The 56,720-nt window shown below is 31.8% G+C and overlaps 2 protein-coding genes across 2 annotated transcripts; one reads left to right on the top strand and one right to left on the bottom strand.

Annotated features, from left to right (window-relative positions):
- Positions 1 to 467: 467 nt before the first annotated feature.
- On the bottom strand, positions 468 to 22,519 carry LOC127698652 (U2 small nuclear ribonucleoprotein auxiliary factor 35 kDa subunit-related protein 2-like). Its single transcript, XM_052202227.1, has 10 exons — positions 22,282 to 22,519; positions 15,252 to 15,343; positions 14,573 to 14,778; positions 10,073 to 10,156; positions 9,073 to 9,111; positions 7,894 to 8,000; positions 7,371 to 7,477; positions 3,632 to 3,794; positions 2,953 to 3,062; positions 468 to 1,541 (listed from the first exon to the last, which is right to left on the bottom strand). Exons 1-10 carry the CDS (start codon positions 22,356 to 22,358, stop codon positions 805 to 807), a joined length of 1,722 nt encoding a protein of 573 aa, XP_052058187.1. The 5' UTR covers positions 22,359 to 22,519; the 3' UTR covers positions 468 to 804.
- Positions 22,520 to 22,567: 48 nt separating this feature from the next.
- LOC127698699 (motile sperm domain-containing protein 1-like) lies at positions 22,568 to 46,105 on the top strand. Its single transcript, XM_052202325.1, has 7 exons — positions 22,568 to 22,697; positions 32,134 to 32,318; positions 32,988 to 33,063; positions 34,136 to 34,230; positions 34,766 to 34,894; positions 37,893 to 38,054; positions 45,145 to 46,105. Exons 2-7 carry the CDS (start codon positions 32,177 to 32,179, stop codon positions 45,174 to 45,176), a joined length of 636 nt encoding a protein of 211 aa, XP_052058285.1. The 5' UTR covers positions 22,568 to 22,697; positions 32,134 to 32,176; the 3' UTR covers positions 45,177 to 46,105.
- The last annotated feature ends 10,615 nt before the right edge of the window (positions 46,106 to 56,720 follow it).

Here is a 56,720-nt window from a genome sequence, read left to right as displayed (position 1 = left end):
TTTGATAATTTTAATAAAAATAGAAAGTACAAATTTTACCCTGTTGCTTGATCTCGCCTACAAGTCAGCCCCTTTCCTGAATCCATTATTTTACTCCTAAATTACAGTCTTATAAGCAAGTATCAATGAAAATCTTGACATTTGGAGCCTTTTTGTGAATTTTCTCTTTCTATTATAATAATTATTGCTTTTAAGATATAATTCAATAATGTCATTTCACCTAATGTTCTAATTTTAGACATTACAGTAAAGTTGGTTGGTAGGGAAAAAAACACCCACACTTTCACTAGATACCAAAAGGCTCATTCTAGTCAAGTTTGGTTGAAATTTGTTTTTTGTTTTCATAGATGATGATTTTTTTTTTAAATTAAGGATGACAGATGACAAATGCAAAGGTTGCAATAGTTCACATGGTCCATTAGTCCACGTAAGCCAACAAGATGGGTGTCATTTGAAAATTATTAAGGTGTCTTCCTCTGGATTATATTGAATATAAAAAAAAATAATCATTCAATTCAAACTATCGTATGAACTCATTTTTCTTAAAGAATGTCAGCACTAAATACAACAATATCATAACGGTAAAGACTTTTCCTGCCCATAGTTTTGTAGAATATATGAACCACCTGACTTGGTCAGGCTCATAGAAGCAACAAAACCTTGGTACCTTATAAACAGTAATAATTCCACAGAAGCTACGAGGTTCCAAACCAACTGACAGATTTGCAGTTTTTATACTGTATCATTGTAATTGATCTTTTCATTTTGAAGATTTATCATTTCATCTTATTTATTTTTATTTACTTATTCAATCAAGACTGATTGTTCACTATCTTCTTTACTTTGACTAGTCTCTTGGTCAGTGCTTATTTTACCATTTGAAGCAGTCTTTGTAGAAGTTTTGTCAGACCCAGAATGTTTCTTGCTTTTTTTATGTTTGTGCTTCTTTTTCTTATTTGAATGTCTACTAGGTGATCTAGAGGTTGATCTACTTCTTGAATAACTCCTTGACTTAGACCGTTTTTGTTTAGACACTTCACGCACACTCCTGTCTTTAGAAATTGCTTTTGACTGGGACCTTGACCTTGATCTTGAATATCTGTTTCTTTCTCTCTCTCTCTCTCTTGATTTTGAATATCTTTTCCTTTTGGAATAACGATTTGGGCTTCTTTCAATAGATTTTCTTTTAGATCTTGATCTAGACCTTGATCTTGAAAATCTTCTACCCCTTGAATGTGACCTTGAGTATCTATCTCTTGACCTTGATCTTGAATATCTATGAGATCTAGATCTATATTTGCTTCTTGATCTATGATCATCTTGAAATCGATCTCTAGAGTATGAATGTCTGTCATGTGATCTTTTATATGGTGACCTTGATCTTGATCTAGTATATCTGCTTGATCTTTGACTTCTTATCTGCCTATTATAAGAATTATTTTGAGGTTTATCATACTCCCAAAATTCATTCCTTGGATTCTTAAACACATGTAAAAAGTTACAGTTCCTTCCTTTTGGACATCTTCCTCTTCCAAATAGCCCTAAACACATAAAAATTTTAAAATTAGGATTATTTAGAAACACCTAAAGTATCAAAAATACAGTTTTATACTTCATGTTACTGAACCTATCATTTTACCTCAACTAATTTTAAAATGACCCATGTACAAAAAACTATGATTTGCCCAAATCTGATATGTTTTATAAATTTTGACTTTCAGTATAAAATGTCCACACTATCAGTAAGAAAAAAGTGTGTTTTTCTTTCTATACATTAAACTTGATTTACATGATGGTTACCAACATCAAAGATACATTGTGAAAGACAATTTGAAAATGTATTATATTCCATGTTCATACTTCGTTTTAAAAAAGGGAAAATTAAAAAAAATCAGGTTCAAATAACTGATCACAACTTCAAAACATATTGTTTTTAAAGTTCATATTCATGTCTCAGTCAAAATATTGTGAAGCAAATTTGTCAAGTTTTGTTAAAGTTAATGTAAACAACAAGATTTGTTGTCCAACTTCTTCATATTTAAAAATGTCAAAGTATACAATCTGCAGAGGGGAACCCAAAAAATCAATCTGATCAAATGAGAGGTAAGAAAGGACAGGTGGTATATAGTTTCGTTCTATTTAAATAATTGTCACCATCCTTGTTCTTCATCATTTTCTATCATCCCATCTAGCGGAGATATAAATTTCATTTGTAAAGAAAATATATATGATAAAAATTGATACACTCTAATGTGACTAGCTTAAATAAATCATAATTACTCCATATATATGCATTAAGACTTTAATATTGAATAAATTTGTTACAATTTGTTTTTTTTAGCTTTGTTGCCATAGGGTTAACTTTGTTGCTATGGTTACTCATTATTTGGAAAAAACCCACCGACCTTTTATGAAATAATATAAAGTATGACCCCTTCTTGTTCCCTATTTAGTAACACCATGTATGTGCTGTTCTGGTAATAGAAAATATTTGAACTTGATTTCTGGCCATTTTTGGCTTTTTGGGACATTATGGTCCCTGGAGATCATCCGTACCCCAAATTTCTAGAATGAAATAGAATTTCATCAAAACAGCTGTTCTTCAAGAATATTTGATAGGTTGAAAAAGTTGCAGAACAATGGAGAAATACAAGATTTTATATAAACATCAGATTTCATGAGACTGAAATATTGAAAAACTGTGGGTTTTATGTTAATCTCCATTACTTGTTGCTTTGGAAAAACCAAATGTCCATGTTTCCATAGCAACCATATATAATTGGTCTGAAAAGTATTTTTTTCTTTATAACATGTTATTCAGATGATTTATGCAAGTTTTCATCAAAATCTGAGACTATCATGTTTTTGTCACTGCCTGATCATTAGACAGACTGGCACTTAAAAAGAATACCTCACTGGAAGTAGAACAAACAATTAATATGAAGACTTTACCACATATGGCTGATTTCCATGATTTGATAACTACTGGTTCACAGCTGATTTGTTTACCAGCATAGAAACGACCATTCATCTTCACCATTGCAGCAAGAGCCTCCTCATCACTGAAAAAAGAAAAAAAAGTATAAACTGACGGGTACAAAAAATTATATGTTCATTGATTTGAATAAAAATTCAAATGAAAAAAAAATGAATGAGTTTAGCTTAAATTGCTTATATCACCTTCAAACTTTTAATGGTTAATTTTTTAAGTACCTTGCAAATTGCATGAATGCATTTACGCTAGACATTAAGCAGACATCCATCATTATGCATACATATCCTCGGAGATGTGGTTCATAATTACAGCACACTGGTAACAATGCTTTACACTTGTCAGACCAAAATTATCTCCCTTTATGCAAATTTTATATGGTATATCAAGGTTTATGCCAATTAGTTTTAATTTTCTCCATAAAAATTAATAAAATTCACGAAACAGTACCTTGCATATTGTATGTATACATTTCCTTGGAGATATGATTCATAGTTACAGCATTCTATGGTAATCATGCTTTAAACAAGTCAGACAAAAATTATCTCCCTTTATGCACATTTTATATGGTATAGTAAGGTTTATGTCCATTTATTCTATTTTGCTTCATCAAAAATAATAACATCCATGTAACAGTACCTTGCAAATTGTATGTATACATTTCCTCTTAGATGTGGTTCATAATTACAGCACACTTTAACCTGTACAACCTTCCCAGCTGATTTGAATTCAGGCACAATGTCATCATAAAAATCTCGAAAATTGTTGTACAATTCTCCTTCTTCATACTCTAGTATTAGGTCTGCAAAAGATATAACATTCTTCTGTGAATTTTTCTTAAATAAATAGAGAAGTAAAGACTTGCCATTACAGTATGTAAATTGCATATTGCAATAAATGATGCAACAAAAAGAAATAAGATAATTTGGCCAATCAAAATTCTTCAACGTTTTAAAAATTATATGAATAGGTTGATACTGTCTGGTCATTTATTTCACCAATTCACTAAGAAAACATTGCTAAATCACAACTGACATATTTGACAGTGTTCTCCCCAGGCCCTTAAAGGAACACAGACCAGCAGTGGTATAATTTTTGAGTGTGGTTCTACCGGTCTTAGCGCAGCGGTATAATTTTGGTCCACGGTGCTAAAATTTTAAGTTAAACAAGAGGCTGTCAGAGTGACAGAAAACCGTATTTCCTGCAGAGGTCGAACCCTGAACAGTTGAGCAAGTATGGACACTACATTTAAGCTTAAAACAGCACAGAATTAGGATTTTGATTGAATATTTGACACAGCATAGGTTTGTGACACAAAATGAATGTGGTCAAACAACTGAAAAAATTGAAATTGGACATTTACCTATTATGGTCCAATATCCAAAATCTAAGTACATTGTTAGAATCAGCATATCAAAGAACCCCAAGAATTCAACTTTTGATGAAATCAAACAAAAGTTTAATTTAGGACCCTTTGGACCTCAATGTGGACCAATTTGATAAAGGAGCCCAATATCTAAAATCTCTAAAATTCATGGTTAGATTCAGCATTTCAAAGAACCCCATAAATTCAATTTTATTTAGTTGAAATCAAACAAAGTTTAATTTTGGACCCTGATTTGGACCAACTTGAAAACTGGGCCCAAAAATCCAATATTTAAATACAGGTTTAGATTCAGCATTTGAAAGAACCCTATATATATTTAATTTATGTTGAAACGAAACACAGTTTAATTTTATCCATATACTTATTGATTTTCTGTTCAAAGGGAAATAACTCAAACTGAATAAATGATATACAAATAGTTCTCTAAAATTAGATATACTGTTATATCTATTTTCAAATTATATACAATAAAATTAGATATGATTTAACCACTAAAACATTGTTAGAATTAGCATATCAAAGAACCCAAAGAATTCAATTTTTGATGAAATTAAACAAAATTTTAATTTAGGACCCTTTGGACATCAATGTGGTATTATCTAATTAATAATGCTAAAAGAACAGAGTTCCAATGTCCCCCGCGTTGCACATATTTATATTTCCAAGGGGCATAACTCTTTAAAAAAAAAGTCGATCGTCCACATTATAGAACTTGTCCGAGATATTGTTGATATTAACCTATAGTATAAGTTTTATAAAAATCTGGCAAGAGTTGTACCCGTGAGAGTGCTAACGAAGCCATTTTCCATAAATTTTATATTTCCGAGGGGCATAACTCTTTTAAAAGAAGTCGATTGGCCACCATTATAGAACATGTCAGAGATATTGCTGATATTAACCTATAGTATAAGTTTTATAAAAATCTGGCAAGAATTGTATCTGTGAGAGTGCTAACAAGACCAGACAGATGGACACACGGACACCCGGTATTTCCATGTCCCCGCAACGTGTTTTGCGGGGGACAGAAATAAATACAGGTTTAGATTCACCATTTCAAAGAACCCTATATATATTCAATTTATGTTGAAATCAAACACAGTTTAATTTTGGACCTCGATTTGGACCAACTTGAAAACTGGGCCCAAAATCAGAAATCTAAATATAATAGACAATATAAGCTTAGTTTTTAAAGGAGTTCACTTCATCAAAAAAAATATATATATATATATAGCATTCAGAAAATTAGCTTACACAGAATAACAAACACACCTACCACAAAATTCTTCAAACAGTTTACCAATGAAAAGAAAAAAACAAGTGAAACTGCGAGCTACTACTCACTGATGATACCCCGCCCAAATATGGATAATTTTAATCGTGTAAAAATATGTAAGTGTTAGGTAAACAGGAAGTTGTTGAGTGATGAATCTGAAAACACATCACACGGTATAGCTCACTCATATAAACCTTGAAACCAAATTTCAGAAATCCTTGTAATGTAGTACCTGAGAAAAATGCGACAAAAAATATTCATGGGACGGACGGACAGACAGAGGTAAAACAGTATACCCCCACTTTTTTAAAGCAGGGGTATAAAAATCAAAAATGTCATTTATCATTAATACAATGTCTTTTAAAAATCTATAAAACTTATCTGTAAGTGTAATCAAACTTTATATATATATATATAATTAACCATTTCTGTTCAAAGGGAAATAACTCAATCACATATTAAGTACCACTTTTGGCTACTGGAAATGGCCAATAACTCAACAAGGAAAGCTAAAATCATGAAAATTGAACTTGACCTTCATTTAGTCACAGGAAAAAACATATCTTAATTTGAAAAAATTTCGTCAAAGCGTTTTCGTGTTAATGAACGGACACTGTTTGGCAGCCAATTATCAAAATTCACGATGTCCGAGCCAAATGCAAAACGTCTTAAGACAGTTGACAACAGCCTCATTCGTTGGTTGGGGAAACCCGACAGTAGTGCTACCACTGACTCATGCCCTTCTCCAAACTCAAAAGTAAGACAGTCTGGTACAAATCCATGTTAGATTATCACGTAAGACAAGAAAGGTTAATATTTACATGAAATTTATATTTATAACAAAATGTTTTAAAAATTTCTTTTTATTAAAATTTAAGATAGAAACTGGTTCAAATAATAAAACAATATTTGTTCTTGTTAATTTTATATCTCCTTATGACAGGAATCCTTTTATATAAAACAATTTTCTATCCAGAAACTAGAAAGTTTTTAAATTGAAATTTTTTTTTCTCTTTTGAATGATATTTTATTTTTATTGATCATGGATTTTATAAAAGATTTAATAACTATAATATTTTAGATGACAATTTTGTAATGAATCATGTTTTATTTATTTTTAAAAGATATTAAAGTATACAAACTGTTTATTGATTTACTTCTTTTTACCAAAAATTTTCTGACTCAATGTCTACATAACACAGTACCACAGTATTAAAACAAAACAAAAGACAAAAAGGAAATGACATAAAAACTAACCAGAAATATAGCTAAGCGACGAAAACACAACTCGACTGATTGTACAAATCATTTCACCAAGCTGTCCACAGGTGCTATCCAAATATCCTGGGGAGAACACTGGGCCATTTTACATTATCAAAGCTTTTGGTAAAATTAGTTCACTGCCTTGATGGTTTAAAAAAAAAATTGTTTTAAATCAAAATTTTTGTATAAATCTTGTGAAAAACATTTTTTTGCATAGGACTTTTCCTCAAATCTAAATATTAATGTGAAGATCTCAAAATTATTGAAGCAACTTAATTATATTTTTGCAGTTTTTGTTAAATGTAAGAAGCCTGAAAGCTTGGAATATCTAGGTTATTTTTCTAATTATTCTAGCATCTACTTTGATACAGAAAAGTTAAGTGGAACCAACTTTAAAAGTTACTTTTATGCATTTGTTAAAATTTCTAAACCAAGTGGTATTAACATAACATTACCAGTGTCATTCTCATCAAGTAATCCTTGTTCCAATTCAAAATGGCTGTACATTCCTCTCATCAATATTGTTGTGCTTGTATCAGGCTCTGGATGCCCTCTTGAACATCTGGAAATTATAAAATCTTTCTCTTCTTTACAATGTTTTATTGACCATTGGCTACCTGTTAGTGTTTTGCTTAGGCCAAGTACAATAATATGAGGTGTTCTGTTTGTTTGTTTGTTTGTAAATAAATATTTACTTGGTTCTTGTATTTGCTTGATATTTTCTTCACACAAACATGTACAGAATGTGCTTAAATATTAACGTTTTTTTCTCTTTTTTTAGGTCAAAAATTTAATTGATACCATCTTTCACCCATGATGAACACTGACAAATATAGTGTTCAATGCAAAAGTATGGAAAAACACAACTACATTTAATTATATACATTGTCATTGATTTATGGATAGATTGATTTCAGGTATAAGCTGCTATTTACTACTCCTGAAGCTCTATAAATTTCAAAGAAATAACTGCTTTACCTTTCATTGAATCTACAAGCTCCAGTTTTGGCAAAGAATGGACAAGTTTCTCTCTCTTTTCCTGGTATTAGTGATGCTATAGGGTTATGCCATGGTTCTTCTCCATCCTTCGGAAATAATTGGCACACAATATTAAAAAAAAAATATTCTCAATTTAAACTAACCCATACCTGTCAACCTCTAAAACTGAAAATGCAGGTCATGACCTGCATTGAAGAAGAAAATGTCAGGTCATTACGCGTACAAACTTTTTCAGTCCAATTTTAGAATTGAGTTTTTTTTTTGTTTATACACTATAACATACTTTACTTACACTAGTTTACTTCTTTTTATTAATGAATATCATAAACCCAAGCTATACATGTAATTAGAAATCAATTATGGATAATGTGCTACTATACACAGAAGATAAATAGAAAGAAGTAAAAGTTAGTGTGTTTCCTTTTCCTGTTCAGTGTAATATCTAGAGCATATGGATTTAAAGCTTTTACATTTAAGTGATAACAAAAATTATTCTCTCCAAAAGTAATGTATTAAAAGGTTCAAATTGTTTTAAAATGATTTTTACTGGATATTTGATATTTGCAAACGGCAAATCTTTTAATCAGGACATAGAATTGTATGTCAAACTTGAATGGCTTCAACTTTCTGGGGTACAATTAACAAACAATCCATGAATTGTTACTTTTCAATCAAATGTAGTGTTTTGATAGCTGTCATTGGCACAGTAAATAAGCAAATTCTAAGTTTTGACTTTTCAATTGTTTACCTTTTCAAAGGAAAAACACCGAGAAAACCGAAAGTATATTTGACTTCTAAATACCGGAAACAATACCGGTCAGAAATACGGGTGAAAACAGGTAATTTTATGAAATCCCGGGTTATTTGAATACCTGGCGGGTATTCAAAAAATCCTGTGTGAAGGGGGAAATTCTCGGGTGTGACCCGCAGAATACGGGTCAGTTGACAGCTATTATAACCTTACGGCGTAACAGTTGTGAATTTGAAAAATGTGACTAAAAAACTTTACATGTGTGCAGATTAGATTCACATAATCCCTTTTACAGTTTATAGCTTTAAACAAAAATAAAAAGACATCTACGCTTTACCTTTTAAATACATGTAACTAATTAAAATTTGAAACATTCTGACATTTATGAATTGATAAATATATCTCACCTTGTTTTCATTAGCTGTAGCCTGCTTAAGAAGTGAATCCTAGAAAACAGCACCATCATACAATATTTATATCTGATACTGAAAGTTAAGCTTGTAAACTTTCATTAAAAAAATCACATAAAAGTAATTAAGCTGAATACAATCAAAACATCTTTGCACACACTTTTGCTGTATCTTAAATTAAATTTGCATCCATTCAGGAACATATACTGTCTCAAAAGTAGCAGAAATTCACTTTAATTTAAAAGGTAGTTCTGAAAATCCCCCTCTGAAGATGATAAGATTACATGCAAATTAATTTTTACATTTAATTATTCTTAGGCTGATAAATGCCTGTCTAATATACAGATACTTAAATGTGTGAGGCTGAACACACTACTCTCATATATATATATATAAAATAAATAGTTTTCTTAAAAGATACATTCCATCTAAATCATCTTTTCTCCTCTCTACATATGTATGACAGTTAAGGAAACATTGGTGTTTTTCATTAGAAAAAAATATATGGCCATAAGTACATAATTATGATATAAACACATGATACATGTACATTTACATCTATAAATACAGAAATTAATGTTGTATTACTAATAGCATGAATAGGAAAACAAAAGGAATTCTTGAGATTTCCTCATTCAAAACATTTAATTCTACTCATGCATATTTCAACAAGATCTTTCCTAAATATGATATTTTTGGCATTTGAAAAAATTTTCATTTATAAATCCACACATGAATCATGGTAAAACTGGGTTATCAAAGGTGACAACATTCTGATATTAAGACTATGTCATATACTACCTATAGGATAATCCTACATTTCAGAGTTCATACATAATCAACAGCAGTGACAGTGAAGAATGACCATCTAGAGTAGTTTTTGACCATATCACCTTGTGTGAACTTATTATTTTAGTTATAAACTGGGGCTATCTGAATAATTTTGAAGTAACACAATCAGAAATAAAAAGTTAGGATATCCTTTTGTGATTTTAACCTGCTGATTCTTCCTTTTTTCTTCCTTTTCTTTCTCTTCTTTTTCTTTTTTCTGCCTTTCTTCCCATTCCTCTTTGATCTTTTTCTACAAGAAAATTCTAAACTGTAAATACACTGAAGCAATATTTCATGAGGTATGCTTCTCGGTTAAAACAGCATTGTAATTATGTTTTTCAGCACTTATTCATTTTCCTTTTATGCATAAGTTTTTGTAGCTGCTGAAATAAAAAAACACCAAAGGATCCCAAGAGCTTACCTGTCAAAAAATTGAGATAAAAGACAAAATGTAAAAAATTAGTAAAACATCATCTAAATGGCAATTACTTCTTAAACGAGTACTCTAAAGGTTTGGTCATTTTAGCATTTTTGTAGATATTGTATTGCAGATCATTTGGGCTTTTTATAGTTTCTACCTATATACTTTTCAAGATAATAAGCATTAACTTATAAATGAGTCAATTCCACTTTTAACTATTATATTACTATAAGGAGTATTCCAATATGGTTTGGCATTTTGTAGATCTTGTATTGCTTATCATTCTTGTTTTTACTAGTTTCTACCTACATGTATCTATTATAAATTTCAAGATTATAGGTAAAAACTTGAAAAATAGTAAAAAAATCATCATTTAAGGCCAATTACTCATAAAAGGAGTCATCTGATAATTTTGGTTGAAATTGTTCCTGTGGTTTCAAATGACAAGAATTTTGTGAAGTTTATGACGAGTGACATCATAGGACAATTGATTGAAGTAAAAATATGACAGTTTTGTATTAATTCAGGTAAATTGTCACTGAAAACTGCTGTTATCTAATTACCTCTGTTAATTTGACAATATGTATAACAAAATGATTTATATGTCATTGTAGAGTTAAACATCTTAATGAAAAATTTGGATAAATGTTTTTGTGTAATGTAGTCCATGGTGTTTACATTTAGAATTCATATGATATGGTTATTATCGGTGCCAATATGAAAATTCAGCAAAATGTTGACTATTTGACAGAAACATGCTTAAAAGAAATAACATAGACCACAAGGGATGACACAAAATATTCATGCGGTAATTAGGTCTTTCCACTTTTCTGTGGAAAGACCTATTGTATTTGTTCTGATTATTATTTAGGTCTTTCCACTTTTCTGTGGAAAGACCTATTGTATTTGTTCTGATTATTATTATTATTTTCTTCCGCCAAACTTTGTTCTCGCGTAAAATTTTTGTTTCGCAAGATGTCGCTTAGATATTTCTTATATAGTATCATACAGTTTATGCGCTTTTTATTTTCACCCATTCTAAGCCGAACAATTTTCTTTGTAGGAGTTATCTCCCCGAACACTGTTTTCCTTGTGACTGCATCTCCTCCATAACCGTAAAAGAAAGCGACAAATTTATTTTATAAAATTGCTCGTTATATCCTTTGCATGATTTGTCCTATTTTGACTGAGGCGATATGAATATTCCATATGAGAGTTATTTCCCCTTATGCATTTGATATAAGTGATATGCATTTCTATCTTATAAACCATAAGTGATAGAGACCTAGGATCTTTTGATTTGAGGTCCTTGATCCAAAAATAAGAAAATTAGGTCAAGGTCAGAGGTCAAGGTCATATTTTAAATTTTGATTTTGGCTTATTTTCAATTCTTTTCAAAAACCGTATAAGATATCGACAACATATTTTTACTAAATTGTAAGTTGCGACATGTCGTAACACATAGATTTTGGTTAAAAGGGTACGCTAACATTAAATTGGAGTTTTCTCCCCTCTTTTATTAAAAGTTAAGCATATAGTGATATAACTCATTAACCATATATAATTAAGACCTATAGTCTTTTATTTGAAGCCCTTGGTTTATGACCTTGAAATTGAGCTCAAGGTTATAGGTAAAATTGACATTCTAGATTTTGACCTTTGCTTTTACTTCATCTGTATACAAGATAAAGCCATAGGACTTTTTGGATTACGTTGCAAGCCACTTGACCATGGAAAAGCCAACCGGAAGTGACCTGGTGTAAACCGGAAGTAGCTATTTTTTGTACTTATTTAATGTTAAAGTATATTGAACCATATATTTTTGGAATCAGTATCAAGTAAACTATCAAATACAACCGGAAGTGACATATTTCAAACCGGAAGTAACAATTTATCTCCCTTATTTAGAAAAAAATGTATAGAAACCATATATTTTTGGAATCAGTGTACAATAAGCTATCATTTGACGCTGGATATGATATATCAAACTGAATTTTAATACTTCTATATCAAAATTGATCTTTATGGGTGGAAAGACCTTCAATTGTTCTCTGAACAATTGGTTTTTAATTTTTTTTTTTTTTCTTCTTCCGCCACTTTTATTTCTTGCGTATAAATTTTGTTTCGCAAGATGTCGCTTAGATGTTTGGTATATGATATCGAACAGTTTATGCGCCTTTGAAATTCACCCTGCGTAACCAAATACTTTTCTTTGTAGGAGTTATCTCCCCGAACACTGTTTTCCTTGTGACTGCATCTCCTCCGTAACCGTATAAGAAAGCGACAAATTTATTTAATAAAATTGCTGGTTATATCCTTCGCATGATTTGTTCAATTTTGACCGAAGCCATACGAACACTCCATATGAGAGTTATTTCCCCTAATGCATTTGAAATAAGTGATATGCATTTGTAACTGGTAAACCACAAGTGATAGAGACCTAGAGTCTGTTGATTTGAGGTCCTTGGTCCTAAAGAATAGAAAACTAGGTCAAGGTCAAAGGCCAAGGTCATGTTGTGATTTTTTACATTAAGTTCATATCGCTTCTTCCTAGAAAGAGTTATAGATATCGACAAAACAATTTAACCAAAAAGTTTGTCGCGACAGGTGTTAACTAGAAAATTTTTGTCGAAATGGTACGCGTCATTTTATTGCAGGGTCAATGTCCCTGTTATGGTCGAATCAACAAATTACTTATCAAAACTTCAAACTTTGCAGCTATCATGTTGTAAATGTTTCTTATCTCAATTATCAACCACAGTCTACCACTACACTCCCCCCCCCAACCCCTTTTTTTCAACTGATTTTTTTTTAAGTTATCCCATTTCTATGAAAAGAAAATCGCTTTTAGTCCCGTACATTATACTGTAAAATGCCAATCCTTCTTATGTACAAATTTCTTTCTGAAATAGAAATCCATCCCTGCAAAAATCTGCTCCAATTCATGTATTTTCTGAAATTAATCGATGAGACACGTGCGGTCCGCTTGATTGCGAAATTATAATCAATGTCGTAGAAATCGCTCCTTTAAGTTCGTAAATATTACTGAAATCCTACAATCAAATTTCTAAACATGCATTCAAATACAAATCTGTGCTCCCGTAAACATGTGTACATAATATGTATGCGTGATCCGACATCAATGACCTGTACAAAATAAAAACAATAGTTATCGTGTTTCTCTGATCAATACACATGTGCTCTGTTCAACGGTCTCCCCTGAAAAGAAATTAATATTCTAACTCCAGACATATATATTCGAGGGTCACGTGACTTCACAACACCATCTCGTGCGCTGACCTAAATTTAGAATAAAACATTCCATATCCAAATAAGGAAAATAAAACTTCCAAGATAAAATTTACTCTGTTTTCCTACAAATTCAATCAAAATGCATACACAACAAATAGATGAAAAATGGAAGTCCGAGGTAACATAGAAACTAGAGAAAATTTATAAACGAATGATGCTATGATCAATTTTTATGAGGACATCTCAGGCGTCACGTTCGGTCAGAATATAGGCGTTATTTAAGTTAGCTGCGTTGTACCGAGAAAGTGCCATGCAATCAATCAATCAATCAACCAATCAATCGACCAACCAACCAACCAGAAAACCAATTAATCATGTTTCGGAGGGGAAAGAATGTTTAACAATTGTTTTTAAAACAATTGATTTATATTTCTATTTGGTGTTTTTTCTAATCTCTGGCTACTTTTGAATTAAGTAAACTAAGCCAAAATGATTCTGATGAAAAATCCGAAAAACCTGTTAATGATTTTTTTTTCAAATAGCAGAATGCATTTCCTCTACTTAATGTCTAATTTCATATAGTGAAATGTCCCTTTCCTTTTTTTAGTATTACATTAATTAACAAGCAGTTGTAAAAAAAATTAGAAGGTAATTATTGAGTTCTACTGCTTTGAACAAACATCTAAGTTTTCATTAAAATCTAAAAAAATTCTTGAATGACATGAATGAAATCAATACTGCTCAAGTAAAACTGACCGATTCAGTTGTCCTTACCTTAGATTTACATGAGTTTTACATGCATGACATGGGAAATTTAAACTTCAACACATTACATTTTTTAAATCATCTCTGGACAAATAGAGAACTGTCTGTTAAATCAACTCTGCATAAATAAAGAACGGTCTGTTTGACAGAAAGTTAGTAAACACATGAATTGTTTATACTGTAGTACTGAATAAAAAGAAATCTGTTATCTCATTTAAAGATACATACCTCCATCTCCTCTCTTCTTATTTTTTCATTCTCTTCCCATTTTTTCTTTCTTTCAAATTCTTCAAGAGCTAGTCTTTCCTTTTCCATCCATAGTTTATTGAAGTAAATTTTCTCTGCTTTTTCCCTCTTTTCTTCCAATTGTTCTATTTCTTTCCTCTGTCTTTCTTTTGCCTGGAAAGATGGACTTTCTTCTTTTTTCTTTTGTTCTATAAAAACATAAGTTAAGATTTTCAATTGGTTTTATACTAACTAACCATGGTGAGTCACAGAAAATATATTACAAATGTATAATGTTCCCTTCTAAGTTAAAACATTAAAAAATAACCTGCCTTGTGAGAAAATGATTTTTGTCAAAAGATAGAAATTTAAACTCTGAAGAAATAAATTTTCAAAGTTTCAATTATTGGTACTTTTGACTGGCAAGACTGGGACAGTAATATCCTAAGGAATTTATAGCACTTGGCTATATCTCTTCTCCAAATTTTTACTTTATAGAAAAAAAAACCCAACAGTCTTGAATGAAAAAATAAAATTATTGGATCCTAATATACATGTGCTTTTTAAAAACCTAATATCATGAATATGATGATGGTAAATCTATAAATGTGCTTTAAAATGCACCAAATTTATAAGTGTTACTTTCAATTTGTTTGTTCTCGATTTTCAAGATTTGATTAACCTTCTTCATCCTTTTTATCTCTCATTAATGCTTCATTCTGTCTTTTTCTTTTTCTTTTCTGCTTCTTCAATAATGCCTTCCACTGCTTGTGACTGAAAAATGAAAACATTCTGAACAATGTGTAATACGTTCATTTCCATCCACCAATAGAAATATTCAAACAAGAGGCTCTCAAGAGCCTGAATCATTCACCTATCAAAAATATGTCATAGTGATGTAAAATATTAAAGGTAAAAAGTTAGAGCAAAATAAGCTTCCTTGCACTCAGCCAAACTTAATATAATGCTTCGCTGAGCACAGCCAGATACGACCGCAGAGGTCGATCCCTGAACAGTTGGGGAAAGTTTGGAAACAATATTCAAGCTTGATACTGTCTGAATTTGGATTGTGATCAAATTTTTGACATAATATAGGTTTCTGACACAAAATAAATGTGGTCAAAGATCTAAAAAATCTATTGCACAATACTCTGTGTTTGTGCAATACTTTCAATTGAAGATTTCTTCTTCAAACTTTTCAAAAAATTTGACAGAAAAAAATCCCCCCCCCTTGGAGTAATTACCCCCAAACTCAATCCCAGCCTTTCCTTTGGAGTATGGAACCTTGTAGTACAATTTTAGAGAGATCCATACACTTAAACACAAGTTATAGACTGGAAACTAGAAAAATGCTTGTTTTTGGCCACTTTTTTGCACCTAATTCCTGCATGTTTGGGGCATTTACCCCCAAACTCAATCCCAGCCTTCCCTTTGTGATATGGAACCTTGTGGTACAATTTCAGTGAGATCCATACACTTACACACAAGTTATTGTCTGGAAACTACAATAAACTGCTTTGCTGAGCGCAGCTGGATAAGCCTGCAGAGGTCCAACCCTGAACAGTTGGGGCAAAAATGAACACAATATTCAAGCTTGATACAGGTCTGAATTTGGATTGTAATTAAATATTTGATATATTATAGGTTTCTGAATAAATGTAGTCAAAGAACTTGAAATTGATTATATGAAAGATTTCTTGCTGTTGTGCAATACACTGTGCTGTTGCGCAATACTTAGTAAATCTGTTGTCAGACTATAAACAAATAAAATCTTATAACTCTGAAATGTAAAATCAAAAATTTATAAAAATCAAAAGGGAGCTTACAAAAATAGATATAAACAATTTACCAAAATCTCATAAAAATGCTGAAAGCATTTTTGAGTTATTGTCCGAAAACTGGAAAATCCCCCTTTTTGTAATGAATAAAACCCCATAAATATATATTCTGAAATTTATAAAAATCAAAAGGGAGCTCATGTCGATAGAAATAAACAATTCACCAAAGTTTCTTGCAAATTGGTGAAATTGTTTTTGAGTTATTGTCTGAAAACTGGAAAATCCCCCCTTTTTTAATGAATAAAACCCCAAAACTTGGAAACGGTACATCCGAAATTTATATAAAACGAAAGGGAGCTCACGTCAATAGATATGAACAATTCACAAAAGTTTCATGCAAATTGGTGAAATTGTTGTTGAGTTATTGTCCGAAAACTGGAAAATCCCCCCTTTTTTAATGAATAAAACCCCAAAACTAGGAAATGGTAAATCTGAAATTTATAAAAAACGAAAGGGAGCTCACGTCAATAGATATTAACAATTCACCAAAGTTTCATGCATATTGGTTAAAGTATTTTTGAATTAACGTCCGACATGTTGACGACGGACGGACAGACGGACGGTCAGCGGTAAACCATTATACGTCCCATAAACGGGCGTATAAAAATGCTTCTTTTTGGCCCCTGATTCCTGAACTGTTGCTATATCCAAAATTAATCCCAACCTTCCTTTTGTGGTATTGAACCTTCTTGTAAAATTTCATAGAGATCCATTCACTTAAACTTAAGTTATTGTCTGGAAACCAAATGTGTCTTCGGACAATGACGACGCAGACGACACCGCCAACGACAACATCATAGCATTATACGAACCCAAAATTTTTTTTTGCAGCCGTATAAAAACCAATAAATACCTTGCACATCTCAATTTGTTTGTTTATCATTTTGCTGTTTACAGTTTCACATCCAAAAACACTTAGCATTCTAAAAAATATCATCAAAGGGCAGTTGTCAGTTACAGTCAGGTACATGTAACTAAATAAGTCATCATCAAAATAAATCTTCATTTAAGTTAAATGTACACCACTGTCAAATAACTGCTTATTGCATTTCTTGCTGTTAAACTTCTTTACCTCTTGAACAACTGAACCAATTTAAACCAACTTTGGCATGATTGAACCTAATAGTAATTAGATTTTAGTTTGCAAATTAATATATATGTTACAAATGTACACTCTAAAAACCAACATAGCTACCAACCATTAAGGTAGCACAATACAAAGACCAAAACTTACCTGTATTATTGAGCTATTTTACACATACAATTAGTATTGTTAAAACTATTGACACTGACACAGAAAGTCTATTTGTTTAGCCTAAATATTTGTCAACACGATTTTATAACATCATCTTCGTATATTACCATCTTCTATTAGTACCGTTGTGCAAATCTTTAGACTTATATAATTTTTTACTTATCTGCGCAGTATCGTCTATTCTAGACGATCCGGTACATATCAAATTTGCTGGTTAGTCCTTTATATAGACTTCTATATATATAATATATATATATACATGAGTTCGAATCCCGGCCAGGGAAGAACAAAAAATTTGCTTCCGCATATTTACAGATCTAACATTGTTGGGCTGTTATTTAGACGAATTATATATACAGAATGTATTTTCAGCCTTGTATCACCATCACTGCTGGTGATCCGATGGATAAAATCTGTTGTAGAGTCTTCACTGGTTCAGACGTTCTTATAATATAATTATTTCTGTGACTGCATCTTACATTAATTTGTAGGATCCTTTACAATGTGTGAAAATGGGTAATTTTTCCGAAATCCCAGGTTATTTAACGACCCGGCAGGTAATTTTAAAAATTCCAGGTATGGGGTGAAATTCTCGGGTGTAACCCACAGGATACGGGTCAGTTGACAGGTATGGTCTATCTAGCAAGCACTTTTTCATATATGGCCCAAGAACACAGTTATTTCATAGTGCACTTCTTTTAGACAATAAATTCAACCTAAAAAAATCACACCTGCTCTATCTCAAAAAGATTTCTACAGTGTAGTGTACTACTTTTGGGACAAATTTATAGAAAAGTCTACCAGCTCTAACTCAAAATATGGAAAATTTTATATTAAGGGGGTCTATAAACAGTTTGACAGATTCATCCCCATACTTAATATTTCATGCATAAAAAATAAAGAAATGAATTTGGAAAGTTTATGAAAAAAATATGCAAGTTATACACTGTCCTCACTAAGGACTATATTTGTAAACAACGAAAATCAAAGGATGATTACTGTGTCCTCGGACCATATAGTAGTATGGGGAAAGGCTGCAGATATTTTATAAAATTTCCATTTGTTTAGCATTGAAACAACAAAATGGTACATTATCTTTGAGGTTCATGTTCAGTCTTTGGCTAAAATGGCTGCATTTTCACATCAAAATCTCTGAGTACAGACAAACCTGTGTATCTGGAAAAGTTTTAAGGCATCACATGCCCTAGATAAATAAAATTCAAATATATTTTATGTTTTAGAAAATTAAGAACTTATAATAACAGGATTTTGCAGTGCACTGTTTTTCATTCATCCATAAGGTGCCAAAATAAACTAAGTTGGGAAGAGGTTTGAGAACTTCCCCACAGGTAATAATTGAAGTGAACTGTATTGATTGACATGGACAATAGATGGACAATAGATACCTGACAATAATTGGGGATTTAAACTGTCTACCTGAGTGGACCATATCAAGTGAAAGTTGAAAACTCAACTGTTTGTTAATTTTATCATCTTCTGCAGGGACGAAAAAAAGTGCACTGCAAAATCCAGTAAAGTTTTAAATTTTCTAAAACATACAATGCATTTGAATTTTTTTTATCTAGGGCATGCTATTCCTTAAAACTTTTCCAGATGCACAGGTTTGTCTGTACTCAAAATTAAATTTTGAGGTGAAAACGCAGCCATTTTAGCAAAAGGGTCGACCACATGAACCTTAACAAAATCCAGAAATATTTCTTGTTTTCTTCGAGTTCAGTCCCGTTTTACACTTATGCATCTGATAATTAACGCATGTGTGATGATATGTTTATGATTTTCAATGGTTTGACAAGTTCTACACTCGATATGCATCAATCGTATTACAAATTTGTGTGAATAATCCTGATGAAATCAGACATGTCAGATTCATAGTCAAATTAAAAAGTTTTTAACACTTATTCTTGAATAAGTTTTCTTGAATATTCAAGTTTTTGGAAAATCAATAAAATATTTTAGGGTCAGTGATCAAACTTAGGGTCAGTCAGGAGGCAGGAAACAAGCATTTTTTGTTGCTGACCTACAGTACAAATTTCGCGAAAGGCTTCCCAAACTCCGAACACCAAGTTTTTTCTTGGTGTGACACCAGGAAACTCCGACATCCCTCCCTAAATTCTCGGAGAAATTTGGGAGTATTCCCTCCGACTTCCGCGTAAATTCACTACCTTTTGTTTATTGTATTAGCGACATCTCTCCCAGTCCGGTGTGACGCGGTGTCACACCAGGTAATAAATTGCCCTAATCCTTCTGATCTATACCGGCACGCGACAGTCAAGGTATGTGAGATTACTTATGTAATTAAACAATTGTATTTCCTGTCTATTGATAATCAAGTTATAATTCTGATTGCTTGAAACAAATAAAAGATTTAAAAGCAAAACGTTGTTGTTAATTCTTTCAATTACAATGTACATTTAAAAATAGTTTTATTAAAAAAAAACTATATTTGATTTTTACCTCGTTTTTTTTTCTGGTCAGTAAATTAATATTTTATTTACAAAAGAGATATACTTGTGTAAAAATAAACGGAGGCTTACGCTGAATAAATGTGGGCAGTTTAAAGGAAAATTACATGTCTCAAAGTTTTGTATAAAAGTAAAAAAGAAAATATTATTCACTATTCGTTATGCTAATAAGTCCACGCCATTTTCATTTTACGATTACATAATTGCTTGAAACAAATTAAAGATTTAAAAGCAGAATGTTGTTGTTAATTCTTTCAATTGCATTAAAGTTTTATAACAAAAACTATACTTGATTTTGACCTTGTTTAAGTTCATCGGTAAATTATTTTATTAAATGAGACATACTTGCGTAAAAATAAACGGAAACTAACGCTGAATATAAAAGTGAGCAGTTTAAAGAAAATTACGTGTCTCAAAATTTGTATATGCAAGTAAAAAAGAAAATACTATTCACCATTCGTTATACTTAATAAGTCTACGGAATTTTCTCTTTACGATTTGTTGGCATTACTTATACTTAGGATTAATAATTACATTTCGGCTACAACACTTCTATAGCTGCATCAACTCATCGTTGCATAATATTCATTTACGCACAATGAATGTAAACTTGTGTATTGTATAAAGGACAGTGATTTTTAAATTTTTTAAAAGAAATTAATTGCCGTGGGAAGACGATACACATCTCAGTGATCAACAGTCCGTGGTTGAACTTTGAACTTGACTTCGCTCACAATATTGAATGCTAAAAATAGTGACATCAATTTTGTCCACGAGATTTTTATTTGGCGGGAAATATTATCACGTAACAGTAAACTCAGGTGACCTTTCTGGATGACCGTGGGAAAATTCATTCGGGTTTTAAATTTGCTTTGGAATGATTGACATTTGTATGCCTTAAGATTGAGGCTCTAGAAGGTCCTTTTACAATTGATTAACCGGAATCTAAAATATAATCCTTTTCTGAATAAACGAACACCAGCCTTTTAATTTTACGTTTCTAAGTCAACACAGGACATAAACCTGCATGACATTATTTATACGTCCATGGTCAACAATATACATAAATGGTAGAGGAAAACAGGATGCATGTCGTTCAGTTCCTGTTGGGCGTTGGTAGAGATCCTCTGTGAAAATGTGTAGATCGTAAAATCCGATCCACATTTTTTGTTGTCACTTTACAGTTTCTTTTCTGAGTTCAAATATTTCAAGTCGGTAATCTACCGAGGTAGTGAAACATAATATTTTACATATATATTGAAAGTAACAGAGTTCACTTGTTGATCCGTTAAATTAACTCTTGGGTTTAGATAGGACAAATTACCGTAAAAACATCATTTTGTTTTAAGCCAGTTGATATTTATATATTGAACAATTAATGAACCGGATATTGCTCACTGAGTAGGTCATAAAAGATTCTAATTGTAGTAAAATCGTCTTTGTTGAAAAAACAAAAATTATGACCTGACCGGGACTATAATAAAAATACAAAATAAGTGTTTTATTCGTATTTTTATACGTGTGTACGTTTTATTTCAAATGACAATGACATGGGGCAAATACATCCAAGAATAATTATCTTATTTTGAATGAAAATGTCACATTTTTATCTGTCAAAGAAAGGAAATTTTAATACCGTGTTTTAAAGCACACAGGTGCAATCAAGATCGATTAAATGTACAAAGATAATAAATCTGGCTAATCCGATTATGTTGTCACGAGTCATTAATTTTCAGTACATCCGATGGGCAATAAACCAATTAACAGCCACGCGGTGTTGGGAGAGAATCTTTGGAGGAAATTGGGAGTATAATCCGTGATTCGCGGTGTGACACCGCTACACTCCGAAATCCGTGATTAGAGTTCGCGATTACAAACTCTCTGTGCGTACTGTAAACTGGCTAAAGCTGCATTATTCATGTGCACATTTTTTGGGGGGCTTCTTTGCATTAAACATACATAACTGAAACCAATGTATCTGTATGTGACCATGATTCAATGAGTATTTAATGTTACTCACATAAAGTGTAGTTTTTTGGACACATTTCTCATCTTTCTGGACTCATACAAATAATTTATGTGTTGCCACTGTTGCCAGTGGCAGTGTTGGGCAAAACCAAATCAAGAAATAAATACCTAAATTTAACCTGCTGTGGAGATGAATTGTTATCTGGAATTGGAACTGAATCAGAAATAACGTCATTATTCTCCATTTCTGACAAACTTTTACAAGGAAAATATAACTATATCAATTTAAAGAAGCATGAAAGCACATCCCCAAAAAATAATTCAATGCCAATATACAACTTGTAAGCTAAATCGTGTTTAAGTCCTTTTTTAATCGTTGCAATGATCCTGCTCGACTTCATGGAATTTCGGGGTTTTTCTTTGAAGGTTATAGTTGAAACCCAATGAGTTCAAATGAAAATTAAACATGAAATAGTGACGTTTTACACAAGGACAACAACAATAACAAAACCAGCTGATTTCACGACGCCAAATTTAGAATTTTTTATGCAATCACCAAAGAAAGACACATACTTTATCATTTTGTAAGAATCGATATACAAATACCTGACATCTTATACATTACAACGAGATTTCATACACATGTATACATGGAGATGAGTCAGTAAATTGTTATGATGTTTCAGAGATATTTTTGATACACATTTTGATTCTCCCAAAGCAATGTACTATAAGGCCTATGAATAATTATAGACCTTATGGCTATATAGGAGTCTGCAATACTTGGCCTGAGACCCTTAACCCTTTGGCAGTGCTTCCTTGTGTGCAAACCGCACCAGAAACATATGGTCAGATCATATGTTTTCGTAGGACACATGAATTCGTACTATATAGATCGTACTATGCATGCTTTTTCAATTTGTGACTTCACAATTCATTCTTAATAGCACGAAAACCCATGAGACAAGGATATATGTGCCTCGTTAGAATTTGAGAACGAATCATTTCCAAACTAGAAAATAATAAAAATATTTAACTAGTCTACTAGCTATTGAATATAATAGTTTTAACTTTTATGTTATACACCAATCTTGAGCTGTTATTTATGAATGAATTACACCCAAGGTCAATCGGTGTTAACAATTTCATCGAACAATCAGTTCTTACTGTGACGTGATAACATAAGCATATTGCGGTTTCACTAATTTAGCGACAAGAAGAATTTTAGAGACAAGAAGCGACAAAAAGAAATTTAGAGAAAGAAGCGAAAAGAAGAAAAAAATTAGCAAAAAGAAGACAAATTTAGCGACAAGAAAGTTTATATACTAACCAGGAACATATAAATCTTGTGAAGTCTTGTAAAGTTCGGGATTTTATCAATTTTATACTGAAAAGCCTATCAGACATGTCAGATTCATTTTCCGTTAGATATACTGTTCCCAGTACTAACTAGACAATTAATTTATAAAAAATTAAATCAGTTAATTACAGATTATTTTAATTGTTTTAAAAACTTTCAAATTGTGTTGCATTCAGTAGCTATGCCGTCATGTAGTGAATTTTTAGTAAAAAAAATATTTTAAAGTATTTATGAATCTGAATATTTTGTTACAATCTAAGAATCATCATGGTGATACAACAGTGAAGTAATCTTAATAAAAAACATGGCAGTTTAACTCTAAATATTAGAGCATACAGGATGAGCTTATCCTTCGATCATCTGATTATACTATTAAAAGTGTCTATAAAGAATGACTTAAAAATTAGAGAAACTAAGAAATTACCCCCACCACTTTTTCATTCATTCATTCATTTATACAATATATAATATATGCTGTAAACTGTAAATACATTATCTTAAACATATCCTCAATAATGAAAAAAAAACTCTATTGTTCATTTTCTACTATCAATATAAAAGAAAAATCAAAATACATGTATATTAAGAAAAAACTTATATCAATGCATGTTTCTATATTTATTAATTTGAAATAAGTAATATTAAGATTTCTTGACGCTAAATTAGTTTTATTGTAATGATTGTCACTTAATTATTCTTCTTGTCACTTCTTGACGCTCCTTGTTGCTAATTAGTGAGACCCAGCATATTGTGACATAGATATGATTTTTTTTGTTCAATCATTAATAAAAGTGAAAAAGTGAAATAATAATTTGCTTTTAGCAGCCACTTTAGTTCAATTTTGTCAAAATAAGCCAAGAAACAGCGCTGATGAATTATTCACTTACAAGTGAATAATTCCACCTAATTGAATCCTCATTCATGTGACCTTCAATTTAACCCCCTAGCTAGAAATTGGTTATGCATGTATTAGGCATGTTCAGCCATTAAAAGGAAAAGAATGTCAATGTTAAAAGTGAAACAAAGGTGAACCATTTCGTTGACTGATTCGATCCACAAAAAATCATTCTTATACAGGTAAAAACGATGATGAACTTATTTTTTAACCTTGAACATGAAATCAAGCAGACCTAGAAAAGTACAGTTGCATGTGGTCGATATCTATTTATATTCATGTTTATATCGGGTTATGTGACTGTCGGTAGTCTTCGGAGGTCTTCTTGATGGTTAATTAGATGGTGTCTAGACTAAAATACACACGAAATGCTGATCATATATAATTGAGTCCATGCATTGTTGATTGTTTATTTCAGACTTATTGTAATTTGGATATATGTTTTATTATATTATAAAGCAATTACGAGATTTTGAGTTGAATTGGTGAACATGAATTCGACAGCTAATGCCCCTTTAATTTAAACAAATAATGGTATAATGTCATAATAACAGATATGATGACAGAAACTATACTGAAGAGGTTTTCTGAAATTCTTCGCACAACATAAAAAATTAATACCGCATATGACACAATGGTTATTCTAGAAACCTTGTGGTCAAAGTGTTGAACTATAGACATCATAGAACAATGATTCTTCTTTTATAGCATCAGACATTTTCTCTTGCGACAACAAAATTATACAGGAACATCTGTTATGACAAAGAAATAGCATTGAGGTGTATCCCTTTTTTAGATTCTGTGTCCGGAGCAATTTTTATACGACTGCAAACAAATTTTTGTGGTCGTATATTGGTATGACGTTGGCGTCGTCGTCGTCGTGCGAAGACACATTAGTTTTTGCACTCTAACTTTAGTTTAAGTGAATGGATCTCAATGAAATTTTACCATAAGGTTCAATACCACAAAAGGAAGGTGGGGATTGATTTTGGGGGTTATGGTACCAACAGTTAAGGAATTAGGGGCCAAAAATAAGCAATTTTGTAACTTCCAGACATAACTTGTGTGTAAGTGTATGGATCTCTCTGACATTGTATCACAAGGTTCCATATCACAAAGGGAATGCAGGGATTGATTTTGGGGGTAATTGCCTCCAAATTTTAGGAATTAGGGGCCAAAAAGAGGCAAAAAAAAAGCATTTTTCTAGTTTCATGACAATAACTTGTGTGTAAGTCTATGGATCTCTCTGACATTGTATCACAAGGTTCCATATCACAAAGGGAATGCTTGGATTGATTTTGGGGGTAATTGCCTCCAAATTTTAGGAATTAGGGGCAAAAAAGGGGCAAAAAACAAGCATTTTTCTAGTTTCATAACAATAACTTGTGTGTAAGTGTATGGATCTTTATGAAATTGTACTACAAGGTTCCATATCACAAAGGGAAATCTGGAATTGAGTTTAGGGGTAATTGCCCAAAAAGTTTAGGAGTAAGGGGCCAAAAAGGGGCCAAAAATAAGCATTTTTCTAGTTTCCAGACAATAACTTGTGTTCAAGTGTATGGATCTCTCTGAAATTGTACTGCAAGGTACCATACCACAAAGGGAAGGCTGGGATTGATTTTGGGGGTAATTCCCTCAAAATTTTAGTAATTAGGGGCCATAAAAGAGCAAAAAAACAATCATGTTTCTAGTTTCAGGACAATAACTTGTGTGTAAGTGTATGGATCTTTATGAAATTGTACTGCAAGGTTCCATATCACATAGGGAAAGCTGGGTTTGAGTTTGGGGGTGATGAATCATAAGGGGGTTCAAAAAATTGGGGGGGGGGTTCCTTTTTTTTCTTTAAAATTTTCTATTTTAAATTGGTTATTTCTGATTTATATATAAAAGCAAGTAATAATGATATGGTTTGAATAGGTAAATTAAAAAATTTTAAGTTCTTAGACCACTTTCATTCTGTGTCATAAACCTATGCTGTGTCAAATATTTAATTACAATCCAAATTCAGTGCTGTATCAAGCTTGAATGTTGTGTCCATACTTGTCCCAACTGTTCAGGGTTCGACCTCTGCGGTCGTATCAAGCTGCGCCCCAGCGGAGCATTTTATTCTGAATTAAGGGCATGCGATACAGTTTTCATCCCAAGGTGAAATTTGACGAAAATTTGCATACAAGCTATTTTTTTCCTAGTCGATTCAAATTTATACCTTTATGTGCTACTTTTAGAAATAAATGGGGTCGAAGTTTTTGACATTTACTAAAAATTTTGTTTTTTTGACATTTTTATCCTTTGGACAGACATATCCAACTTTTTAGCTCACCTGGCCAAGTGAGCTTTCTCATCACTTGGCATCTGCCGTTGTTTGGCCACAATCATCATTGGAGTATCTAGTTTAAAAACTTGGTCTGATGACCTGGCCTGCCAACCAAGATGTCCGACATGGCTAAAGATAGAACAAAAGGGTGAAATGCAAGTTTTGTCAATTATTTTGAAAACTGTTATAAATAGAGAAAATCTATTTGATGCAAAAATAATCAGAATGTTGAGCTCTATCAATTGTTCATCTACATCAAAACTCAGATGACTTCTTACAGGAGGTATTGCCCTTAAAGGTGTAATACCACCAAATCATAGTACGTCACATCAGGCTGCATACGAAAAAGGGCAGAAAAAAAATATTCCCTTGAATTTGACAGTTGTAGGGAATTAATCCTACATTTCATTGCAGTAAAAAATTTCTGAGTCATAAACATAAATCTTGGGTGTTTCAAACATTCAGGGATATAACTCTATAGGGTTATCAGAGAAAATATCTTGCATGTGTTATTACAGATACTTTCATGAGTTGTCTACTCTTTAATCCTTAAATTTTCTAAATCTGTAGTAACATATGTTTGTTATTTGTTTGATAAATCATAAATATTTTGATTTTTAGTGGGCACTTTGGAATTCCTGAAACTTTGCGCAGAAACTAAATACATAGCCTTGATAATTAATTATCGAATTAAATTAATACATTTTTCATCAACCATTGTAAATCAATGAGACAAGGCTTTTAAGGGATAAACTTAACTGTAATAACAAGACTTAGTTATTAAAGGCATGTAACTTATTATATGAGACACTTGGGAATTACTGGGAAGCTTACGCAGAACCTCATTACATGCTCTGATCATTAATTCTTACAATAAATTCAAAAACATTGTGATTAAGCATGATATATGTCTGAGCAAAGGGCTTTGTTGTTATGAAGAGAAGCTGTAATAACACCCTTTAGTTATTACAGGCATATTTTTTCTGTAATAACATAGGTGTACCATGTATGATTGGCAAACTATGAACTGTTATATCTTTCTATAGTTTTGTATACATTAAGACAATAATAATATCAATAGAACTTATATACATTTTAACAAAACAAATGATGTATATTGGCCCTTTGGAACATGTAACATACATATGTTATCACAGTTCTTTGATTTTTGTTGAGCCTGCGACATTTGTCGCAAAAATGAGACATAGCGATACTACATTCCGTCATCGGTGGCAGCGGCGTCCACAAATATTCACTCTGTGGTTAAAATTTTTGAAATTTTAATAACTTTCTTAAACTATCCTGGATTTCTACCAAACTTGGACAGAAGCTTGTTTATGATCATAAGATAGTATCCAGAAGTAAATTTTGTTAAAAAAAAATCCTGTTTATCCGTATTTTACTTATAAATGGACTTAGTTTTTCTGCCAGTTAACATTACATTCACTCTGTGGTTAAAGTTTTTTTAAAGTTTAATAACTTTCTAAAAATATTCTGGATTTCTACCAAACTTGGACAGAAGCTTGTTTATGATCAAAAGCTAGTATCTAGATGGAAATTTTGTAAAAATTTATTTCCTGTTTTTCTGTATATTACTTATAAATGGACTTAGTTTTTCTTCCAGTTAACATTACATACAGTCTGCAGTTAAAGTTTTAAAACATTTATTAGATTCATTAACCATCCTGGATTTTTACCAAACTTGGACAGAAGCTTCTTACAATCAAAAGATAGTATCTAGAGGAAAATTTTTAATAATTTTTTCACCATTTTTGTTGAGCCTGCGCCTAACAGCAAAAGTAGGTGAGACACTGGGTTCCGCAGAACTCTTGCGAATTTTTTAGTCCACAATAACAAATGTATGTCATTTTTCTCTAATAACCCTATAGAGTTATATTCTTGACTGTCAAAGCACTCTTATTATTTTATTTGGTGTTTCTATAGAATATTTTGGAAAATTAAGGTTACATGGTGACTAAAGCTTGTACACAGGAAAAAAAGGGGTGAAAATTTGATTGGTTAACTTCCAGTGATGATTATTTTCTTAACTGCAATGAAATGTTATGTGAAATTTTTTCTATAGTACTGGACAGGATAAAACTTTACTCATGGCAAGTATTTCTTTATTTGAAACAAAGATAAATTCTGCACAATTTTTTGAAAAGTGCAAATTTAACAATGACTAATAGGGGAAAATCAATGGTGGTACAATGTATTACACCTAAATGTCAAGTTGTACCATTTTTTTCATTTTTGCCTATTATCTTGAAAACCATAATAGATAGAAACTTGAAAGCGCAAAAATGACCAGCAAAACAAGTTCTACAAAGAAGTCTGCATGGTCTAAATCGTCAGTCGACTCCTTATTAGAGTTATTGCCCTTTGATGACGGTTTTTACCAATTTTTTGCGTATTTGCCATATATCTTAAAAAATATAATAGATAGAAACTTAAATAAGCAAAAATGATCAGGAAGACAAGATCTATAATTAAAACAAATGGAGGAATTGTCCAACAACTCCTTATTGGAGTTATTACTCTTTAATGACGATTTTTACCATTATTTTTGCGTTTTGCCTTTTATGATAAAAATTATAATTGATAAATAGACACTTTAAATCACAAAATGATCAGCAAGGCAAGATCTTCTAACAAATCAAATTTTGTCAATATATTTAGTTGCTATATAGACTGTCACTCTTTATAAAAGTGATTGCCCTTAAATGAGGATTTTTTTTCCCTCTTTTGTTTTTTAGCAAATTCTAAACATGCTAAAGAAGATAGAGAGAAAAGTCTGTTACTAAACAGACTAAATGATCAGCAATACAAGCTCGACAAAACAGAGATTTTTGTCATGAATTCTATTCTCTACAATGTTGGAGAGTGTCCTTTGTTGCATATGCAACGTTGAGCTACACATGCTCTTTAGATCCTCTAGTTTTTTCAAAAGATAAACACAAATGGATTTTTGTAAAAACATTTGGAATATCTTCTTTACATAAGTATGCTCAAAATTTGTGTAACAATCCTATGGAAATAATTCATTTTTATTACCGGTAAATATTCACAATTTTAGGAAAAACCAACATTTTTTGCTGTATATTTCTGAATTTATCTAATTTTTAAAAAATCATTGGTGATTTGTCCATAAAAATTGGTACAAATAATCTTCATACACAACCAAGCTAAATGTTAAATTAAAATAAAAATGGGGGCATGTACTTGTTTTCAAGTGAATTATTAAAATCAGTCGAAAAATGCATCTTTTATCGATATGTCACAGTTTGACGTCGGAAAAATAACATTAACAGGAATCTGATTACAGTAGTTGTCGTCTGTTTATGTAGTTCATACGTGTTTCTTGTTTTTATATAGATTAGACCGTTGGTTTTTCCGTTTGAATGGTTTTACACTAGTAATTTTTTGGGGCCCTGAATAGCTTGCGTTTCCATGTGAGCCAATGCTCCGTGTTGAAGGCTGTACCTTGACCTATAATGGTTTACTTTTATAAATTGTAACTTGGATGGAGAGTTGTCTCATTGGCACTCATACCACATCTTCCTATATCTAATTAACAATTCACGTTAGCAACGTCCTTATCTCCCCTGTAACTGTATCCTATGCCCTTAACCCTCCAACTTACATGTATTATGCAGCCAAATCAGAAAATAAAACTGACACAGCATCTGGAAAGGGATTAGGTCTATGCCAGAGGACAACCCATACAGTATATTAATCTATAAAAGGCCCAGGAGAATATTGATTGATTGATTGGTGTTTAACCCCACTTTCAGCACTATTGGATTTTTCGTGGCAGTCAGTTTTTATTGGTGGAGGAAGCCGGATTGCATGGAGAGAACTGCTGACCTTTGACAGGAAAACTGACAAGCCTAGACAATTAAGATTCGAGTCCAGTGCAACTGCCACATGCAGGGTTCACAACCTCAGTGTAGTTGAACTACTTCGACAACACAGCCAACAAGGCCCTGGACAATAAACTGTGAAACAATACAACATGGAAAACAAAGAGCCTATTAAATTTAAACCTTTGTTTTTGTTATGTAGATATGTAGATGTTAAAATTGATTTTGGAAATATCACGATCATGATGATAATATATGAGGCAGGTGCTAACTGATTACCTAAAAAAGGTTATTGGGACTTTCCATGATTGTTTAATTTTTAATCATACTTCTATGTAATCTGATATACCAATTTGCAATTTTTACATATTTTTGATAACAGAGCATGCAGAGAATGATAAATTGTTCTGTATATTCAGATTTTTTTTTAAATTAATATAAATATCCCCCTTTTACCAATATTCTTATAATACATAAATTCATACAAATTCTTACAATGAATATAATTTTATGACTCAAATGTATTTTCCATTTGTTAAAAAGTCTGTTTGTAGCTGGGATTTATACATGATATATAAATGATAAAGGAGAAGGTCCGGTAAGGGCTAATTTTGGCCTAAAATATGAAGTACATCTGATGAGAGATTTTTTACATTTTTTAAACACCTTAGTGTCTACTTAAGTAGATTCAATTAGTTTATGTAAAAGATTTGAATTGGTTTGGTCATTAAAGACGCTCAAACTCAAGCTTAAATATAAAGAATCTCTCAAATATGCCACAAAACATCACTTTTCAGGTGTTTTTTTGTCTAAAATGGAAGTGACCACATTCGTGTTCAGTCACTACCTTTATGTATGTTATGTATAATCATCAAATACAACATATATTTAAATATCAAGACTGAACACAAGTGCGGCCAATTCCATTTTAGACAAAAACCGTTTAAAAATTAGCACAAATGCTATAATTGTGAAGATTGCAGTAATTTTGCACGAATTAATGATGCTAGTACCTGATGCATGTGCATGGTATTGTCAGAAATAGCCCATATTTATGTAACAAAATTATTCTACTTTCCAATAAATAACAAATTTTTAAAACACTATATTTTGGGGCCAAAAAGGGGCCTTACCGGGCCTACTCCTTTAACAATTGGTCATAGTTTGTAGGAATGAAACAATTAGTTTTCCTTCTCTTTATAACCAAATTGTAAAACCATGGCTGAAACGACTTCACAAAGTATGGCTGAAGATGGCCTAAATGTCTTGCTTTGGTAGTATGCTTCTTTATGATGTTTTACAAAATACATGAAAAGAAAGAAAACAGTGTTGTTTAAGTTTTTTTCTGGAAAAAGTGTATAGACCAATAACAACCCTTCTTCCTTCAATGTTTAGGTTAATATACAATTTCCTTAAAATAACAAAAACAAAAAAAGTTTTACCTATAATTATATAAAAATCACATTTGTTCATTTAGAAAAGTTGCAAACCAGTAATTGCAATTTGCTGATGTTGTGAATTTCTTCAATTCATATTGTTGAAATGAAGTTTACTTTTTTTTCTAACAAATTTTTTACTTTTCTTTTAGATTCAAAGAAAGCATCAACAAGATAAAAGACCACTCATGACAGATGCAACCCTCTCAGCTGACAGATGGCAAACTCCCACTGTTTGTCTTCCCATCAAACCTGACATTTTATTCAGATGACCAGTCATCACATAAACAAATACTGACTGTGTATAATCCTTATGACTCTCCTTTAAAGTTTAAAGGTTTGTATAATGTACTTTTAAAATCATGCACAGCCCTCCCATTAAAAAATAATTGAAGACATTGGTTGTGTCAATCAACTTTTTGTCCTATGTAAAAGCTTGTGATTGTAAATTTTAATAGGAAATAAAAAAAATTTTAATTTGCTCTCAAAAAACAAGGTTTACCTGTTTGTTAGTTCTGCCTTAACTTTATTGTAAAATATTTTTATTATCTCTAAAATAAATATCCATGACACTGTTTGTTGTTTTTAATGGAATATAGTATTATTTAACTGGCATCCTACATGTATGTATTTTTTTACATTTTTTCTATTATAAGAATTCATTTTACTGTGGGAACAAGTAAAGTTTATTTTCATTTGAAAAAAAACCTCAGAAAGCAAGTTTTTAAAATTCTACAGAAATTAATATAAAGATAAGGACATGTGGTATGATTGCCAACGAGACAACTATATATCCACCAAACTTAAAATGAAGTGGATGTAAGCAATTATAGGCAACCGTACGGCCTTCAACAATGAGAAAAATCCATACCTCATAGTCAGCTATAGAAGGTCCTAACACTGTTATGTTAAAATTGAATTTACCTATATCATGACAACTATTTCTGTCACAGATTATATACAGATAGTATATAGATTGCTTTATTTCTTCTTATTTTGATTGAAGTGTTGTGTACAGCACCAAGAAAATACACAGTTGTTGATTCAGAAGGCACTATTAGGCCAAGATGTTGTGTTGATATGTAAGTACACTTATGTACATGAAATGTACGGTGAAGATAAAACTTATTGGTCAAGTCATCACAGTGATTGGTTACAACTACAATTTAACATTTTCTCTTACACATGGATTTCACATGCAAAGTCAAGAGACCTCCAAAAACTGATTTTTCAAAGGCTTGTATCTCAAAAACTGTCCTGTAGACCTATCTTTATTTTTCTATAAATTTTGATGGTATGTTCTTTATTTATTGGAAAATTATTCTTGTTGATTTTTTCCTCTTCAATTTACTTATATAAATTAAGACAAAATAATTCAGAATATAATGCCTAAGTTTTGTGTCTTGTAGAGTCTGAATGCCAGACAGATATGCTAATATGACAGAGTAAACTCTTTGTATAAAGCTTTTATATTTCAGAAGGTAGAAGACCTGGATACTTTATACATACAGATGCCTTATGGTTTGAAGTTTTAATCCGATATATGTCTGTTGTCCTTAACCTTATTTTCATGGTTCAGCTACTGCTAAAAAAAGATGTATAGTTTTTTTATCTCACGATTTTCTAACTTATTATAAGTAATAGGGCAATCATATTTGGTAAATAGAATCATTGCAAGGTCTATCTGACAGGGTTCACATGACCTCAATTTTTGAGGTTACGTCTGTTTCTTAGATACCATAAGCAATATGTCTGACAACTGTCTTTGGTATATGAAATGATTGTAAGGTGTACATGTCTGTCTAGCAGGGTTCATTTAACTCTGAACTCATTTTCATAGTTAATTGGTCAATGTTAAGTTTCAAGATTAGGTCATTGATATTTGGTGCATGGAAGGTAAGGTATCACTGACAGTGTGGTCCATTTTGTGTTCATAGTTTATATCTGTTTCTCAGATACATGTACTCTAAACAATAAGTTAATTATATTTGGTGTATAGAATGATTGGATGGTATATATGTCTATCTGGCAGGATTCTAGGCAGTAAATTCATTATCATTTAAAATCCCTCTCAAAGCATGTCAAATTAGCTTTATATAACCAATTTCATATTATTTGATAAATTTTGATAAGTCTGTTCTTTCATATTTTCAGAGTTGTGAGACATATTGATATTAATATAAACAATGAAGGGGTCAAAGATAAATTCAGAATACAAGTGGTGGAACATGGACAAAAGAAAGTTATTGGTAATTTACCATTTTTATATAAAATTGTAAATTAAGAACTTAACATGTAGTCATTTTTCCTTTTTTTGACATTGATGTTCTTTTTGCCCTTTCTTACTGAGTGGATATTTCACAGCTTGTTTGCTATGCCTGTGTCTGTAGTCATGTGTTTGATTTAAGGTCAAGTTACAATAAATGGGCTATGTCACATATTTTGGTAAAATTTTGCATACAACTTTGACTCGTTGAACTATAACTGAAAAAAAAATTGTTTTCAAATTGACAAACATTATACTATTAGATAATTGTTCATGATCTCATGTAAACATTGTGTGATTATAGCAATTGACAAACACTATACTATTAAATAATCAATCAATAATCTCATGTTAACATTGTGTGGTTATAGGAATCTGCACACAGCATAGTCTTTAAGTTAAAATATGATCAGATTATCATAATTACATCTAACAAATTTAAGTTTTATCTCAATGGTATTTCAAAAACTGTATAGAAAATGCCACAAATTAAAAGCTTAAGTCAATCTATTTTGCAGGAAAGAAAGAAATTATATCGGTATTGCTGCCTAGAAAAGAAAGATCTGTACAACCAGAGGAAAACTTCCAGTCTCTGCCTTCATCTACATTGCCTGCTGATAGATCTCAAAGCCTTTCATCCAGACCAAGTAAGTTTTATTATTCTAAGGACCAAATAATGGCCCCTTTTACATGTCTGGTCAAAACAAAGGGCTACTAGTTTACTGCTGTTTATCAATGCAATCATGTGGATAAATTTTTTGTATGTTTATGTAGAACTTGTCCTCTGCTTAATAACAGGGCTCACGCTAGCAAGTGACTGGGGCAAAAAAGTCACTTTCCCGACCGTCACTTCGCTTTGCCAGACCGACAAAAGCGATATCTAGTCGCCCTAATGTTCACAATAGTCGCTTGAAGTCGCTTACGTCATTGGCAATTTCCCCTTCTTACCAAGTCAATGAAACAGCTTATTTTTCATTTAAAAGTCAAGAAATTCCAAAACATAAACGATTTATTTCTTTAGAAAAGATGTGAAAGTATTGACTTTACAGATTGGTCATATGTTATTTCAAAGAAACAACTTTTATGAAGTATTTTCTTTCACTTCCGGTACTTTTTACTCGAGATCGTATATCAAAACATTCTTATGATCGGCAAAATAAGTTTGTTACTTTTATTAGAAAGTGATCAAAATTGCCTTTGGTTAATGTTTCATCCATTGATTGCATTTAAAGCGTCATATTCCTTTCCGAATCGCTTGTCAAACTTCGTTTATTTTTCGTAAATTTTCTTCGTCCGCCATTGAAATGTTTGAACGAACCACGGATCGGAGGCGGGATTCATCGGCAGCGGACCAGCTATGACCGAAATCAGTATTCTTACTATAATAATTACAGACGCCTGAATTGAACAGCTGACAATAGAATGACCCCAAAAGTGAAAATTATGCATTCCACACGCATTAATAGACTTTTGGTTAGATCTCCTTGCTAAATGTATATATATTTCCATCTAAATGCATTGTTTCAATTTATTGATTAAAGTTGCTTAACTTTGTTAAATTTATATATCTTTTTAATGAAAAACATTGAATTTCATTAAGATGATAAACAGAATAGTTTTTTTAATTGCATTTTAATTGATATATGATACTTTCTTTTCCTTTTTGATATAAAAAAGTTCTTTCAAGTGCTAGATATTTAGTTGGTAGATTCTGTCAAGAGGATTAATATAATTATGCAACTATAAATGACTATTTAAGACATAAACTGAAACAACTGTTACTTTAATTGACTCAGGTATGAATTGAACACTTATATAAAAAGGATACATATGGCCCTTTATATTATAGTAAAAACCAAACAATGTAGCGCCGCGAGCAAACGAGCACTTATCTTTCAAATCTCACCACTTCTCCCTACCAGTTTCAAAAAGAAAAGTCACTTCTCCCTTTGATTTTGAAGTAGTGTGAGCCCTGTAATAATAGATTCAGATTACCAATTTAATCCGATTTGAGGGATATTCTTTGTTTAGGAATAACACCACTAATTCATAACCCCCTTGCTTTCTATTTTAAATTATGCAACTTCAAGCATTCATAGCTATTTTGTCTTAAGTTTAAATAAAGTTATAGTCATTTCATGTCAAAACTATACCTTATCCTGACTTATACTGAAAAAAATCAACATACCTTAATTGCGTATTAGAGCGCACTGGTTTCCGGAAGTTCGGTAGTACAAAAACAGGTACTTCTTATCTGCATGATCTGAGCAACAGGGCAAATATGCCCTCCTATCTTAATTTCATATTTTTTTTTTTATTATTCAAAAGAAACTTTTAACAAGGGTTCTACAGTGATCCCAAGTCCTTAAGCTTTCATTTGAAACAAAAATTATCCAAATATTTTACTTATTGACAAAGTTAGAGCTATGTGTAGGAACTATTTTGTTTAGAATATGTACTACTTTCTTTTATGTTCTTTCTGACCGGCCGAATTAGCGGCTCTATACCATTTAGGCCAAAAACAGGTCAGATTTTATTTTTACTTTAAAAGGGTTATGTCCCTTTAAAATAGGAAACTGGTTAAAAATTAGAACAGTTGTTGTGCTTGAAGAAAAGCATTTATGTATTTGGATACAGTAAAATGTAGCAACCACATGTAAGAACAAATGCAATACAGTTTTTAACTTAATTATACCCCTCTTTAAAAAAGTGGGGGTATACTGTTTTACCTCTGTCTGTCCGTCCATCCGTCCCATGAAAATTTTTCGTCGCATTTTTCTCAGGTACTACATTACAAGGATTTCTGAAATTTGATTTCAAGGCTTATATGAGTGAGCTTTACTGTGTGATGCGTTTTCAGATTCATCACTCAACAACTTCCTGTTTACCGAACACTTACATGTTTTTACACTTTTAAGATTATCCATATTTGGGTGGGGGTATCATCAGTGAGCAGTAGCTCGCAGTTTCACTTGTTTTGAAAGATTTGAATAAATTTTCTATTTTTTGCAATTTCAAGGGACAAATAATAGCTTTTCAGTTTTATTATACAATTTACCTGTACCCTTTAGAAAGCACAGAACACAGGTTGAGTTTGAATATGATGCATGTTTTGTTTCTGCGATATTCCCACATAACTTGGAAGATAGACAAATTTATGGTTGCCACTGAATTACTTCATTATGCTGGAACAGAATTAATGATCAGTATACTGTGGATTCATTATTATTAGTTGGATACCAATTTTCATGGATTTCGTGGGTACAGGTAAACCACAAATTTAACTTTAAATTTTGTACAAACTTTTCTATAGGCTTGTATACAGACTTTGGCAACCCCACGAAGTCAAATATCCACAATACATAATTTTTCCTCAATCTACAAAAAAATGATATCCACAAAAATAGATGAATCTTTTATAAAGCTTGAAAACCAGTTAAACAGTCATGTAGACTAAGGTAGAATTGTTTACATTTCTGGTATGAATTTCCAGAGTTATGAACCTTAAAAATATGCAAGAAATGGCATTTTTGTTTCAGCTCAAGAACTTTAGAGTGTATTGATAAATTTCAATTTTCAAATAATTTGTTAATTTATACATGTTTGTTATAAATGTCAAATTAAATGTAATTTTGTGTATTATAGGTAGATCTGAGAATAGTGGTGGGCCCAGTCTGTTTGTGATTATTACTGCCCTAGTTTGTATTATTGCACTCATGCTACCACAGCAGGGTGATATCGCCACCCGTCTTCCAGACTACTTGCATTTGTCAGTACCACAGAAACTTATAGCTGCATATATTTTAGGTAAGTTATTATATTTTTGCAGAAATTACGGGCTGTGGACTTTAAAAAGTTTGTGAAAATAACAGTTGTACAGATTTTTTTTTAGGTGATTTTTAGTATGTGAGTCTACTATGATGAGCCACAGGTCAAGTTTATGTTTGGGTCCCCTCCATTGATTTTGACTTTGAACATTTTGTGAAAATAACAGTTATACAGACTTTAATTCTCAAAATTCCATTCCTAAAAATGGCTTCAAGCTTTTTTGCAAACGGGGCCATTTGTGTCGTTCTGACACATCTAGTTATTTCAACATTTGCATAATACTGTCATATGTCCATGGTCCATGATCTAATTTTCATGGTTAAGCAACTGCTTGAAATAATGTTTAGTTTTTATCTCACCTGGCCTAAAAGTTTTTGCCATCAGTTGGTATATGTTGTCATTGTTCTTCTATCCATCTGTCCGTCATCGTAAACTTTTTAAAAAAAATCTATTTCTCTGAAACTACTGGCCCAAATGTTACCAAACTTATCATACCTGAATGTTTCTTCAGGTATTTAGTTTAAAAATTGTATCTTGGCATTTGATCTGCCAAACAACATGGCTGCTGTTGCTAAAAATAGAACATAAGGGGCTAAAATGCAGTTCTTGCTTATATCTAAAAAATAAAGCAGTTACAACAAATTTGTCAATGTAAAAATGGTCAGCAGGTCAAGTCTGTCTCCAACAGAATTTTTTGAAAAATTAAACAACCCATTTTTCAATTTTTGAAATGACAATTGTTTTGTAAATTTTAAAGTTTTCTGCTTATATCTCAAAAACTAAAGCAGATAGAGCAAATCTGCCATACAGGGTAAAAATGGTCAGCAGGTCAAAGATCTATCTCCTGGGGATTTTATAGAAAAAATGGACAACCCATTTGGAGTTATTGTCCCTGAAAAACCAATATTTTTGGTTATTATCTTTAAATTTATAACAGATAGAGAGACAATTTAAACAGTAAATGGCCAGAACAATAAGAACTACAAATAAGTCACTTTGGCAGAAATCGTTAAATGACCCCTTATAGGAGTTATTGCTTTTAAATGCTTATTTTTGTCTCGCTTTGACAGAGCAGAATAAAATGCTCCGCTGGGCGCAGCTTGATACGACCGCAGAGGTCAAACCCTGAACAGTTGGGGCAAGTATGGACACAACATTCAAGCTTGATACAGCAGTGAATTTGGATTGTGATTAAATATTTGACACAGCATAGGTTTCTGACACAGAATGAATGTGGTCTAAGAACTTAAAATTTTTTAATTTACCTATTCAAACCATATCATTATTATTTGCTTTTATATATAAATCACAAATAACCAATTTAAAATGGAAAATTTTAAAGAAAAAAAAAGGAAAAAAAAATCCCCCCCCCCCAAATTTTTTGAACCCCTTATGATTCATCACCCCAACTCAATCCCAGCCTTCCCTTTGTGGTATGGTACCTTGCAGTACAATTTCATAGAGATCCATACACTTGAACACAAGTTATTGTCTGGAAACTAGAAAAATGCTTGTTTTTTGTCCCCTTTTTGGCCCCATATTCCTAAAAATGTAGGGCAATTACCCCCAAACTCAAACCCAGCTTTCCCTTTGTGATATGGAACCTTGTAGTACAATTTCATAAAGATCCATACACTTACACACAAGTTATTGTCCTGAAACTAGAAAAATGCTTGTTTTTTGCCCCTTTTTTGCCCATAATTTCTAAAATTTTGAGGCAATTACCCCCAAAATCGATCCCAGCCTTCCCTTTGTGGTATGGTACCTTGCAGTATAATTTCAGAGAGATCCATACACTTGAACACAAGTTATTGTCTGGAAACTAGAAAAATGCTTATTTTTGGCCCCCTTTTGGCCCCTTATTCTTAAACGTTTTGGGCAATTACCCCCAAACTCAATTCCAGCTTTCCCTTTGTGAAATGGAACCTAGTAGTACAATTTCATAAAGATCCATACACTTACACACAAGTTATTGTCCTGAAACTAGAAAAATGCTTGTTTTTTGCCCCTTTTTGGCCCCTAATTTCTAAACTTTTGAGGCAATTACCCCCAAAATCAATCCCAGCCTTCCCTTTGTGGTATGGTACCTTGCAGTATAATTTCAGAGAGATCCATGCACTTGAACACAAGTTATTGTCTGGAAACTAGAAAAATGCTTATTTTTGGCCCCCTTTTGGCCCCTTATTCTTAAACGTTTTGGGCAATTACCCCCAAACTCAATTCCAGCTTTCCCTTTGAGATATGGAACCTAGTAGTACAATTTCAGAAAGATCCATAGACTAACACACGTTATTGTCATGAAACTAGAAAAATGCTTGTTTTTTGCCCCTTTTTTGGTCCCTTATTCCCAAAATTTTGAGGCAATTACCCCCAAAATCAATCTAAACATTCCCTTTGTGATATGAAACATTGCAGTACAATTTCAGAGAGATCCTTACACTTGAACACAAGTTATTGTCTGGAAACTAGAAAAATGCTTATTTTTGGCCCCTTATTCCTAAACGTTTTGGGCAATTACCCCCAAACTCAATTCCAGCTTTCCCTTTGTGATATGGAACCTTGTAGTACAATTTCAGAAAGATCCATACACTAACACACAAGTTATGCCTGGAAGTTACAAAAATGCTTATTTTTGGCCCCTAATTCCTTAAGTGTTGGTTTCATAACCCCCAAAATCAATCCCAACCTTTCTTTTGTGGTATTGAACCTTATGGTAAAATTTCATAAAGATCCATTCACTTAAACTAAAGTTAGAGTGCGAAAACCAATGTGTCTTCGGACGACTACGACGCTGGACGACGCCGCCTCCCGGACGACGACGACGCCAACGTCATACCAATATACGACCACAAAATTTGTTTGCGGTCGTATAAAAAGCGAGACTTAGACATGCTGTTTCCATGGGTGGCAGCAGCGCGACATCAACAATGTGTTAGTTTGTGATTAGGTCAATTTATGGGGAACCACAAGTGGTAGGTCAATGATATTTGGTATGCAGTTGTATAAGCATTGGCACATCTCATTTTTATGGAGATTATTTTACGCCACCCCTTCAGTCATTGTGTATTTACTTTGAAACTTTTGCAAAATTTACATGTTAAAGTTTGTCATGTTTGTGATTACATCCGTTTAAGATGAACCACTAATGTTAAGTCAATAATATTTGGTATGCAGTTGTACAAGGCTTTACAAGTCTTATTTCCATGGAAATGATTTATATAGCCCTGCCCCATCATCATGGTTTATTGACTTTGGAACTTTTGCATAGTTATATAAGTTAAAGTCTGTGTTTTGGTTAGTTTAGAGGTAACCACTTATGATAAGTCAATTGTATTTGGTATGCAGTTTTATAAGCTTTAGTATTTTTATTTTTCTATGTTGTTATTTGGCCAGCCTTGCCCCTTCAGTCATGTTTCATTGCATTGACTTTGAATGTTTGGAATAGTTTACATGTTTAAATATTACCATTTTTGTTTTAACATTTGCATAATACTTTCAAAATTACAATATAGCGAGAAATATCTCTGTGTCAACAGTTTATTACCCTATTTTGCATGTTTTTAGGAAACTTTAGTTGATAAACAGAATCTTTTGTTACTTAAATTGTTTAACAAAATATGATCTATAAATAAGTCAACATGGAGGAATTGTCAATTGACCCCTTATAGGAGTTATTACCCTTAAAAAAATAATTTTAGTCATTCAATGATTTTTTTTGCAAAACAAATATAGACAGAATGAGAGAGCAACAACATATAGCAAAATAAGATCTTCAAATAAGTCAACATGGTTGAAATTGTCAAATAACCCCTGACCTGAGAGGAGTTATTGCCCTTGAAAGAAGAATTTTGCAGGTTTGCACGCAAACTATTATAGAAAGAGAGATACAGTAAAGAAGCAAAAATGTTCAGCACAATAAGATCAGTCATCACGGCATAAATTGTCAACTGACTCCTTACAGAAGTTATTTTCCCTGAAACTTTATCCATTTTTGTCGAAAACTAGAGTTCAGAGAAAGGAGAAGGTCCCGTAAGGGCTAATTTCGGTTAAAATTCAAAGTACATCTGATGAAAGATTTTTGACATTTTTTAAACACTTAAGTGTCTACTTCAGTCGATTCAATTAGTTTATGTTAAAGATTTGAACTAATTTATCATTAAGCTAAAATTTGAAAAATCTACCAAATGTGCCGTAAAACGTCACTTTTTAGATGGTGTTTGTCTAAAATGGAAGTGGCCAAATTTGTGTTCAGTCTCAACATTTATATATGTTATATATTATCATTAAATACAACATATATCTAGCTATTATGACTGAACACAAGTGTGGCCACTTCCATTTTAGACAAAAACCATCTTAAAATTAGCACAAATGCTAAAATTGTAAAGATTTCAGTATTTTTGCATGACATAATGATGATAGTACCCGATGCAAGTCCATTGAATTGTCCAAAACAGCCCATATTTATGTAACTAATTTTCAATAAATAGCTATAAGTTTACATTTTTAACAAGTTTGTAAAAACGCTATATTTTGGGGCCAAAAAGGGGTCTTACCGGACCTACTCCTTTTAGAAAGCATAAAAGATCAGCAAATAATGCAAATATAATCAGAATGACAAGATTTATCTACTCTGAAAATTTGAAGTTGTTGTTCCTGGAATGTAGATTTTTACTGTTTTTTCAGTGTTTTGGCTGTTATCTAAAAACTATAGAAGCTAGGTTAAACATGTAAGTTGCAAAAATGATCAGCAACACAAAGAGTAAATGGTATGTGTATACAAATGTCCTCATTAGAAAATGAAGTCCATATTTAAATGCTCTCTTGCAATATTCAAAGAAAATATACCTTTTTGCCAATTTTTAAAGCATTGGTTATTGAATATTTGAGGGAAATGCACAAACAATGATAAAACTTAAATTTCAACACTTTTCAAAAGAAAAATGCTTTCAAATAGAGAGATACTTTCCCCTGTTTTTTGGGAAAATATTCCCTAATTTATGTGCTGTAAGGTTTCTTACCACACTATGGTTGAATGCTATAAGATTTTATGAAAATCACTATATAAATTACACATAGATGAGAGGGTGATAGAGCAGATTGTTACCCCGAGAAAACTTGACATCATATATTGCTTTTCTGTGCTAGATTGCATTGAAGCATTTTCATAATGCAACATCATTTTGCAGCCCACCCTACACAAAAATGTCATACAAATTACAGTCTTAGATTGGAATGTATTGATAATAGTAAACAGCCTTCATTTGTCTAGAATTGTATGCCAGCATATGCTTATCATTAGCAATGTTGGTAAAAGGAATGTTTTTATCTGCCCCTGCTTCTGCTATTGTGTGTCCTTAAATGCAGAGATTTATTTGTAATACAAGATTGAACTAAAATGGCAAGTGTATACCGGTATATACATATTCTTTGACATATTCCCCATTTCCATTCTCAATTTTATTATAGTTTTTGGTAAAAATAAATTTCATTATAGCCTTGTTAACTTAAAAACATTGATATTATTTTGAATTTCAGTAATGATAAATGATAACTCAAATTGCTGATAAACTTTGTTAAAATCAGGTTTGATTTATTAATAACACTTATTTTTTAGCAGTATATTTTCATATACAGCTATCAGCATAACTGAAGAAAAGATAAAATGTAGTTTAAAAGATTTGATTGTATAATTGTTTATACCATAATCAAAAAGGTTATCAGTTATTGTATTAAAGTCCATTGATCAATAAGGTGTGTGTAAAAATTTTGTCCACTTGGGATTTCTTTAAACATGCTTGTAATTTTCATATCTGGAAATTTTATAATTAGTCATAGTGAAATACATGATGGTGTGGATGAGGGTTTACAGAATAGAGAAAAATGGGCAAAAATAGAAAGAATAGAGAAAAATGGACCAAAAAATAAAGAATAGAGAACAATGAGGTGCTAAAATATAAAGAATAGATTATAATGGACAAAAAGTATAAAGAATAGAAAAAAATGGCTAAAAAATTAAAGAATATAGAAATGAAGAACCCAATCCCCCCCCCCTATCCAGACCCTCATACATGTAATCCATTAGTGATTTTTCTTAAATGTTATACTGTACTTTAGTCCAATACTGATTTTAATGCTTATCTGTATTCAAGATATAAAAGGTTAACTGTTTTGAAATTAAAATCATTTTTGAAATGCAGTCTCATTGACAACTACCAACTTTTCTTTAAAATTGTATTTCTAAAATGAATGAAAATGCTTTTTAATACATTTAATGTCCTATGGTATTAACTGTTGCTATGATTTGATATTTGTTAGTAGAAAAATACAGATAAGTATTTGATAGATGTACATATGATGTAAAGCCATGTTATCCTTAGAAACAATATTGTATTATTAGAAAAGTATGCATATCATTAATATTTTTGGGGATGTAGGGCAGGCAGGCTGAATTAGGAGAAAAATGGGTACCTAATTTGTGTATTCGACTCATCCTACAGTTTTCTACCCAGATCCCTGAAACCTCACAGGAAGGTGGCACATATATTGAAGTTGTGCACCTGATATTATGGAATTGTTTGAGAAATTTTTACATTCCATATTTCAAACATTTAAATGTTCATTAAAGAGCATTCTCCATTGTTTAAGAAACATTCTGTGTAACCCAGGTGTTTGAAACTTTCATCTATGTTTTAAAAATTGTACATTGTGTTGATAACACTTAAAAAGTTTAATAAAGTAAGTAGAATCTTGCATATCAGTTTTCTAGATTTTTCCAAACTTTGTTGAGTGTGTATTAAGTTATTTTCTTTAATTAAGAAATGTGAGCAAAGGTAACCTGTAATTGTTTACATCCTTGTCCTTAAGTTGTTGATAGATAGTTGTCTCATTGGCATTCATACTATAACTTCTTATTTTTATTAACATTCATTCCTATCACTTAATTGATAAAGTCATTTATCCAAAGTGAAATCCTTGAAAATTTGTATACATCAAGAAGTATGACCACAGAGCTAGCCAAAACAGAATTTAAAATGTTAACATAATTTTCATTTTTTTCTCATTACAGGATTGGTTACTATGGTGATATTACATGTGTAGTGAATTGATGAAGTTAGTGATGCTTTTCCTTATTTGAAGCTACCATTTTGTGATAAAGTGTTTTTATTACTGTTTTAATTAACATATTTATAAACACCTTCTGGTCTTTTTTAAGGGTAAACTTTTTTTATTCGAATTAACCATAACAAACTTTAGAATTACAATTAACTGATTATTCAGTTACAGATGTATATGCTTGCTAATGACTAAATTTTCAACAGCAAAAGATATGTTTTGTAAAGATATTTAAAAAATTTCCATAATCCATAAATTAAATATCACATTTGTATATCACAGTATCTTTTTGTTTACAGCATCTTGAAATATTCTAAGACTATCAGCAAATGAAATAAAATAATTATTAAAGAGAGAATTTCTAAACAAGTATTTATGAAGAAGGGAGATAACTCATTAGATAAACTTAAATATTTAGAGATTTCAAGTTCATGTATGACTTCATATTATATACAATAAATGAAGAAGTAGCAATTATTTAAGGTGGGAATCACCTTATGATAGTCACTGTTTGGGTCTAAAAAGTAAAATATCATGAAATATACAGAAAATATATTGATTGAAAAGTATGACATGAATGGTTTAACAAGGGTTTTTTTTGTTGGTTTTAGCTTAATATTTGTATGATTTATTTCTCTGTACTTTTGATTTTATTTCATTGTAAGATCTGTAAGTCTTCTGTTTTTATAGAATAGCGGTATTTTCAAGTTTTTGATTCATTTGCCATCATTTTAGCATTTGAGTAAAAGTAACAATTTATATTTGGACCAATTGATTGCAGAATGTGTTGTTTGTGAAATATTTGTGTTCATAACTTAAAAAGTAGTATCATATAAACCTAAATTTGTTGTATGTAGTATTGTATTTTATTTATATGCATTCTGAACATGTGCAATAAATTTGTTTTAAAACAATGTCTTGCTATTTATGAAGAATATGTATGAACTAGAATTGTTTTACACTTAAAAATTCTCCTCTTTAATACTCAACCCTGTGTACTGTACATCAGTAGGAAACATTGGACTGCACATGTGTTGAATAAAGCAAAATATCAATGAATAAATTTGATATAAGTCTTATATCATTAAAGGGACCAACATTATGGTTTCATAAGAATAAAATTGTTGGCAAGAAGATCTGTCTGCATATCAAATAAAATAATATGAGCAGTATTGTATCAGTAACTTTTACCACAAATCATCCATATAATCATGTTTTGGTTTTTTGTACCCGTATATCAAATGTCACACACCAGGCTAATACACAAAGGAAAACAACAATGATCAGAGCAAAGTCATAATGATATGTGATAAAATGTGTCACACTGATGTACCCTCATGCAATATATCACAAATAAACCACAAAATTAAAAAAGAAAAAGAAAAGAAAATGGCACAACCTATGGCCCGACAGAATTATGTACTGTGTATTCAGAAATAATTGTGTGCATTTATTAATGCGATTTTTGAAGAATGGACAAAATTGCGAGATTAATTATTGCGATTTCTGGAAAATCTGCATACAGATATATGTATCAGATATCAGAATGTGAGTTCTTATTATTGCTATTCTGACCCAGTCTTAATAAAAACCTTGCAATAATTTCTGTATTTACAGTAACAAAATTTGTTTAATTATCATTGAAATTTTTAAAAAAAGATGATCTTGAAGTTGAAGGTTATGGTCAAGGTCTGCTAAATGAAAGAGAAGGTGATGAACTTAAATCCAAATATCAAAAGTATGTGTCACCTTATAAGAAAAAGGTTGACCTAAAGGTCAAAGGTCATGCCTAAAGGTACACACCACATTGCCTTGAGGTGATGTACCCACAGGTAAAATTATTGCAAAGACATATAATCTGATTTATTGTCTTGTCTGTGACAAATGATGCTTATCTGGCTGCGGTAGCATAAAGTATTTTTAGAAAGCTTTATAATACTGAAAGACCTGGACGCTTCATACCTTGTATATTGATGCCTTATGTGATGAAGTGTCTGTCTGTCATATGTTCATTGTTTGTGACCTCATTCTCTTTATTTGGTAAATGGGATTCTTGCAAGGTCTGCATGTCCAGCAGAAAGGGTTCACCTGACCTCAACCTTATTTCATGGATCAATAATTAAAGGTTAAGTTTTTTGTGGTCAAGTCTGTTAACTATATTTTATGTATGGAATGATTGTAAGGTATACATGTCTGACTGGCAGGTTTCATCTGACCTTGACCCCATTTTCATGGTTCATTGTTCAATTCTAAGTTTTTGTGGTTTGGTCTATTCCTCAGATACTATAAGCAATACATCAGTTGGTCAGAGTACACCATTATTTCGTAGTGCATTTCTTTTAGACAATAAATGAAAATTTAAAAAATCCCACCTGTGCTTTCTCAATAATATTTTTACAGTGTGTTGTACTACTTTTGGGACAAATTATATCAAAATTATAGAAAACTTCATTGGCTCTAACTCAAAATATGGATAATTATATGTTAAGGGGGTCTTGAAATCTTTTGACAGCTTCCGAAGTGCTTATTTTTAACCTTTTTCAGCTGGACAAAATCACTACTTTACTTTAAAATTCATGACCCAAATTATTTTACAGTTTAATATAAATCCCCCTACTTGCTATTTGAGGCATAAAACATGGAGAAATAAATTTGGAAGGGTATAAAAAAAATTGGCAAGTAACACACTGTCCACACTAGGGACTATATTTGTGGACAACGAAAATCAAAGGACGATAACTGTGTACTCGGACCTAATAGGATAGAAAAAGTTGACCAATCTTAATAAAACTTGGTATGACCAAAGCTTAATAAATTATGAGACTGCTTACAAAGTTTCATGGCAATAAGATATATATTATAGACAATATGATAAATTCTATATTCAACTTTGCGTGTTAAATTTTGACGTTAAAATTGGAAAATTTCAACTATCAACATTTGGGGCTTTTAAAATTAAAATATTCCAAAAAAATACTTTTAAAATGCCTTAATATATAATATATCATGTATTAAAAGCAATAGAGTACTCATTTGATATATCAGACTTAGCATAATTATTCAAAAGTCAAATTTATATGAGCCTCACTCACTCACTCACGGTGCCTAAAAATTGAGGTTTTCCAATGAAGGGGGGCCTTACATGAAGATGTAATATTTTCCAGCAATTTTAAATTTGTGAAGCTTTTTGGTTATAAATAATCCTTACATATGTATTTAATGTACTTTAAATGGAAAGAAAACTTACAAATAACATATCATATTAGTTTAAAAGGGTCTTAGCCTCTTAGGCCAAGTAAGACTGAAAATAATTTAGGGTCAATTTAGGCCGTAGCACATATTTACATTTAAAAATGCATATTGAAGCTATAGGAAATAAAAATGTGTGTCTTTTCTATCATTTCTATACTCAGGTGACATGATACAATAAATCTGCATTCAACTTTTTTTGCAGACAGTATGGTCTGATACAAAGATTTTTCACTTTTTAGTGAAATACTTGCAGGCAATTTTAGTCTCAACAGGCTTATATTTGAACCACTTGCTATCCTACAGAAGAAAAGAAAGATATTATGTGAAATGAAACAGGTACAAAAGACATTGTTAATTGCTTTTTATACAAATTTAGTGAGGTCTTTATTATGGACTTCAACTTTTATGTACCAAGCTCCTCACATTTAACTTGATCCAAACAGGGTGTTAGACGAGGGTCATTTATACAACACATTTTGCACATATTGTCTGAGATAATCTTCTTTTCTGTAGATTCAGAGTTCACAAATGAGTAATACAACTGGATTAAAGCATAGAAACACAAATATTGACACATGAAAACCTGTCGGATAGAAAGTCAGAATGCCACTTATGCATCAAAATTGAAAAAGCTATGAAATGCTTATTTTGACCATATAATGCCAAAATTGGTCATTTTTGCAGAAATTCTATCAAATAAAAGTTTAAATCCTTTAGTTTCATGCTATTTGACAAATTGACACCATCAAATCATTCAGGGGAGTTGCCAAATTTAGACAATAAATGAAAATTAAAAAAATCCCACCTGTGCTTTCTCAATAATATTTTTACCATGTGTTGTACTACTTTTGGGACAAATTATATCAAAATTATAGAAAACTTCATCGGCTCTAACTCAAAATATGGACAATTTTATGTTAAGGGGGTCTTGAAATCTTTTGACAGCTTCCGAAGTGCTTATTTTTAACCTTTTTCAGCTGGACAAAATCACTACTTTACTTTAAAATTCATGACCCAAATTATTTTACAGTTTAATATAAATCCCCCTACTTGCTATTTGAGGCATAAAACATGGAGAAATAAATTTGGAAGGGGTATAAAAAAATTGGCAAGTAACACACTGTCCACACTAGGGACTATATTTGTGGACAACGAAAATCGAAGGACGATAACTGTGTACTCGGACCTAATAGGATAGAAAAAGTTGACCAATCTTAATAAAACTTGGTATGACCAAAGCTTAATAAATTATGAGACTGCTTACAAAGTTTCATGGCAATAAGATATATATTGCAGACAATATGATAAATTCTATACTTAACTTATTTGGTGTATGTTATAATTGTAAGGTGTACATGTCAGTCTGGCAGGTTTCATCTGTTTTGATCTCATTTTCATGGTTCATTATTGTTTTGTCAGTTTCTCAGATACTATAAGGAATAGGTCATCTATATTTGGTGTATGGAATGATTGCATAGTGTACATGCTGTCTGGCAGGGTTCTTTTGATCTTGATCTCAATTTTATGGTTCATTGGTAAATGTTCAGTTTTCGTTATTAGTATAAAAAGGAAGATGTGGTATGATTGCCAATGAGACAACTCTCCACAAGAGACCAAATGACACAGAAATTAACAGCTATAGGTCACTGTACAGCCTTCAACTATAAAGCAAAGCCCATACCATATAGGTTTGTTACTCAGATGCTTTAGCAATAGGCTAACTATATCTGGTATATGGTGTGATAGTAAGGTTTGTCAGGCTGAGTTCACCTGACCTTAACTTCATTTACATGGATCATTGATAATGTAAAGTTTATGTGATACTTGTAGTAAACATTCATATTACAGACTTTCAACATAAATTCAATCATGATGAGTAAAGCACTGGGATGACATTTCAGCATGTGATTTCTTGTTTTAAATATACATTGAAGTTCCGTACATTTGGTTTACTCTAATATTTTATCTGATCAATAAATAATAAAATTGAGGTCAATGTAGGGTTACCCAAACTTGTACACCTCACAAATGATCTATATACAAAATAAAATGTTCTGCAAGGAGCAGCTTGAAACAACCGCAGAGGTCAAACCCTGAACAGTTGGGGCAAGTATTGACACAACATTCAAGCTTGATACAGCTCTGAATTTGGATTGTGATTAAATATTTGACATAGCATAGGTTTCTGACACAGAATGAATGTGGTCTAAGAACTTAAAAATTGGAGATTTACCAATTATGGTCCAATATCCAAAATCTAAATACATGGTTAGATTCAGCATATCAAAGAATCCCAAGAATTCAATTTTTGATGAAATCAAACAAAGTTTAACTTTAGACCCTTTGGACCTCATTGTGGACCAATTTGATAACAGGGCCCAAATTCAATAATTTAAATATAAGGTTAGATTAAGCATATCAAAGAACCCCATACATTCAAATTCTGTTGAAATTGAACAAAGTTTAATTTTGGAACCGGATTTGGACCAACTTAAAAACTTCGCCAAAAATAAATCAAAGCACTGTAAGCGCTGCAGGCAGTTAACCAAAAACCAAGGCAAACGTAATTATGAAAACTGTGGCAGTGTTGCTTCAAATTTTTTTTTCAGATTTGAAAGAACAAACATTAAACATTCGTATATTGTACATTTATGTTTATTTAATGAATTGATTATTAAAGCAAATTAATTAATATTTAATCAAGGTTTTCTAAAGCAACGCATATATCAATGTATATTTTTAATGGTGAGTCTGCAGTGGTACAAGTTCGCAATGATTGCAGGTGTTCTAGTTGGTAGTTAACGTTGGTACCAGTTGACTTTTAGTGGTACAAGTTGACGTAATTGTATGAATGGACTTGCTTCCTGGAAGGAACACTGAGTTTGGGTTCTACAGTACAAAAGTTATGAGACACAAATCAGACAAATTTTTACTACTACAGGGATCAAAGGTGAGGTCTGACTGCCCTGACCATAGTAAATGTAAATGACCCCCACCTTCACCCCAAGTCCGTGATATCACTCCATACCAAGTTTGGAATAAAATGACAGGTGATTATAAAAGAGGGACGAAAGATACCAGAGGGACAGTCAAACTCATAGATCGAAAACAAACTGACAACGCCATGGCCAAAAATAAAAAGACAAACAGACAAATAATAGTACAGATGACATAACATAGAAAACTGAAGACTAAGCAACACGAACCCCACCAAAAACTGGGGGTGATCTCAGGTTCTCCGGTCAAATAAAACAATTGGTCAAACATTCTTGGGCTTTACACTGCTTGAAAGATTTATATGTTTTCTTTAAAATAAGCCATAAATGAAAATTTTTTTAGGCCCAGAAATAATTCAAAAAATAATTAAAGTAAATTCAATTTACCTAGACTCATTTTTTGCATCAATAAAATTTTATAATAAACAAGAAATATTTGTAACAGGATGCTGTTACGAAGTCTCCCAAACAAAGCTCCCATAATTCGTCATTCCCATGGTCGCCTGACATTGGGCAAGTTCCAGTACACATTGGTTTGGTCTAGTAAAGTGATATGCATATGTCACATAATGTGACGCCTAGGAGATTGACCCTGTATATCATTCAAATTATTTTGAAATGACAAACAGGAATAAATATGGTTTAGGAGTGGGGACCGTTTACAAGTTCTCAAACAGGAGGGGGTGGGTTGACCCCAGGGACTCCCCCTATATTTCATTTGATTTGTTATATTGTCCCATACATGAATATATATGGTTTAGGAGTGGGGATTTCAACCGTTTACAAGTTCTCAAACAATAGGGGGTGGGGTGACCCCAGGGACTCCCCCTATATTTCATTTGATTTGTTATATTGTCCCATATATTAATATATATGGTTTAGGGGTGGGGATCTCGACCGTTTCCAAGTTCTCAAACAGGAGGGGGTGGGGTGACCCCAGGGACTCCCCCTATATTTCATTTAATTTGTTATATTGTCCCATACATGAATATATATGGTTTAGGGGTGGGGATATCGACCGTTTACAAGTTCTGAAACAGAAGGGGATGGGGTGACGCCAGGGATTCCCCCAAATTTTCATTTGATTTGTTTTATTGTCCCATACAAGTATATATATGGTTTAGGGGTGGGGATCGCGACCGTTTACAAGATAAAAGAACATTTTCAAATTGAAGGGGGGTGGGATGACCCCCAGGGACTCACCCTATATTTTATTTGATTTGTTTCATTGTCCTGTTCTCATTACTGAAGACCACGCGTGTCTATCACTTACTGTTTTCGAGTATAAATAGTCATTTGAAAATAAAATCCCATAGGGTTCTACAGTAAACCCCTCCCTTCTTTAGGCCCCTCAAAATACCCCTAAATAGTTCCCAATGCACAAACGAAAGACATGTTAGTCTTACATTTTATGAAACCCTAAGTTAATCTGACAAGGGGTCCGAGTTGTTTTCTTAGACGGTCCGAGTGGACTCGGTCCGACTTGTCTCTGGGACGAGTTATTCCGCATTTCTTAAAACATCGACCTGATTGGTCGACATTGATTACGTCGATTTCCGGTTTTTCATTCATAAAATAACAACAAGTTCAGTGATAAACGGAATAGTTTAATAAAAGAAAGGAATTTAAATGTGCATACATTTAATTGAAATCAATTAAATAATCACAATCTTCTTAAACTAAAAGAATATCATGATTAAGAGTACTTTCGCTTAATCGGACTTTATATCATCAGAATCAAACGAACTTACGTTTCGTGTAAGTTAAAATTACCGCCAACTTAAGACTACATGTGTACTAAATATAACTTTATTCCCTCTATCATAGAGATTTGGTGTACATGAACAATATTCCTGCGCATTTTGCCATTTGGGAAATATAAACGACTTGTAATTACAGATTTTCGGCGATGAAATATTTCATACAATTGTTCTTTGCCATCTAAGCCAAAAGCACAGGGGATAATAAACTACGTACGGATTTCTATTGAGCACTATTTCCTATGTGCAACTTCAAATATTATGCGTCGTTCGACGATCATTTAAGGTTATTCTGGTCATATTTTTTGTATTCCAGAATTAAAAGAATGAAAAAAATGTCCAATTAGTTATAAATAACATATTAGCCTGCTAGATTACAACAATGGCACTTTTTTCAGCATTCGTTAGGAAGAACACAAATCTAGGGTGCTAGCATAAGGCAGCTTAACTGCCTAAAAATCTAAATACATGTACACGTTTAGATTCAACATATCAAAGAACCCTAATAATTCGATTTTAGTTGAAATCAAACAAAGTTTAATTTTGGACCTTAATGTGGACCAATTTGAAAACTGGGACAAAAATTAAAATTTAAAAAAAAATCTAAATACATGGTTAGTTTCAGCATATCAAAGAACCTCAAGAATTCGATTTTTGTTGAAACCACACAAAGTTTAATTTTTGACCCAATGGACCTTAATGAGGACCAATTTGAAAACAGGGCTCAAAATTAAAAATCTAAATACAAGGCTAGTTTCGTTAGGGCCATAACCCCCAAAATCAATGTTTACCTTCTATTTTTGGTATGGAACCGTATGGTACAATTTCATGGAGATCCATAGACTTATACACAAGTTATTGTCCTAAAAAACAAAATTCAGAGCAATATCCTTGAGTTATATTCTATATATGTACATTTGTGTAAGCTTTGGAAACTGAAGGAAAGTGAAGCTCCCTGAATTTTATCTTTTTTGTAGCTATTTCATATCTTCCGACAATGTATGTATATTATTTTTATCCTACACTGATGGTTTTAAATGTTCAGTATTTAAAATTTCCAGTAGTTTAGTACAGAAATCAATATTGCTTAGATGGGGACTGGGAAGAGAACACCAAAATTAACCATGATGTAAACATTAATTGAATGAAACAGTAATGAGTTTGCTTTTAACAGAAGCAGAATATCAGGAGACTATATATGCATACTATTGGTACATCACTTCAGTTCTGTACACCTGTATTTGTATAGTAAAATGTTCATTTGCAGGATAAATGACAAACAAAATGTGTGGAAAGCTGACTTTTCTGACTCAAATTCTTTTGAGTAAAGTCATTCAAACAAAGTAAAGTATAACTACACAAAACTTGATTTGCAATTGATCATTATACAACTATATACTATACATCAGTATATCTAAGAGTCTGAAAATTAGGTACAACTAATGTGAAACAACACTTAATGGCAAGGGTATCAAACAAAGGCAGTCTTTTACCAGACATTTTAATTAAAAACTATTTATAGCACATATTCCATATAAATAAAATAACATGTACATATGTTTTGTGACATGATAAAATGAATGATCGTAGTACTTGAAACACATGGATGAAACTATGTTCTATAACATTATAAATAGCAGATCTTATGTCTTATTTATTGAACAGCATGGTCTTCATGATAAATCTTCATCATCAAACAAATCATCAAAATCTGAAATTATAAAATTTATAAAAAGTTGCTGTAAAAACATCTATTTCACATCAACAGAAAAAATAAGCATTTGTGCCTCCCCCAAGCAGATAGAAATAGGATGAATAGCAAATAGCAATTTGTTACTCATAAATTTCATGTGTCTTTTATAATACTCATATGATGACCCAAAAATGCATAATTTTCACAACCAGAGAGCCTGTGTCGCTCACCTAGGTCTATGAGCATCTTCAACAATGTACTCTCCAACATTGTGAACTAGAATAGAATTCATGACAAAAATCTTTTCTTTTTTATTTGTGTTGATCTTGTATTGCTGATAATTTTTTCTGTTTACAGTTTCTATTTTCTTTAGTTTTTGCCCAAAACACACAAAAAAAAAAAACAGTAAAAAAATGATCATTTAAGGCAATCATTCCTATTAAGAGTAAACCCATGATTTCAGCAAAGGGTGAATTATTTGTAGATCTTGTCTTGCTGATCATTTTAGCTATTTATAGTGTCTATCGTTTATAGTTTTCAAGATAGTAGGCAAAAACGTAAAATATTAAAATATTGGTAAAAATCGTCATTAATGAGCAACAACTCCTAAAAGGAGTCAACTGACAATTTTGGCTTTTTGACTTATTTGTAGATCTTGTCTTGCTGTCAGATCATTATTGCTTATCTGAGTTGCCATCTATCTATTATTTTTCCAGATATTAGACAAAAACACAATAAATTGAAAAAAATCATCATTAAGGGGCAATAACTCCAATAAGAAGTTGTCTGACGATTTCCACCATGTGGACTTGTTTGTAGATCTTGTCTTGCTGATTGGAAACTAGAAAAATGCTTATTTGGGCCCCTTTTTGGCCCCTTATTCCTAAACTGTTGGGACCATAACCCCCAAAATCAATCCCAACCTTCCTTTTGTGGTTATAAATCTTATGTTTAAATTTCATAGATTTCTATTTACTAATACTAAAGTTATTGTCCGGAAACCAAATGTCTTCGGACGACAATGACGTGATACCAATATACGACTGGTGGTATAAAAATGGTAAAATTTGTCATTTAAGGTGTAATATCACCAAATAATAGTACATCACATCCCGATGCATACGAAAAAGGGTCGAAAAAAAATATTCCCTTGAATTTGACAGTTGTAGGAAATTAATCCTACATTTCATTGCAGTAAAAAATTTCTGGGTCATAAACATATATCTTGGGTGTTTCTAAGCACCATTATATTTTTATTTGGTGTCTCTATAGAATATTTTGGAAACTTGAGGTTACATGGTTACTAAAGCTTGTACACAGTTAAAAAAGAGGTGAAAATTTGATTTCCAGTGATGGTTATTTTCTTATATGCAATGAAATGTTATGTAAAATTTCGTCTATAGTACTGGACAGGATAAAACTTTACTCATGCCAAGTATTTCTTTATTTGAAACAAAGATAAATTCTGCACAATTTTTTGAAAAGTGCAAATTTAACAAAGACTAATAGGGGAAAATCAATGGTGGTATTACACCTTAAGGGCAATAACTCCCTTTAAGAAGTTGTCTAACAGTTTTGACGTATATGGACAATAGGTAGAGCTCAACATTCTAAACATTTTTGCCTTGTCAGATTTTCTCTTTTTATAATGGTTTTCAAAATAATAGACAAAACTTGCATTTTACCTCTATATTCTATTTTTAGCCATGTCAGCCATCTTGGATGGCAGGCTGGGTCATCGGACACATTTTTGTCGAGCCTTCGACTTTAGTCGAAAAAGCGAGACATAGCGATCCTACATTCCGTCGGCGGCGTCGTCGTCGTCGGC

Source organism: Mytilus californianus, unplaced genomic scaffold (assembly GCF_021869535.1).
Source record: "Mytilus californianus isolate M0D057914Y unplaced genomic scaffold, xbMytCali1.0.p SCAF_4, whole genome shotgun sequence".
NCBI lineage: Eukaryota > Metazoa > Mollusca > Bivalvia > Mytilida > Mytilidae > Mytilus > Mytilus californianus.
The sequence above is the reverse complement of the archived record's forward strand: the minus strand, read 5'-3'. Positions and strand labels throughout refer to the sequence as shown.

Bases quoted from the DNA above. Each gene is read 5' to 3' on its own strand.
- LOC127698652 (XM_052202227.1), bottom strand. From the start codon at position 22,358: ATGGAGAATAATGACGTTATTTCTGATTCAGTTCCAATTCCAGATAAC. The intron at 7,478-7,893 runs GTAAAGCAGTTA...TATAATTTCCAG, and splicing joins GCTTGTAGATTCAATGAAAG to ATGTTCAAGAGGGCATCCAG. The intron at 3,063-3,631 runs GTACTGTTACAT...TTCTTTTTTCAG, and splicing joins GTATACATACAATTTGCAAG to TGATGAGGAGGCTCTTGCTG.
- LOC127698699 (XM_052202325.1), top strand. From the start codon at position 32,177: ATGCAACCCTCTCAGCTGACAGATGGCAAACTCCCACTGTTTGTCTTC. The intron at 33,064-34,135 runs GTAAGTACACTT...TCATATTTTCAG, and splicing joins CCAAGATGTTGTGTTGATAT to AGTTGTGAGACATATTGATA. The intron at 34,895-37,892 runs GTAAGTTTTATT...TGTGTATTATAG, and splicing joins AAGCCTTTCATCCAGACCAA to GTAGATCTGAGAATAGTGGT.